Source organism: Papaver somniferum, chromosome 3 (assembly GCF_003573695.1).
Source record: "Papaver somniferum cultivar HN1 chromosome 3, ASM357369v1, whole genome shotgun sequence".
In the NCBI taxonomy this organism is placed as follows: Eukaryota; Viridiplantae; Streptophyta; class Magnoliopsida; order Ranunculales; family Papaveraceae; genus Papaver; species Papaver somniferum.
The window spans coordinates 112291240-112363328 of NC_039360.1; the positions used below are offsets into that span (position 1 = coordinate 112291240).

The 72089-nt window shown below is 39.9% G+C and overlaps 2 protein-coding genes and 1 long non-coding RNA gene across 9 annotated transcripts; 1 reads left to right on the top strand and 2 right to left on the bottom strand.

Annotated features, from left to right (window-relative positions):
* Positions 1-23332: 23332 nt before the first annotated feature.
* Positions 23333-25204, bottom strand: LOC113359864. The gene has a single exon (XM_026603436.1). It carries the CDS (start codon positions 25202-25204, stop codon positions 23333-23335), a length of 1872 nt encoding a protein of 623 aa, XP_026459221.1.
* Positions 25205-26641: 1437 nt separating this feature from the next.
* LOC113357084 lies at positions 26642-29470 on the bottom strand. 7 transcript variants are annotated; one of them, XR_003363427.1, is made up of 5 exons: positions 28979-29470; positions 27673-28788; positions 27495-27550; positions 27237-27334; positions 26669-27140 (listed from the first exon to the last, which is right to left on the bottom strand). It is a non-coding gene; the product is annotated as an uncharacterized LOC113357084 (long non-coding RNA). The 7 variants fall into 7 exon arrangements; XR_003363426.1 differs by having other exon boundaries at positions 26642-26892; positions 27000-27140; positions 27237-28788; positions 28979-29469; XR_003363422.1 differs by having other exon boundaries at positions 27237-28788; positions 28979-29197; positions 29279-29470.
* Positions 29471-48900: 19430 nt separating this feature from the next.
* On the top strand, positions 48901-50796 carry LOC113359865. The gene is made up of 5 exons (XM_026603437.1): positions 48901-48984; positions 49632-49919; positions 50006-50220; positions 50451-50471; positions 50559-50796. Exons 1-5 carry the CDS (start codon positions 48901-48903, stop codon positions 50794-50796), a joined length of 846 nt encoding a protein of 281 aa, XP_026459222.1.
* The last annotated feature ends 21293 nt before the right edge of the window (positions 50797-72089 follow it).

The following is a 72089-nucleotide window of genomic DNA, read 5'->3' on the forward strand; positions in this document are numbered from 1 at the left end:
TGATCCAAAAATTAATCGATGCTGGCGAGCTCAAACATTACGTACGAAAGGATGTCGCCGAGGATAGATCCAAACGAACCAAGCCAGTCCAACTTCCAGAAGGGAACCGCACAATCAACACCATCTCGTGTTCTAAAGCCGCTGGGCCCTCACTTACAACACAGATAGGAAAGAGGTTAAGGAAGCAGTTCGAAGACCGCTGCGAATTGTATAAAATCGATGGGATAGAGGTGGGCGAGCACGAAGAGTGGATGGACTCACATATTATCTTCGATGCTGAAGATATCGAAGAAGACATGGAAGACCATAACGACCCCCTGGTCTTCACACTACAGTGGCTGGATGTAATCTTAAAAAAATCCTCATAGACGGGGGAAGCTCAGTGAACGTTCTATTCTACGACGCATTCAAACGAATGAAGCTCCATGAAGAACATCTAATGACCTCTTATTACACCATCTACGGATTCAATGGAGCACCCACAAAGCCATTGGGAGACATCGTGTTGCAAGTTGACGTTGGACCCATGAAGTTAGAAACACGATTCAGCGTGGTGGACGCCCCATCCCCCTACAACTCCATTATTGGACGAAAATGGTTACATAAACTCAAGGGAGTGGCGGCAACGTACTACCAATATCTCAGATTCCCAACACCTGAGGGAGTAATGGAAATCAAGGGAGATCGGGTCTCTGCGAGAGAGTGCCAAGTCACTCAGGATCGTATCAACAACGAACAAGAAGAGCAGCGAAAAACCCGAAGAATTAAAAATAAAGAAGCCGCGAAAGAGAAGGACATAGACCTGTTCCTCAACGAAACTACAGGAAAGGGCTTGACAAAAGATGATAATGTACTAAGCACAGAGACAAGTACTTCAGCAGCCAACGAAGGACAGAATCATACCAAATGGCAATCAAAGAACGTCCCAGTCCTCGGGGACCCGAAGCCGGTGTTCACACCAGTAGAGCCCGTAAAAGAAATCAACATAGGAACGGAAGAAAACCCGAAGATGATCAAAGTAGGGACCATAATGGACGAAAGAAGAGAAGATTCTCTAACCAAATTACTTAAAGAATACGCGGATGTATTTGCCTGGAAGCTAGGACATATGACGTGGATTGACCCGAAAGTAATCCAACACGAGCTACGCATCATACCAGGCACACCCCCGTTCAGGCAGAAAATTAGAAAAGTTGCACCAGAGTATCATAAGGCAGTGGAAAAAGAACTTCGGAAACTACTAGACGCAGGATTTATCAAGGAAGTCAAGTACCCTACATGGATCTCTAACATGGTCGTCGTTCCTAAGAAAAATGGAGGGGTTAGAATATGCATTGATTTTACTAACCTCAACAAGGCATGTCCAAAGGACAGCTATCCCCTGCCAAGCATAGATCAGCTGGTAGAAGCAGTAGAAGGATATGAAGAAATGTCATTCATGGATGGACATTCTGGCTACAACCAAGTAACCCTGGCAGAAGAAGATCATCCACACACAACGTTCTACACCCCACATGGCCTTTATTGCTACACTAGAATGCCCTTCGGACTTCGAAACGCAGGGGCAACATACCAAAGAATGGTCGATGCTATCTTCAGGCCATGGATTGGTAGTACCTTAGAAGTCTACGTTGATGATATGCTCGTCAAAAGTAAGCTGCGCAAAGATCACCACCAGGATATGAGAGATATCTTCGAAGCAATGAGAAAACATCACATGAAACTGAATCCAGAGAAATGTACTTTCGGCGTCACCTCGGGGAAATTCCTCGGGTATCTGGTAACAAAAGGGGGCATTGAGGTAGACCCAGTGAAGATTCAGGCCATAATAGAAATGCCATCCCCGAAGAATTTAAAAGAAGTGCAGAAACTCAATGGGTCCATCGCAGCCTTGGGCAGATTTATTGCCCGATCCTCGGACAAATGCAAACATTTCTTCAATATTCTCGAAAAAAGGAGCAAGTTTGAATGGACCGCAGAATGCGAAGAAGCCTTCCAAAAAATCAAAGAACACCTAGCTTCAATTCCGATCCTGCAGAAGCCGGATCCTGATGAGGTTTTGGCATTATACATAGCAGCAACAAAAGACGCAGTCAGCGCAGTGTTGGTCAAAACCAATACGAAGATAGAACAGCCTATTTATTACGTCAGTAAGACCCTCAATTCTGCGGAAAGGAACTACACAAATATCGAACAGCTTATCCTAGCATTGGTATGGGCTACTCAAAAGCTGAGAACCTACTTCCTAACTCACTTCGTCCGGGTCCCATGCAAAGCACCACTGGAAGCAGTCCTCAAAAGCGCGGGAAAAGTGGGCAGAATAGCCAAGTGGAACACCCACCTGGACCAATTCAACATCATTCATGAAATTCAACATTCTCGAAAATCCCATGTTTTGGCGGATTTCTTAGCAGACCTCCCCCTGGACAACGACGAAGAGATTAAGGGAATACCAGAAGCCGAGGAAGAAAGCAATGATCCAATGGATATCCTCGAACCCGCGAGTCAAAGACAATGGGAAGTCTTCGTCGACGGTTCCAAAAATAAGGAAGGAGCAGGAATATGCATTGTCATCACCACCCCAACCGGAGAAAGGATTGTACAGGCACTCAGGTTAGAATTCAAAGAGCATACCAACAACATCGTCGAATACGAGGCAGTCGTACATGCCCTCCGTGTAATAATAGAAATGGGGGTAACGATGTAAGACTGACAAGTGATTCGCAGCTTGTCATACGGCAAATAGGGATTGAGTACAATGTGTACGATGACACCCTCTCAGCTTACATGGCCTTGGTCCAAACATTGGCATCACAAATTCCGAACATCAAGTTCCGGCACTTATGCAGAAGGGATCTCAGGCACGCGGATGCCCTAGCATATATATCATCCATGCTGAAGGATAAAAGCGTCAAAGCTATTAAAATAACAAGGGTATAGGAGCCTTCGATTGCATCTCAATTCTCCTTCGCTACCAATCAAGATACGGTGGAAGAAAATATCGAATACCAGGTAGGAGAAGACATCCATAACGATTTTGACGAAGAAGATATCCTGTCAGAGCAAATCAAGACGAAGACTTCAGCAACGAAGATGATTGGAGAATGGTGATCCATGCGTTTCTCGAAAAGGGAAGCTTACCCGCGGATCATAAACAAGCTAGGAAAATACTCTCCAAAGTAGGAAGATATGATCTCCGGGATGGGGTCCTGTACAAGAAATCCTTCCTCGGACCGTTACTACATTGCTTATCCTGGAAAGAGGGGCATCTAATTCTGAACGACATCCATTATGGTGACGCAGGGAATCATAGCGGCATGAGATCACTAGCCGACAAAGCAAAAACGCAAGGATATTACTGGCCCACAATGATACAGGATGCCGCAAGGATGTCCCGACGGTGTGAAGAATGTCAGCGCTTCGCCAAAAAAATACACGCGCGGGAAATAATGTTAAATTCTGTAGATAGCCCGTGGCCATTTTCAAAATGGGGCATAGATATCGTCGGGCCTTTCGTCGAAGGGTCAGGGAAAAGACGATTTTTGATAGTAGCCACGGACTACTTCAGTAAATGGGTGGAAGCTAAAGCCTTAGCCATGATCAGAGACGTGGATGTGTTTACTTTCATATTCCAGAACATCATTTGCAGGTTCGGCATACCAGCAGAAATCGTGTCCGATAATGGTAAGCAATTACAGGGGAAAAACATAGACATGCTCTTCGATACTTTCAAGATAAGGAAGAACAAATCCACCCCCATATACCCTCAAAGCAACGGACAGGCGGAAGCCACTAACAAGACCGTCGCCCTTATCCTCAAAAAACAATTAGACGAACATAAGTGGCGATGGTGTGAACAGTTGCATAATGTGTTATGGGCATATAAAACAACAAGAAGATCTGCCACTGGGGAATCCCCGTTTCTCCTCACTTATGGAGCTGAAGCAGTCATCCCAACAGAGATCCTCATGCCAACCACAAAGACCGAAGCATGGGAGAAAAATCTCACAACAAACATGATGTTAGAGAGATTGGACGATCTAGAAGGAAGAAGGGAAGCAGCATTGCAGAAGATGGAAAATTATCAACGAAGACTAGCAAGGGAGTACAACAAAAAGGTAAAGCTTCGAAATTTTGTAGAGGGGCAGTATGTGTTGAGAACAATCCCATAGTATCAACGAGAAAAGAGATGTGGAAAGTTAGCACCTACGTGGGGAGGACCTTTTATAATACACGACATTGCGGGAAACGGTTCCTACTACCTTCGCAATATGAAAGGCGAGGTCCTCCGGCATCCTTGGAATTCTAAGTGGCTTAAACTATATTACCCATAGGAGCAACGCAGCTTTGCATCTGCGTGAAGAAGACCAGAAGAAGAAGGCAGCGTGACCGCTCTACATGTTTCTATCTCTGGACGAGGAATTGCAGGCCTCAACCTATCAATCAAACAAGCTTTCTAAAATTCAAGTAAACAAAACCTATCAACAATATTGGGGAAAGTAGTTAATCTACAATCTCTCAGGGCTCCCCCATCAGTGTCCATAAGTGTAAGACCAGGGGGAAGGCACCCAGCAGAAAGAGATACCCAACCAATCTTAAGGCAACGGGTCGACGGAATGGGTGTATGTAAATATTTTAACCCCATATCCTAGAACGTTGCCTCGGCCCCCACCGTCTGGGAATTCTCTGGCCAAGGGTTCTCCAGCGGGGTGAAAGGTCTCAAGACGATCACGAAGGTACCTCCCTTCGGTATCGCACCCAAACACTTAAAAAACTCTTCTTTTGTTTTTAGCGTCCTTCATCACAATGCTTAAAATAAACAAAAAACTGATATTGCAGGTATATCAAAAAAATGATCCATTTCATAAAGGTTGGTTACAAAAAGCGGCAAGGCCAATACAAGGAATACACATCAAAAATATTCTTTTTACAAAATACTAGCAAAATCTAACGGAAGGATAATGATGCCACGGTCTCTACTTAGATGATGCCGCCCCATCAGCAGGGTTGTTCCGAAGAGTTGAAGGGACGCTCCCACCAGATGAGGGTCCCGAGGAGCCAGGCAAGGAGGCAGGTACTGGACGACGCGGATAGCTCTTCAAGAGGCCATGCTCGGTCTTAAGGCCAAGCTCAATCTTCTCCAACATCTTGTTTGTCTCCTCAGGCAATTGACACCGAGCCTTATGCATAATAACTGTCGTCCACTGTTGGGCTTGGGATAACAACGAAGATAGACGATTCACTTCTTTAGAAGCAGCAGCAATGGCCTCCTCGCGGGATGCCGCCAAGCTCTTAAAATGATTAGTCTGTTCTTCCTGCTGCGCTAAGGAAGATTGAGCCTTTTCAAATTTTTCATTTGCAACGCGGAGTTGTCCCTCGAGCTCTGAAAAAGACAACACCAGGGAGTTAGCACAGAAAAGACACAATCACACTCGATGAAATAGGGTTATACCTTCGACACAAGCCGAAGCCTCTTCATACTCATTAACAACCGCATCTCGCGCTTCATCAAGATGGTCATATTCCGTGGATAATTTCTTATAATCTAGTTGAAGGTTGGTGAGAGTAAATTGACTGGCATCTAATTCTACCTGCTTCATCGAATCCATGTGACGAAGGTGGTTGACTTCGTTGTTTATCTCTGACACCCCTTTGCTAAGTTTGTACATACATACTTCAAGATTTCTCTCAGACTCAGCCTGGCGAGCTATTTCAGCGCGAGACGCAGCAAGGGCTTTGCTTAGAGCCCCAACTTCGGCTCGGGCATCGTCCCTTTCTCTGGTAAGACACATCATGCTCTCCTTAACTCCCGGAAAAGGAAGGGAGCGAGCCTTTCGTAATTCCTCTTCCAGAAGATGTATCCTAGACTCCAACAATGAAGTGCGCTCACGGGATTCCCGCAGATTCTCACATGTCCACAGCAGCGTACCATTGAACAAAGTACGGTCATGGTTATACATATTCTGCATATCAACCATTTGAACATGCCTTGCGCGCCATCCCTCATCCCGAGCGTCCCACTTTTTGGCTTCGCTCTTAATTTTCTCGACCAGCTCTTTGATACGAGATTTTTGCTGTGCCCTTTCGTTTCGAAGCCATATCAGCTCGGGGATGCCACCCACAGAAGATAGGGTGGGGAGACTCAGACAGAACAACTAAGTAATATAGAGGAATTACGACGCACTGCGAGGGTAAAAGAGGAAAAAGAACCAAACCTGTGAAAGCTGAAATTTGGCCGCGAGTTTGCTCTAACTCAGCGCGAACGGCAGCAAGCTCTGAACGAAGACCAGCCTCCGCTTCACCCAGCCTTTCTTTCTCTTTAAGGCTTTTCTTCAGTTCTTCTATTTCCACCTCAGTCGCAGATAATTCCTTTACTCTGTGACGAAGCTTAGCCTCCAGCTTCAAATATTTCGCTTTAAAGAATTGATACAACACATGGTTACAATGCTCACTCCTCATCATCTACACATCAAAACGGCAAACATTATTACACCGAAGGATTCAATCGTCACGAAGAGATATGTACGAAGACTTACCTCCAAGACACGCTGCTGAGGAAAACCATATTGGTACCCATCGGCTATGGCCATCATATCCGCGACAGAAGTAGGAGGCTCCGATACGAGGGTAGCTTCGGGAACACTCAAGCTTTTCCCCCACATCTCAGATACCCGCGCCTTGGAAGATAGTTCCATCATCCGACGGGTATACGCATCGGAATTCTTTTCACCAGCAACCACCGGGGCAGGATGAGGGACAAACGACAGACCTTTTTTCTTGAGCCAATCCATTATGGCGTCCTCACCCTCAAACGTCAGCGAATGAGGGAAATCCTCGGAAGGCGAGTCAACCACGGACTTCCCCTTTGCTGATATTGCCCCATCAGCACAAGTTTCGGCATCAACATGCGCATCATGATCATCCGTGCCCCCATCCTGAACAGCAGCGTCTTCCTTACCAGAACCCCTGAGCACATCCCAATCATCATTGGGGGAAAGCAGAGAGAAGTCTTCAGGAAAATCGAGAGCATCGTCAAAGAGTTCCCCTGCGGAATAAATCCTGTCAAAAGAGAACTCTTGAGAAATGGTGGGGAGAGTTTCCGCAGCATCACCAGCAGCAACAGACATATCAGCGATAACACTGCCGTCAGCTACCGCGGCATTATTTCTCCCCTCATCACCATCACAACCCGCACTAATCTCCTCCTCGACATTGAGAGGGGAAGTATCAGTGCGTTCTTCCCCATCAGAAATCTCCTCATCCTCGGCAAACTCTTCGTTTACAGGACTGGTAACTTCTTCATGAACCTCAGCCTCACCCGTCACAATGGTAGAAGACTGCTTCGGCCCAATCTTTTTCTTCTTCGACACCTGCAAACCAACACGTTCCACAAAAAGAGTTATTTTTTTTCCCTCGAACAGTTTGATTTTAAAAAAAAGGAGAGGCGCGGCCAGAATCTGCATACCTTGGCAGTAGTGGCACTCTTCGGTGGAAGTATAGCACCAGAACCTTCCTCCTCGTCTCCTTCAACGACGTCGAGGGCATAAGGAAAGTTCATGCCTTCGAAATTTAAACGCCAGGGACAGAAATCTCCATAACGAGCAGGAGGAGATTCACGTGGCCTGCTACTCTCAGAAGGACGCCAACCGCGCGGACCGGGAATCCAACCGTACGCCCAAGGACCAACAATTTCAATAACAGTAGCGTGCCACTCATAATCATGGTTACGCTTGATCCTCTCACGTGCCGGAAAAAGTTTCCGCTGGCTAGACCCCTCGGTGCCTGGAACATACTTCAGCTTGGCATCGCTCACCTCACTTAACAGACGAATTTCGCCCCGAGGAGCAGCGAGATTCCGAAGGCTAACACTCCACGGTTTACGGTTCCTACTATTGACGTAATCACCAAAGGAGTTGTTGAAGTTTTCAGGAGTATACCATTCCTTCTCCGCGGGATTTGGAACGTAACACGTCATCGTCGTCTCCCCCTTACTCCGCAGATAACACTCCCTCAGTGCACGGAGATAATTCCCCGATAATTGTGACACAGAACGACTGTGAGTATTGGTGGAAGAGCCTTCACGACCAGCAAGAGCATCGTAATAAAAGGAGTCACCAGACTTGTACAACGGCAGCATAAGACCCGCCTCGAAGGCTCCAACCGTAGTCAACAAGTGAAACTCATAAAACTGATACTTCGAGATGAGCTCATAAGTAATATCATCCTCAGGGGCATAGAAACGAACCTCGAAGGCTTGAAGCTCATGTTTTTCCTTGAAAACTTCAAGGTCAATATGCTTGAACGTAACTTTCTTCTTGCTGACCGAAATGTTGCGTATCACTGGGGCAGCCTCATCCTCTTCCGCGGGATCGGATGAACCAACAAAAGCCTCAGAAGCTCTTCTTTTCAAAGAAGGATTCTTAGAAGATTCAGCTCTCGGGACACCACCTTTAGTGTTCTTCCCTTTGAAAGAAAGTACTGGAGGTGGCGGCAGAGGGTGTTGCACGGGCACTACAGAACGCAGAGGAGGAACATCAAAGGCGACAGCACGAGGAGGTGTCTGCGTACACCTAACGTCATCACGAGGACGAGAAACCGCACGAGACCCGGAAGGATTTTTGGAGGGACCCTCTTTCCTAGGAGGAGAGGCCTTCGCCCCAGAAGAAGAAACTCTAATACCACGGGGATCCATTTGAGACTCTCTGCGCGGAGGGGATCTCGGTAGACTAGAACCCGGAGTTTGATAAGGAAGCCGCAGACGGTCAGACATGGATGCGAAGAGGTACAACATAAACAAGTTAGAAACAAACACAAGGACATCACCAAAGATCAAAAAACCACAATTAGCAGTCCATCTCAACATAGCACGGAAACCCTAAAACTAGCATACATGCTTGAAATTCCCCAAAACCCTAAAACCCTAAACTCAAAAGTCCAATCAATACAAGTAAAATAATGGCCTCCTCGATTTGAGACGAAGAACAGGGGCAAACTAGCATACAAGCATTAAAAGAGGTTCTTCATCACAAACAAGGGACGACAGCAGCAGAAATAGGAGGCTACGATACGATCAACAGCAGAAAATTTACAATCAACACAGCTTAAAACAACAGGAACAAAGAAAAGAAACCTTACCACCACAAACAACAGCAGGAAGAGGACAACAAACCAGAAACAAAGAAGAAGCGAGTGTGATTAATGCTAAGGCAGAGAGAATTTAATGGTTGAAGAACAAAGAATGAAGACTGACAGGGAGAATGAAATTAATTTTTAGGGAGAATGAAATTAATTCTTCTTCTCTCCTTAATATACTCGAAAAAAAGAGAAGGAAGTTAATGGAGGAATGGGAAACGTGCCCATTAAATGAGCAGTTAATGCACGAATAAGAAACATGCCCAAGTATCTAGGAGAAGTTATTAGGAGAGAGGAAGAATATGTAACGTCTGTTTTCTTCAATGCTCCCACTAAACATTCAAGCCCGAAGAAAATGGGCAAATTGTGTGTACATATTTCATTATCGAACACGTGTATATAGGAAGATACGTGGAAAGCATGCAGGCAAAGTCATCAAAACACGATGACACACGCCCATAGCCAAGAAGCCTATCCCGGTGACGTAGGATCTTTGCCCGAACAAATCTAAGGGCAGAAGTTAAAAGATGCACCGAAAACACGGTGTACTGCGAAGCACCAAATAACTCCCGAAGAGTTACTTTATCTCATCCCCAAAAGAAGCTAAGATCAACGGTGAAGAGAAAGTTAACTGACATGGACGTGACAGGTGCAGAAGACACTTGTATGACACGATCAGGCGCCTCAACTACCCGCATTAAACACTCTGAGCAGTGTATGTGTCGATCAACCCGTGGAACGAACGAGGATGGCTCTGCGTGATGAAGTAATGAACGAAGACCTCCGCGTGATGGACACAAAACACAAGAAGATAAGGTTCCAACGGCCCTCAGAAATGGGTCCCACACTCTAACCCTATAAATACCCCCTCTCCACCAAGAGTGAGGGGATCGGAAAAATCAGGGAGAGAAGGAGAGAGAAAGATTGTGAGTGTAAGTTAGTCCTTTACAATATACAGACCTATGTAAACTCCAAAGTCACTCGACTATCCCTGTAACCATCAAGTATATAGTGAAACAACAACCCCGTGGATGTAGGCCTTAGTGCTGAACCACGTAAATCCCAGTCTTATTTACATTTCAGCACTTTATATTCGCTTAACGCTCCTTGAGTTTTACTTTTATACTTCGTTTTCTTTATCTTCCCCTGCGTAAACGCCCCTCGCGATATTATTAGATGATGCTATGATAAACCCGAGGGTTTTGAGCCAAGGAATCAATGCAATCGTATTATCAGTGTGAGACAGTACCTAGAGTGCGAACATTGTTTGTGAACATATAGATGCCTTCGTGATTTACGTGTTCACATGTTTACAATGTAATGTATTATATATGTATGGTTATGGAATAATGAAGGATAAACATGCATTCTGTAAATAGGAATAGACATGCATTTCCTTCAATTCACATAGAAAATATGGAGTTATGAAATTACCAATTTTGTGGGAACATAATTTATAGGTTCCAAATGCAAGGAATATCGAATCAAGTTGTGCCCATTTGCGGACTTAATGACAAATTTTCATTTGGAACAAGTATCAAGTGGCTAAGAGCAACCACAGTCATGAGATGGACCAAATACCAAAAGCCAGATTAAAAACCAAAAAAATTTGGTTTTCCGTGTGTTCAAGCCCAGTGGGAGAATACCAAATTTTGGTGAAGCGGAACTTATATCCACGCTTGATGCGGGACGCAACTTATATCCACGTTTCTTGATGGAGCGTGTTCATAATATGCGTCTGAATGAAACGGAGGTATAATGCGCGCTTGAATGGGACGTAGGTATTATTCACGCCGTGCACGGGACGTAGATGGTAATTGCGTTTGCTGGGACGGAGTTACAAATGGCGTCTCATTCAAACGCAGATAGAAACTGCGTCTGTGTCGTGAAACCAATTCGTCTAACATCTTTCTTCGTCTCTTCTTTTTCCAACACCGACGATTGCAGTAGCTTAATATCAGCCAACCCATCATTCTTTCCAAAAGTTCTCAAACTCGAGCATAACACGAGCAATGCCATATCAGTCACAGCACCATCGGCCAACAACCCCTGACGCCACTGTTCCATTTCTCCATCTTCCGACAATAGCACAGCTCGAGCAACCAGTTAACACTCTGCATCTCGTTCTGTTGCCGTCAACTTTATCTCTCATTCAGTTGTACGAATCAACGGCCAGTACCATACTCGAGCAAATTTGAGGATCCATTCTTCCTTTGTATGCAGCCATCAACCGATTGGAACAATGGAAGCAACATCAGCATCTCCTGTATCCACTGTTGATGCTGTTAGGTCATCATTATCCCAAGTTTATTAAATCATTACTCATGCCTGAACTCCAAAAATCCATCTAGCTTTCAAAACCATCACCACTGCTGGCTTTTATTCCAACCATTGTGAACCCTTCTCAGATTTTTTTCCTTTCGATAAGAACAACCAGCTTCAGTGAGAAATGCAACTTCATTTGTGTTTGATAGAAGCTAATGAAGAAACGCGGAGGGTAGATGGACAAGAGACGTACATTAAAGATACGCCTAGACACAGACGCTCACAATACATGCGCCCAACCCAGACGTTTTTTATAACTGCGCCTCATTCATACGCCCTTTATACATCCGTCCCATTTCAGGCGTAAGTATTAACATCGTCTGACGCGTTTGAAGGGGGCGGAGTTAATACATGCGCCTGACTCATACGGTGATTATATGCTCGCCTGATTGTATACGGTGATTAAACTTACGCCTGATATCATACGCTCCTAATACTTCCGTCCCACTATATCTTTTTTAGTCTGGGCCGACGACCACATTTGGTCTCAAACCCTAAATTTGGCGACCAAATTTGGGTTTACTCCTCACCACTGCGATACTTTCTGGGACCAAATTTGGGTTTAGTACCCAAATTTGGTCGTGACTGTGGTTGCTCTAGGGATTGCTTCATTATACTATAATAAAAACCGGAATATTTGATACCATTAGTGGAATAAATCTGGTATACGGGAGAATCTGGTGATTCTTATGCCATTATTAGGCGAAATTAATTAGAGAAATTAGTGTGACAACGAATGTGCTTAAATAATCATTTTTATTGTTGGGATACAACGTCACATATTCAGTTAAGTTTCATCTTAAGTGATCACAATTTCAGAACCTTCATACATACAATCTTTTTGAGTTTAAAGGGTAACTGAGGATGCACCAGGACGATTTATTATTATTTAATTATTGACATGATATCTTTATTTTGAAATGTAATTAGGGCTTAACCGGCCGCGGCAATGGCATGGGCATGCATCATCTCCGATAATGCATCAACTGATTATTTTGTTGGAACTATTACTTAGTCTCATTTATTTAGTTGTTGTGTAAATGTGCTATGTTTATGATCTAATTGCAGCAATAACCTTTAATTTTAAAAAGAAATTATATTGCGGCTTTAGATCTTAGCTGCCACCATAATTTATATGAACATGATCATTTCTTATTATGCTGACCATTCTTTATGTTAGTGTTGTTTTAGTCCGAGCATAAAGCTACGTGTATTGTGTGCCTCCACGTTTAAATTTCCAATAAGAACGAACGAACTATATACATCCATAACTTTTAACTAAAAATTGCCAAATTGCGTCGTTTTTTCTACTCAAACTTATTGTTTATACAAAAAATAAGTTTTGGCAAAAAACACAATCATGATGATGTGAAAAATGGATTTTTTTTTTTTTATAAGAAGACTTTTATTTATTTGTAAAGGAGAGTGCATATTACATATAATAGGATCTAATCTCAGATTAGTCCTTTCTAGAAATTTAGTTCTATCATATAAGCTCATGTTCTCAGTAGAGAAATATGTTATATCCCTAGTTCTCACTTCCTTAGCAAGTCTATCTTCGAAATCCAAAAACTTTCTAGGTTTATACAAAAACAAAGCCGAATTACATATATATAAGGAATATCTGCATCTATTGATGCTAGTTTGGGCTCTCCAAAGCTGGTCTTCAGGATTAGACACTCCATTCATGATCTTCATTAAGGTCAGATAATCATTGATAAAACAAGCATTGTTGAGGTTTAGCTCCTTCACCCAATTAAGAGCTTCAAGCTCTGCTTTTGCTTCAGCATCTAGGGGGCAAGCTGCCCAGTTTCTGCCTGCACGACATTGTTTTCTGCTTCCTATTTTATTCAAAATGGAGATAGCATGACCCATTGTGAAATTATCCTCAGAAAAAGAAGCATCAAAATGAATGAACCCATCAAAGTTGTGACTGGAATTGGTATGAATATCAGTGCCAGGATTTCTTAAGGATTGAGAAGCATGCCTAGAAGTGTTGTCACTAGGATAAACTTTATTTTGATAAGAAATTTTAATGGAATCAACAAGCTTTTGAGGCAAGGGTATAACATTGTCAAAATTCACACTGTTTCTATATTTCCAAATGGAACATATAACATAAGATATTTTATCATGTTTTTCAGTAAGAATTTGCTATTCATCCAGTAGTTAAACCACATCATAACATCATAGGAACCTTGCAGCTTATATATATCACTCAAATGAAAAGCATCCCAGATTTTCCTAGTGAAAGGACAATTAACAAAAAGGTGACATTCATCTTCAGCAGCATTTGAATCACATAACAAACAGAAGGAATTCGAAGTAGTAACATACTTAGACATTCTATGTCTTAAAGCTAAAGCACCAGACACAAGTTTCCAGCAGAACATATTAACTTTAGGCTTAACATTTAACTTCCAAATTTGCTTCCAAAATTTAGCTTCATTTTTATCAATATTCAGATCAGTAAGAAAATTGTAAGCAGACTTAGTAGTGAGTTCACCATTTTTGGTAGAATTCCATCTGATCCTATCATGCATATTGAGGTTAACAGCAACATATTTTATAGCATTATGAGAATTATAATCAACATATTTAGATATAAAGTTAAAATCCCATGTGCCATCATTACATATCAAATCATGAACAATTTTAGGCATATTATCATCAATAATAATAGGAATAAGGGGAGTATTTTGATTAGGTAGCCAAATATCAGACCATATATTAACTTCTAAACCGTTATTAACCTGCCAAGTATAGTTCGATTTAATAACCTCAAGGCCTTTTCTTACACTAGACCAAATCTAGGATATCCTATGCTTTCTGTTTTTTCTTAAAGGATTGTGATTCTTAAAATATTTGTGTTTTAGAATTCTCGCCCACAGTTGATCCTGATTATGAAGTAATCTCCATGCCAATTTGGTAATAAGAGCAAGATTATGTTTATGAGGATTTCTAATTCCTAGTCCACCTTGACGAATATCTTTAATTATACTAGGCCAAGCTTTAGGATAATAACATTTCTTTTTATTCTTTTTTTTCCACCAGAAATCATGTTGAACTTTGTCTAAGTTATCTAAAGTTTTTTTAGGAAAATACAAACATTGCATTTGGTGATTAGGATAAGAGCTAAGCACATTTTTTATGAGAACAGTACGACCAGCATGGTTAAACATTTTCCTAATCCAACCTTGAAGAGCACCATAATATTTATTAAGCAAGGGTTCAAAGTTGTTAACCTTATTTCTATCAAAGAAAAGAGAAGTTCCAAGGTACTTGTCATTTTTAGAGATTTTTCTAACTTTAAGGATTTTTGAGATGATTTTACAGTGTTTATTATGCATTTTGGGCGTAAAATAAATGCCCGATTTTGAAAGTTAATGACTTGACCAGTCATTTCACCGAAAGTATTAAGGATGTTCATTAAATTCTTAGCTTCATTAAGATTAGCTTTAGAAAAAAGAAAACAATCGTCGGCAAAGAAAAGGTGAGAAACGGAAGGCGCGGTATTAGTAACTTTAATCCCAGAGATTAGTTTATGTTTTTAAGCTTTTAAGAGGAGCTTAGAAAGAACCTCCATACAAATAATAAACAGGTACGGAGATAGAGGATCTCCTTGCCTGAGACCTCTAGACACGACAAATTTATCACCCGGGACACCATTTAACAAAACAGAAAAGGAAGTAGTAGTAATGCACTGCATAATAAGATGACACCAGTCATGACAGAAACCAAAAGAAAGAAGGGTTTGATTTAGAAAATCCCATTCGATCTTGTCAAAAGCCTTAGATAAATCAATTTTTAAAGCCATATTCTCATTTTTGTTTTTAGAAATTTTCATAGAATGAAGGATTTCATGAGCAACAATAATGTTGTCATTTATTTGACGGTCAGGAATAAAGGCAGATTGATTTTGAGAAATAAGCTTAGGCAATAGAGGTTTTAGTCTATTAGTTAAGATCGGTTGAAAGTCACTAGGAGTGGAAGGATTCTGAACTTTAGGGATTAGAGTTATATAAGTGTAGTTCAAATCTTTAAGAATGTATTTTTTTCCTGAAAAATCTTGAACAAGATTGATAATGTTAGTTTTTACAATGTCCCGGTGAGCTTTAAAAAACCCAGGTGGAATCCATGAAAAATGGTTGGAACACAAACTAAAGATAAACAAAAAGGACAAAAAATTAACGTGGTTCGGCGAGTTATGCCTACATCCATAGAAAAATCCTTGTAGGAAGAGATATTTTATTGATGCGTTAGATATAATTATTTTTCTCCAGGTTACAAAGCATCAAATTAGCTTTGGCTTAGGGTTTAGACCCATATATTTATATTCTCTATGTTAGACCCTAATTCTGAGATAAACTTCGTATGTATATAACTTGGGAAGAAAAACATATCGTTACTTCTAAAATCTTCTTTTGGGTTAGCGAAAATGAACACGGCCCATAAGTGTTTGACTAGCGAGATTTACCGTTGTTTATGAAGGTAAAAACATCAGCCCTCTTAACCTCTTATTTTTTGTGGGTTAAAAAATCGGTCCGCGAGTTATAACCCCAAAGGTGTCACTATCCATATACAAAAACTCCAACAAAACAAATTGTTCACAAAAACTCCATTTAATATAAACTGTCTATATTACCCTTCTAGTTTAAATCACCCAAACAAAAACAAAATTCAACCACACTTTAATTCTTATTATATTGTCACCCCCAACAAGAAATAAACAACCACCAATAAGCACCGCCGCCACCTCCGACCACCACCTCCGCCACTGAACACCACCGCCGCCGCCACCACCGACCACCACCGCTCCGCCGCCGCCGCCCGCCGCCGCCACCACCGACCACTGCCGCCGCCACCACCGACCACCACCGCCGCCACCACCGCCGCCACCGACCACCACCGCCACCACCGACCACCACCGCTCCGCCGCTCTGCCGACCACCACCGATACTACGTAATTGCACCACCAATACCAGCCACCCTACCATCCAGCACCACCACTGTCGACCACCGCCGACTAAAACCAGCACCACGACCGCCCACCACCACCACCTCCCAAAAATATGATGAAACCGATTTTGGTTTCATCATAAATACGATGAAACCGATTTTGGTTTCATCATAAATACGATGAAACCGATTTTGGTTTCATCTTGGTTTCGTGAGAAATCACCTGCAAGAATTTTTTTAAGAGGTATTATACATCTTCATGGATAGAAATACATTGTTGAAATACGATGAAACCGATTTTGGTTTCATCATAAATAAGATGAAACCATAATTGGTTTCTGCACTTCAACAGCAATACCACCAGTTATATCTCAAGACCCATTACTCAGCTTCACCTGGTATATCTTTCCATCTAGGTTTATAGGAAATTCCTCATTGTATTGCAGCACTTCATTGCACCTGCAACTACAGATTCACTTCAATCTCATCCTTGGCTTCACTGCAAACACACAAGTTCTACTCATTACAGCTTCAGTTAACTCAACTGACTGAAACTATTACTCCATAGTTGTAGCTTCTGCAACAGTCACCAACTCCAGTTCCATTGCAACTGCAGTCAGGTCCTGTAGTTCAATTCTTGCAACTTTACATCTCCTGCCACAAACAAAACCACCTGCGATGCTTCCATTAAACTCTCCACCAGAAACTGCAATTTAACTTCAGGCCTGCACTTCTTTCTATCTCGCAATCCCTTCTAAACAACAGCAACATGACAGACTATCCCGGCATCCAAATTCTGCACATACTAACTTCCATTACATCCATTCTGCAACCACGCTTCTTTAATTCAGTTCGACTGCTCGTCTAATGTAGCACTACCTCCATTTCAAACTCCATCAGCAACAACTTCAGTTTCAATTCAACCACCTGTAGCAACAACTCCAACTGCCTGCACTTGAGCATCGAACATATCCAGTTAAATGCAAGCATAACATCTCCTCCTTGAGCTGTACCTGCAACTTCACAACTGCCCCACCTCAGTCACAGATTCAACACCACCATCATCTGCCAATTCTTGTTATATGCCCAGCCATCATCTCTGTAACATCACTGGTTCATTTCAGCTGCAGTTCTCTTTGCAGTTCAAAACCCATTAGATCCTGTAATTTTTACCTATCCTAACATACATCTAGGTTCAGGCCTTTCAAAGCACAACTCCTCCTTCTTGCAGTTCCATCAGTAACTCCAGTTCATCTGTGACTTCATTCATTCTGCTACTTCAGTTCAGCATTAGTTACACAATTTGCAACCTTCTATTCCCTGTAGCTCATAACCATCACTTCATCTCAGTTTCTAGCTTCAGTCTCTGCCATCATTAGCAACATTATCTTCAGCTTACTGTCTCCACTGCTATCTCCATGTATTGTTCTCAAAAGCAACAACATAAACAAATCAAACCCATCTACAATTCTTCTCAACTGCAGCATTTCCAGTTTCAAATCTCAGTTCAAGGAAACCCTAATACGACCCCATCTTCTCTGAATCGAACCAAAACTTCCCTTGTTCAACTGGAAATCAAATCCAAGTTAAACCTATCTTCTAAATCTTCACAAACTCTTCGAATCGAATACCCATCTTTAACAAACCCATTTTCTCCTTTTCATTTTCTGATTTCTTCTCTGATATCCACAGCAACAGAAACATCTTCTCAATCCCTTGAATTTCTCGGTTCAGAACTCAATAGTTCCTTCCATCCTCTCTCAAGATCGGACTCAATTTCATCTTCAATTTTCTCCTGCTTCAATTGTACTCATCAGCAGCAGAATCAATTCGTCACCAACCCATATATGTTCTTCTTGTTCTTCAATTGTAATTACAGTTGCAACCCTAATTTCACCAATTTCTTCATCCGATCTTACAGAATCATCAAAACATCACCAGATCCACATGTGTTTCCTTCTGATTTTTAAAATGAAACTATGGTTAGGGTTTTGATTATGGTTGATGTGACGTGAAGAGGAGTTGGGGGTGGTGATGTTTACGGTGGTGGAAATGGTGTTGGTGGTGAAGGAATTGAAGGAGGAGGAGGAGGGTGGTGGTAGTGGTGAGATACGAACGTGAAGTGGTGTGTCGGGGGAGAATAAAATTATTGTTGGTCTTCGTGGAGATCCATTGTTGCTGCTGGTGATGATGGTGGTGGGAGAAGGAGGCGGAAGAAAGAAGAAAAAAGAAATCAGAGAAGAAGAAGAAAAGTTCAAGGGCCTGTTTGTCTTTTTTTAAAGTAACAAAAACTAAATTTACACATTATTATTTGGCTTGGGGTTTTTGTCCCAGTTTTATTTGAAACGGTTTTTATTTGGTAGAAATAATATGACCGGTTTTTTCTTATCACTAGTTTGTTCACCTAGGGGTTTTGTCGCTAATTTTGTTAAAAAATTAATTAAAACTTCAATCGTTCTCATTGGTTGTGTAAGTACTATGAACCATCGCTACCACTGGTAGTAACAACATGGAGTATGGTGGAGACTTCCTGTCGTCGCCTAGAGCCATGTTCATTTCTCTTATATTATGATTTGCGGGTTCGTTACCCTATCTCGTACATGATCGTGAAATATTATCATCATGAAATATCAGTTCCCGCTACCATCACTCACAAACATAAGCTGAATTAATTTAAGTATCATGTTCTTTACATAGTTTGCTCCTTTTTCTCCCCCCATGTCGAAAAAAACTTTTGTTTTTGTAGATGAATCGAGTATAACAAATGTGGAATCTATCACATCATTTTCGTTCAGGCCATTTATCTTTTTCAACTTCCCAAACAATTGTTTATTGATATCGGCGTCTTGAGTTAGGACTCACGAACCACTTCAAAGTGTTTAAGTGTACCTTTCATAAATTTGTTGAATGAAGAAGATATCAAACTAAGCCAATTTGAATCCCCACTTGATTCACCGGATCCAATATCCAAGGATGACGAATGAGCCCTTTTTCTTCTAGTGTCACCACTATTTGACTCAGACTAGTTACTTTGTTGTTGATCATTTTTTGTTCAGTATTGTGTTGATTTTCTTCTTCATTTTTTTGTACCTTTTCTTTCTCTATCTCTTCTAGATCTTCAAAAAGTGAAGCAGCCCCTTTTGTATTTTCCATATACTCAACAAATATCTCAACTAAAAAATCTAAATGAGGGAGTGGTTTCACACACACTCCCTTCACACTCGGATAAGATTGTAAAAACAAAAGTGAAAAGATCTTCAATTTGCACCAACACTTATACCAAACCATATAAACAGGTAGCTAAAAATGTTAAATGCTAAAAATTTGGCGACAATTTCATCAGTTTGCGATAACTAAGTATATACAGACCCGTCTATATATTATAAGGGACAATGGTGTTTTTCCACATCGACGGTCTTCCACATTTTGGATATATAAAGAACGTTCTAGATCAAGCCAATATTATGTGTTTGCAATGTCCTCTCCGGTTTCTCATGTTGGACGGAGATCCACAATTTAGCCACATAAACGATGGTCCCGATTCACCGACTAAATATACCCTATCAACATTTACACACTCCTCTCGAACTCACTCTTTCCATTACTCTTCTTCCGTTACTTTTGAAATTCATGTCAATTTTTTTCCACGTTCAGGTAGTGAACGTCTAATCAGAAACTCTTTTATGAACCGAAAAGCAAAAAAAGATGTTGATTCAGATCATTTTAAAAGGCATTTTCCACGCTGATTTTGGTTGTTCCCCAGTTCTAAACTTGATTTTTCTCTTGTTCATCATAGGGGTTTTTACCTAATCTTCGACAACTCCCGGTAGAAAGTGCAGAATATTTGGGTTTGTAAGTACCTATTTACCAAGATGAATCTTATTTTTCTTTGGTAATCATGGGGGTTCTATTCATTGTTATTTATGTTTCTCACTTGGAATCAGTGTTGAATTTCCTCTTCATTCAAAGTAGCCGTAGCTCTACCAGTTTCAAGGTACTCAGTGCAACCAAATAAGAAATCAATTTAATAACCAAAATCCCTTTCGGACGCCAGTCCACTGCACAACTTGTTAGGATCCTTAACCAACACAAGTAATATCTCTAAGAAAAGTAACAACAACCCTAGATGGAACCCTTTTTTATGGGGGTTAACCACCTCTGCTCGAAAGTTAAGGGAAGAGAATTCAGTTAAAACTGACTTGTATTAATTAAGCTTGAAGTTCTGTTACAACTCAAGCAAGTATTTATAGCTAATAATTGTTTATTAAGCAAGTAATGCAAATAACAGAGTTTTATTCAAACTAGGAAATCCTAAGCAATAACTAAGGTAAAACTAAATAAGGAAATCATAAAGTAAGAAGGTTTGGCGTCGCAACATCCCACCCTCCTTGAAAAATGGCTTGTCCTCAAGTCTCAATATCTGGAAAACGCAAAAGAATATCATCCGCATCTTCCCATGTAGCTTCCTCTGGTGAATGATCCTTCCATTAGATAATCCATTTTGTACCAGCACAATTATCCTTTTTGAACATTTTGCGTTCTAAGATAGCTTCAGGTTCCCACTTCTCGAATCAACCACAGTAGGTAAGACAGCTTCAGTGACCATAGAAGTACCAAGTTTCAGTTTCAATTAAGAAACATGAAAAACTGGATGAATACGGATCTCAGTAGGCAATGCCAACTTATATGCAACTTCTCCTATCTTTTCAATCACTCTAAAGGGTCCATAAAATCGAGGGGAAAGCTTAGAATACGTTTGATTTGACAATGAAGACTGTCTATAAGGTTGCAGACGAAGAAAAACCCAATCATTAACTTGAAAACTTCGTTCAGTACGGTGATTATCAGCATAAGACTTCATACGACCTTGAGCAGCTGGAAGATGAAATTTAAGTAACTTAAGTGTGTGATCCCTTGCTCTTAAATTAAGATCGACAGCATTGACAGCAGTACTTCCAGGTAGATAACTGGAAATAGTTGGTGGAGTTCGACTATACACAAATTCATATGGTGACATGTTAATGGTAGAGTGATGGATGGTGTTACACCACCATTCAGCCCAGGGCAACCACTTACTCCATTCTGAAGGTTTAGCACAAGCAAAACATCGTAGATAATATTCAAGAGTTCGATTTGTTACCTCTGTTTGTCCATCTGTTTGTGGATGATAAGCTGAGCTGCGGCAGAGTTGAGTGTTTTTTAAAGCAAAGTAAGCTTCCCAAAATTGGCTCATGGAAATCGGATCACGGTCACTTATTATAGTCCTTGGCATTCCATGTAATCTGACAATCTCTTGAACAAAAATATCAGCAATAGAGGCAGCTGAATATGGATGTACTAAGGCAATAAAATGTGCATATTTAGAGAGTCGATCAACAACCACTAATATAGATGTCTTTCGATATGATTGAGGAAAACCATCTATAAAATCCATGGAAATGTCCATCCATATATCTGCAGGTATAGGAAGAGGCTGTAATAAGCCTGGAGGAGCTATAGCTTCTGATTTACTCTTCTGAAAAACATCACAGTGAGAAATAAACTCCTTAACTGAGTGATTTAATCCTTTCCAATGGAAATTTTGTTGAATGCGCTTAAGAGTTCGAAAATATCCAGAATGACCTCCCAATGGTGTAGAGTGAAACTCATGCAAAAGTTTAATGCACCATTCAGATGAAGGAGATACCAGAATTCTTACTTTGTAACGCAATATGCCATCTTTGCATGAATAATGTGGCTTAGAGTTAGGATTGACACGCAATAAACTGATCAGTTTACTGAATTCTTCAGCATTGTTGCTTTCTTGAATAATATCAGTGATCCCTGAGAAAATAAGAGTAGAGATAGCAAAAAACTGTAGGTTTGTAATTCTGGATAAAGCATCTGCAACAATATTCTCTTTTCCTCTTCTGAAAATAATCTCATAATCGTAACCAGTAACTTGGATAACCATTTTTGTTGCTCTAACGAAGAAATACGTTGATCCAGGAAATATTTTAAACTATGATGATATGTAATTATCTTAAAATGCCTTCCCAATAAATATGATCTCCACTTTTGCACTGCAGAGACTATAGCAAGCATTTCTTTGTCATAAATTGATAAGTTCAAATTTTTACCTGAACCCAACCCAGATGCATCACATTCCAAACAAAACTCTTTGGAGAAATCTGGTAACATCAAAACTGGAGTGGTAGTAGTGAGTGCTTGTTGGAGTGCTCGAAAAGCCATAGTAGCTTCATCATTCCAGACAAAGGAATCCTTCTTGAGTAACTTAGTTAATGGAAGACTGATTTTACCAAAATCTTTTACAAACTTTCGATAATAACCTGCCAAACCAAGAAAACCTCTCAAGCTTTTAACTGTAGTTGGAATTGGCCAATCAAGGAAGCTTTGAATTTTATCATTCTCCACAGCGACTCCAGCAGAAGAAATAACATGTCCAAGGTACCCAACTGAGGGTTGTGCAAAAGTACACTTAGATTCTTTGACAGACAACTGGTTCTGACGCAAAACCTCAAACACAATGTACAAGTGCTCCAAATGCTCCTTCATACTTTTGTTGTAGATCGATATGTCGTCGAAGAAAACGAGAACAAATTTTCTCAGATATGGTCTAAAAATCTGATTCATGAGACTTTGGAATGTTGCTGGTGCATTTGATAACCCAAATGGCATAACCAAAAATTCATAGTGGCCATCATGTGTTCAAAATGCAGTTTTCTGAATATCTGGTTTGTAGAGACGAATCTGATAATACCCAGAACGTAGATCAAGCTTTGTAAATATTATTGCACCATGGAGTTCATCTAAAAGTTCATCTACCATTGGAATGGGAAATCGATCCTTTATGGTAATCTTGTTTAGAGCTCTATAATCTACACACATGCGCCATGAACCATCTTTTTTGCACCATTTATATAGGAGAAGAAAAAGGACTTGAACTTGAACGAATGAAACCAGCTTGGCTTAGTTCAGCTATAATCTTGTCAATTTCATCCTTCTGAAAGTGAGGATATCGATATGGACGTGCATTAACTGGAGTTGATCCTGGTAATAGTTGTATTCTATGATCATGCAGTCTCACAGGTGGCAGTGAGGTTGGAGGCTGAAAAACATCGGCAAATTGAGACAATAAGTGCTGAATTTCAGGTGGTGGAGCTGGTGTAGCATTTAATGAAGTAGCTTTTGCAGATAGTTGAAGAAAAACACCATAAAATTCTCGGTGAAGTAGACGTTGCATGGGCACACTGTCCAAGAGCATGACATAAGAAGAATTATTTCCCAATAATTGTATGGCTGCACCATTAACTTCGAAGTTCATGATTAACATGTCAAAATCCCAAGTAATTTGACCCAATGTTCGCAACCATTGTACCCCTAATACTGCATCACAACCACTGATTGGTAGAACATGAAAATCAGTAGTAAAAGAGTAATATTGCATTCTGATAGGAACATTGAAGCAAGTACCCAAGGTGTTCAATTTACCTCCATCACCAACAGTAACACACAATGCATTGTCTGTTGCTTGTGAGGAATATCCACACTTTTTTACCAACGCAGGATGAAGAAAATTATGAGTCGCTCCTGAGTCAATCAAAAGTGTGAGAGGTTGTTCCTTAGAGAAGCCATTAATTCTCATGGTTCTAGGGAAAGAAGAACCCACAAGAGAATGCAGTGAAATATTAGCTGCAACTCCATCATCAACTTCATTGTCAGGATGTATTGTAGAATCTTCAGAGATGATGTGAGCTTCAGTTTCAACTCCCTCAGGAGCACCTTCGAGAATCAATAATCTTGGTTTTAAGCACAAGTGACCAGGAGTGAAAAATTGGTCACAGTTAAAACAAAGACCCTTTTCTTTTTTTTCTTTTTGCTCTTGCCAAGTAAGTCTCTTAGCTCCAGGAGGTAAGGGATTCTTCTTAAACTGTGGAGGAGAAGGAGTAGAAGAAGATCTAAGCTGAGGAGGACGATAAGGTTGTTTAGCAGCTGACAAAACATCCTCTTGATTGATGGCTTTAGTGAAAGCCGCAGTTAAAGTTTGTGGTTCAAGTAACTTAACCATAATCCCAATTTCAGGTTTCAAGGAATGAATAAAACAATTGAATAAGTGCTTCTCAGGCAAGTCAGTGAAAAAATTCAATAATCTTTCAAATTCAGGTATGTGTTCTCGAACCGTACCTTTCTGTTTGATCATGCTAACAGCCATTCGTGCATCAACAAATTTTGTTTCAGAAAAACGAGCACGCACAAGAGAACAAAACTCTAGACAAGTATTCACAGTCATTGTTGTCCTTTTCCAACGGTACCAAGCATTGGCATCACCCTTAAGATGCGCAGAAGCAATGACAAGTTTCATATTGTCAGCTACAACATGCAGGTTAAAATACTGATCTGTACTGAAAATCCAGCCATCCGGATCATCCCCATCAAAAGTTGGGAACTTAAGAGAGATAGTTCCAGCTCGAATGGTTGTTTCATTACCACCAGTAGGAGGAGGTGGTGGAGGAGGGCCAATACCCTGACGCTGAATGAAGTTAGGATTAAATTCTCGAAACACATCTCTTAACGTAGTCCCCAAAGATGTTGATAAAGCAGTTGTAAGTTCTGTTGATAGAGTACGCGACAATTCAGTTGTATGTTCTTTCAAATCCAACTTCCTAGTAGCACGATCTTCTTCACGCAGTTGTTTATCCTCGGCGTTTTTTCTGGTACGTACTTCTTCATCATGAACATAATTGTTGTTTATGGTGGTGATAAGAGTGTCGAGTTTTTTTACCCACATATGCAATACTGTCTTGAACAGTTTGTAAGTTTTCCGAATAAGTCATCTCTAAAAAAAAAAAAATTGGTGAAAATTTAGGGATTGATCAAAACCGGCTCTGAACCAGATGTTAGGATCCTTAACCAACACAAGTACAGTAAAACTTCGATTAATTAATCCGCGATAAATTAATAACTTCGCTAAAATAATATTTTTTGCGAGTCCCGACTTGGGCCAGTGTATTAAATTAATAACCTTCGCTAAATTTATAAGATAATAAAAATTTTAAGTATCCAATAAAGCTCAACTGAAATATAGATTAATAATCATTATAATAGCATTACATTACTGGTGCGTTACTAAAATAAGATTCCAAAGTTGTTTGTCTCTTGTTCACATTTATGCAATACTGGACTTCATTTCTGATTTTTTTGTAGTCCATTGAGGAGTTCAGGAGGAGTGCCTTTTTCAAATTGTAGGAGGAAATTATTTAGCTTTACTATTGATAAGATTGCTTCTTTACGAGAAACTGGATTCACTTGAGATGTATTCCGATGCACGCTTAATTGTATTTGATATCGTTCCTTAACACACTTGTATGTTAAATTTTTCAAGAATCCATTTTTGTGTTCCTCTTTAATTCAAATTTGGATTGGAATGACTATACTCACACAATGCTTTTCGAATCTCGTTTGTCATCGTGGATTTTTTGATACCTTTGAGATGAGAAGTATGAGTTATTGTTACACTCTTCTTTTGTGTTGTTTTTTGTTTCTTTTAACATCAAAAGATATATAAATTTATGCACACTAGATTTTGTGCCCTTGCTACGCACCGGGCGAACCCTAAAACCATCCACTATCATTTTTTTTTCCAAACCATATTCTTGGTTTGGTGTAATGTGGTTTCGCCCGGCCCCGTTGTGCATTTTTGATTTGGTGTGGCGAGGTGGCTCTTGGGATTTTTAATGGTGCGGCTCAGTGCATTTTTGATTTGGTGTGGCGAGGTGGCTCTTGGGATTTTTAATGGTGCGGCTCAACTTCGCCACGCTCACATTCCGATATATTTTTTATTTGGTGTGGCTCCGTTTCGTCATGTCCCCATCGTGATGCATTTTTTATTTGGTTTGATAGGCTTTTATTGAATTCACTGCGAAGGGCTAAAAAATGATTCTATAAACTCTCCATTGAGATCGAACCTTTTAATACATCCACACAAAATATCCGATAAGCCACTTTTTTTATGTTCTGCCAAATCATTTTAAAACCAAATAAACAAACCTTAATTTGAGATCAAAAGTTAATCAACAAATCATAAAATTATTCCCCACTCTTGTTAATACATGCATCGAAGAAGCACAGACTATAAACAAATATGGTTTAAGAACTCGAAGCACTCAGCTGCAGCAACATCTAAAAAAAATGAAAAGAATAGTAACACCCGGTGAACTCAAAATGGTTTCCACCCAAGCTAGGTAACATTTCATATATGAATTATAGTTGTTACTTATCAAGTATTATCCAAAAGAATTTCAGGACAGGGCAGGCATCTACCAAACATTGAGTTTCTTTTCAGTTTTCAAAACAAACAACTTACAACAATAACAAACAACTTACATCAATGTTGATGTCATCAATACATTCTTAGCTATAGTGGAATCCACACCTCTCTCAGCCTTTCCAAAATTACTTCCGCAGCATGAACATCATCTGTAATTTAAGTTAAATCATTACCACCATTTTCATCATTCATTTACCCAATAATGGAGTTCTCCACTTAACACCATTCACATAAACTTCAGCTGCGTTGATTCTACCTCATTGTAGCCACTACCACCGATCTTATAAACTGTAGAGGTGCTTCCTATTCCAATATCATTGTCTTCAACATCAGCTCCATCCTTGCTCCCCAAATTATCATTTCCGATTCCATAGTAGGTAGCATGAACCATTAGGCCCTGTAAAATCATTGCCCATCAGTGGAATAAAAAAGAAGTAACTCTAAGAGGTAAGACCAATTGTTTGTATATGCAAATTAGACCCGTAATACTCACCGTTCTGATTTTAAATCCAAGATCAATCTTTTTTTTAGAGCACTGGATATGCTTGTTGTAAGCTGCTTCACTTGCTGCTGATTTGATTCTTTATTAATCTATATCATTAGGCCAAGATCCTTACTGGCATTGTTTAAACTTGTAATGCAGTTCTAATTATGGAGTTCATTGTAATTTAAGTACACATTTCCAAACAAAGAATACAGTTTTTCTAAATACATTTAACAAACTCTCATGGAGTATCATAATGGTTCTTACCACTGTATAAAAGCCTCACTATTATGCTGCAAATGGTTTGTTTATCAATTGATCATCTGTAACAGGAAATGATTAGAAGTTTATGCTATGGGATTCTACGTTGGTAGTTTTGCAGATACCATATAAATTGATTTGATCTGAATTAGCATCTAAGAAACAATGCTCTAAGAATCAATACCTGAAAAGGAGCACCTCTCCTTTATAGTTAACTCAGGCTATTTCTCTCACTCCATCCTCTTCAATATATCAAGTAAAAGAAAGGCACATTCGATTATAGAAGGGCAGACAACCTGAGATATGAACCTTTAATTTCGGAGAAAATTAAAGGGAGCATGGTATACATTGTTCCCTACTGCTCAAAGATGGTCTGAAAAACTTCTAAGAAAGTCAGAAACAATACTATACCTTTTTATCACCATGGAAAGTTTCTAACAGTTCTAATTAGCGACCAAAAGATGACATTTCTATGTACTTATGGCTTTCTATAGTTGTATTCATGCATCATATAACCTTTACATATATGCAACTTAACCTGTAACAATAATGTCATTGAGAGCCTATTTATAACCCCAGTATATTATTCGATGCAAACAAACTCATGAATTTTCATAGAGATAAACTGTTTAAAGGCCTGAGTGCTTGAATCCAAAATTTTCCCTATATGGATGTCTAATTTTCATGAATCTTTATCACCTGCAGTATAAAATAAAAAACAATTGAAAAATCGTAGGAATTAGTAGGGATCTGGGTTTACCAACATAAAAGATGACATTTCTATGTACTTATGGCTTTCTATAGTTGTATTCATGCATCATATAACCTTTACATATATGCAACTTAACCTGTAACAATAATGTCATTGAGAGCCTATTTATAACCCCAGTATATTATTCGATGCAAACAAACTCGTGAATTTTCATAGAGATAAACTGTTTAAAGGCCTGAGTGCTTGAATCCAAAATTTTCCCTATATGGATGTCTAATTTTCATGAATCTTTATCACCTGCAGTATAAAATAAAAAACAATTGAAAAATCGTAGGAATTAGTAGGGATCTGGGTTTTCCAACATACGGAATAGGATTTTATGGTTTATCGAGAGCAGAAGTCCCATCTCAAACTCGTACTCGACTCATTGGAATTCAATTCCAGATGAAAACCCATTCGCGGCATCAGATCTTCTCCTTCCATTCCAAGAACCAACATCAAATCCGTTGTAACCATCTACTGAAACGTCCACCAGAGACACAGCTTCAATCGACGCGGGTTTACCAATTCTCCATCTTCGCTGTGGTACTTCGACGCAATTAGGGTTTACCAATTAGAACAAAAATACAGAAAAGCTTTAGGGTTCATTGATTAAGATAAATAATAAAACACTTTAGAACAAAAATACAGAAAAGATTTATGGTTCATTGATTAAGATAAATACAGACGTAATCACAAAAAAAAAACAGGGAGAAAAGAAATTAGGTTTAGGGTTTACCAACAAACTATGAATCGTATTTGATTATATATCATTTTGAAATCGTATTTGAAATACCCAATCTTTATTTCGATCGACGAAACCCTAAATTGAATCTGTTTGCAACCCACTGTATCAAAAACCCAAGCTTTCCTTTAATTGACGAATCCCTCCAACACAAACACAAAAAGCATCAAAAGCCTAATTAACAACCCAAGCTTTCCTTCAATCGACGAATCCCTGCAACACAAACACAAAAAACATCAAAACCCTAATTAACAACATTTGAAGATTAAAATAGATAAATTGATAGTTCATAACCATGTGTTTTTGCAACAGAAAAGTATAGCAGGAGGAAAGTATGGGAATAAGAATATCAATAAGGCGTTAGATCTTTCTTCTATGTAACTGGTATTTCATGGGGGAACAACACTGGTTTGCTGCAGATGAAAGCACGAAATCCATACGAACACCCCGTTAGGTCTTTTATCTAGGTTATTGATTTTTTTCTTTTCTTTTTCTGTCCCGGCAAAGACTGTTTTCTTGTGCAGTTTTTTTTAACCGAAAAAGGTATTTACCGTTACATTCATATAATTTGAGGAAAAGTGGAAGGGAGAAATTTCAAGGGGAGGTGACGCTCACCTAAAAATGGGTATTTTCACCGTGCAACGCATGGCCTCGCATGGCCTAGGAGTTTAAAGGGTTTGATAATTTACTATATATTATACTATAGTATATTATATTGTGCCAAAAAATTATTACACATCAATTTGAATTGCAAATAGTATCTAAAGATATTTGTTATTATGGAAACCATTAAGTTTAACTTCAATATTTTCTTTTATTTTATTTTACAAACTTAAATTTAGAATGTTTTGATAATTTAATAACTTATTAATTTATCGATAAATTAATACTTCGCTAAATTGATAGAATTTTTCAGACCCAACATTATTAATTTATTGAAGTTTTACTGTAATACCTCTAAGAAAAGTAACAAGAACCCTAGATAGAACCCTTTTTTATGGGGGTTAACCACCTCTGCTTGAAATTTAAGAGAAGAGAATTCAGTTAAAACTGACTTGTATTAATTAAGCTTGAAGTTCTGTTACAACTCGAGCAAGTATTTATAGCTAATAATTGTTTGTTAAGCAAGTAATGCAAATAACAGAGTTCTATTCAAACTAGTAAAGCCTAAGCAATAATTAAGGTAAAACTAAATAAGGAAATCATAAAGTAAGAAGGTTTGGTGTCGCAACACAACTTCATTATCCCAGGTTGGTTTCTTTAATTGTTGTTATTTTTTCCCAATTTGTTTGATTGACATTTGTATTTTTATAATCTTGGTAATGTTTTGGTCTTTGTTGGTTGAATCGGCTTTTGTCCTTACGGTTCCAAAAGATCATGTCTCACTATTATTTTTGTTCATTGTAATTCCAAGTTTTTTCATCCCCTGATTTTTCCCCCACTTTCAAACGCAATATTATGGCTCTTCCCCGTGTACTCTTATCTCTTTGTCCTTACTAATGAAGGAAGTTACTCTTACTCTCTGTGAACACATAAATCACGAAGCCATCCACGTGTTCACAAACAATATTCACATACAGTCTAATTCTAGAATTGTACGTTGTATGTGTAAAGGGGATGATTATATCGATTCATCGAATCGAAGCCTTCGAGCTTGTCATTGTCTAGTCGAATATTATCATAAATAATGTTCGTATAAAGGAATAAACAGAGAATCAAGTACAAATGTAAATCACATGAAGTTCAACGCTGAATGTAAGGTGCTGAAATGTAAACAAGACAAAGATTTACGTGGTTCGGCACTAAGGCCTACATCCACGGGGCTGGTGTTTCACTATGTATTGAATGATTACAAAGATAGTCGAATGACTTTAGAGTATACATAGGTCTGCGGAAGTAGTGGGATTACTTACTCTTCTTATTTCTCTCTCCTATATTCTCCTACAATTGCTCTGGATTGGTCGACCCCCCTCTCTCTTAGTGGAGAGGGGTATTTATAGGGTTGGAACGTGGGTCCTACTTCTGAGGTGCCGTTGTAATCTTATCTTCTTGTGCTTTGTGCCCATTACGCAGAGGTCTTCGGCATATGCTGCGGCCTGAGCTTGAATACGAAGGGTTGTCCTCGCCTCTTCCACGAGCTGATTGACATGTGTATATCTCTTTGGTATTTAATGCGGGTATATGGATGTATTCTCGTGTCAGACAAGTGTCTCTTTGTCTGGTCACATCTGTGTCAGTCAAACTTCCTCTCAGCCGTTGATCTGGGATCTTCCTCGGGATTGGGTGTATTAATACCCAAGGGGTATTATCTGGTGCTCCTCTAAGCCATCATACCTCTGTGATCCTCTGTCCCTGACCGTCAGATCTGCTGACCGGTGGCATCTTCTGATGAGATGCTTGTTATCATGTTTTGATATCTTGTTTTGCATGCCTTCCACGTGTCTCTTTCTGTACACGTGGTGGATGATGAAAGGTGTACATACAATTTGCCCCTCTTCTTCTGACTTGGGCGCATTTTGCAATTTAGAAGAAGAAAGGTCGTCCTACACGTTTCCCACCTTGCATTAACTTTCCCCATAACTGCTCCTTGGTACGAGGGACAGTTATTGTCTTCTCTAGCTTCATAAATAGGAAAGAGAATGTGAAAAAAAACTTTTATCCTTTTCTTGTCAGTGTTCATCCTATTCTTGTTTTTTATTCTTGTTCTTTAGTCCTGTGAGGAAGATAACAACATTCAATTTTCTGTCTCTTTCGCTCTCGATTGTTGTTGCCCCTGTATCGCAGACAACTAGCTTTTGATATCTCCGATCCTCCTTTGTTCGACTGTGGTTGGTGCTTGTCGTCCTCTTCTTATACATGTATGGGGTTCTTCATTAGCTGCTCATCATTGATTTATCCATGTATCAACCCGTTTGTTTCCTGCTGCTGTATTCTTGGCTTTGTTATGAAGAACACACATATTGAAGCATATATGCTTGCCCCTGTTCTTTGTTACAAAGTCTGTGAATCTGTATCTAAGTATTATCCATGGAATTGGATGGAGTATTTCTGGTTATTTTTAGTTCTTAAGGTTTTTAATGTTTATCCGGATGAACCATCAATTATGGGTTTTTTGATCTTTAGTGATCTCCTCGTATTCTTCTCTAAACTGTTTTTGTGTTTCCTTGTAGATATGTCTGATCGTCCACGGGCTCCTTACCAAACCCCGTCGTCTAGTCCGCCAAGATCCCCTCCGCGTCGAAATTCTGACAGATCTCCACTTGGGGAAGGTCCTTACAAGTCTTCGCAATCGGATCCTCGGGGTCATAGGGTTTCATCTTCCTCTGGTGCGAAGGTTGTGTCTACTAAGAAAGGGTATGTGTCGAAGGGTTCTTCTGGGTCTAGGTATGCTGTTAACCGTGCCCCTTCTCGTCCTCGTGAAGATTCTAGGAGTGCGCAGGCTCCCCCTCGTGATGACTCTAGGAGTACGCGGGATCCTCCTCCTCGTAATGAAGCAGTGGATGTTCCGCCCCTTCGTTCTATGGCTCCTCCTTCAGTGCCTCCGCAGAAATCTTTGCCTCCTCCTCCCACGGTTTCTTTCAAAGGGAAGTACTCCAAGGGTATTATGTCGAGATCTGATCCATCTAAATATCTTCCTTCTAAAAGGAAAGCTTCGGAATTGAGTCCTACTACTGACTCCGCAGACGAAGAAGAAACTGTCCCCGTGATACGCAGCATTTCCGTTGGTAAGAAGAAGGTCACTTTCAAGCATATTGATCTTGAGATGTTCAAGGAAAAACATGAGCTTCAAGCTTTTGAGGTTCGCTTCTATGCCCCTGATGATGATATCACTTACGAGCTCCTTGCTAAGTATCAGTTTGACGAGTTTCATCTGTTGACTACGGTTGGAGCCTTCGAGGCGGGTCTCATGTTGCCCCTATATAAGTCGGGTGACTCCTTTTATTATGACGTGTTGGCTAGTCGCGAAGGCTCTTCCACGAACACTCATAATCGTTCCGTGTCACAACTATCTGGGAATTATCTTCGTTCACTGAAGGAATGTTACCTGCGAAGCAAGGGGGAGACTATGATGACCTGCTATGTTCCAAATCCTGCTGAGAGAGAGTGGTACACTCCTCAGAATTTTAACAGTTCCTTTGGGGATTATATCAACAGTAGAAACCATAAGCCGTCCCCGTGGTGAAATTCGTCTTTTGAGTGAGGTGAGTGATGCCAAGTTGAAGTATGTTCCTGGTACTGAGGGATCTGCTAAACGAAAACTCTTTCCTGCTCGTGAAAGGATTAAGCTTGACCATGATTATGAATGGCATGCTACTGTTATTGAGGTAGTTGGTCCTTGGGCTTATGGTTGGATTCCTGGTCCGCGCGGCTGGCGTCCTTCTGAAAACAGCAAGCCTCGTGAAACTCCTCCTGCTCGTTATGGAGATTTCTGTCCTTGGCGTCCGAATTTCGCGGGAATGAATTTTCCTTACGCTCTTGATGTCGTTGATGGAGATGAGGAGGAGGGTTCTGGTGCTACCCATCCACCGAAGAGTGCTGCTGCTGCCAAGGTATAGTTTCTTCTTATATTCTCTATTCTATTTGCCCCTTTTTCCTTGCTTGAAATAATTTTCATTTTTGAAGTGAGGGAAAAAATGAGCCTTTGTGGGGATGTGTACTGGTTTGTAGGTGTCGAAGAAGAAGAAACTTGGACCCAAACAATCTTCTACTGTGGTTACCGGTGAGGCTGAGGTTTACGAGGAGGTTACGAGTCCTGTAAACGAAGGGTATGCTGAGGATGAAGAAATGTCCGATGGGGAAGAGCGTACCGACACTTCTCACCCTGATGACGAAGGTGGTAATGGTGAAGAAGAAGTTGCCGCGGGTGGTGATGGTGAAGAAGGAATTTCCGCGGGTGGTGATGGTGAGTCTGAGGGCAATATTACCGTTGGTGGTACTGGCGGGGGTGGATCTTCCCCTGTTGGCGATAATATTGTTGGTGTGGGTACTCTGCCCGTTATTTCCCCTGAATTTTCTTTCGGTAGGATATATTCCGCAGGGGAATCCTTTGATGTGAATGTTGCCATGGGTCTTGCCGAAGACTTCTCATTGCTTTCCCCAAATGATGATTGGGATGTGCTTGGGGATATTGGTAAAGAAGATGCCACCGGTCAGCAGGCTGAAAACGTCGGTGGTCATACTGAGGCTGGTGATGTCGAGACTTGCGCGAGTGAGGGGAGAACATCTAAAGGGAAGTCTGCGGTTGAATCTCCTTCAGAGGATTTCCCTTACTCGCTAATTCCTGAAGGCGAAGATGCCATTTTGGCTTGGCTTAAGAAGAAAAGTCTGATGTTCGTCCCCAACCCTGCCCCAGTGGTCCCCGGTGAGAAGAATTCTGACGCTTATACTCGTCAGATGATGCAAGTGTCTTCTGAAGTCCGCGTTGTTGAGATGTGGGAGAAGAATCTGAGAGCTTCAGAAGCTAATCTAGTTGAACCTCCCTCCTCTGTTGCTGATATGGTGGCCATAGCTGATGGGTATCAATACGGTTTTTCCCTAGCAGCGTGTCTTAGAGGTAAATCCTTGTACTGATTCCCTCATGATATACAAACATTGTATTCTTCGCGATATCCGATCCCTTGGGTGTAATAATGTTTTTCGTTTGTGACATAGATGATGAGGAGCGAACATTGTAACCATGTTCTATACCAATTCTTTAAAGCAAAGTCTTTAAAGTTGGAGGCTAAGCTTCGTCATAGAGAATAAGAACTATCTGCGGCTGAGATGGAAATAGGTGAACTGAAGGGTCGCCTGAAGGAAAAGGAGTGGCTGGGTAATGCCGAGGAGAGTCTCCGTTCTGAACTTGCTATAGTCCGCAACGAATTGGAGCAAGCTCGCAGAAATGTATCGTCCCTCACAGGTTCGTATTTTTTTATTGGTCTTTTACTCCTAGTGATTCCCTATTTGTACTCTGGTGTTCTGACTCAGTCTCCCCACCCTATCTTCAGTGGGTGGAGTCCCCGAGATCATATGGCTTCGGAAAGAAAGGGAACGACAGAAATCCCGCATTGCAGAGTTGGTGGGTAAGTTGAAAAGCGAAGCCGTAAAGTAGAATGCTCGTGCTGATGAGCACAACGCCTTAGCAGCTGAGTGGCGTGAAAAGCGAACACTGATGGTTGATATGCAAAATAAGTACAATCATGACCGTTGTCTATTTAATGGTACGCTGCTGTGGACGCGTGACAACCTGCGTGATGCTCGAGTACATGCTTCGGACTTAGAGGCTAGAGTGCGCTTTTTGGAAGGAGAGTTACAACAGGCTCGTTCTTTCTTAGGCCCCGGGGTTAGGGATAGTATGCTGCATCTTTCCGAGGAAAGAGATAATGCTAGGGCTGAGGTTGGTGCTCTTAGTAAAGCGCTAACAGCGTCTCGAGCTGATGTTGCTCGCCAAGTGGAATCTGAAAGAGATCTTGAAGTGAATGTGTATCGACTCCATAAAAGGATGGGGGAGATGAATAACGAAGTCAACCATCTTCGTCACTTGGATTCAATGAAGCGGGTAGACTTAGACGCGAGTCAATTTGCTCTTACGAACCTTCACACGGATTATAAGAAACTATCCGACGAATATGACTTTCTTGATGAAGCTCGGGACGCAGTTGTTAATGAGTATGAAGAGGCTTCGGCTAATGTCGAAGGTATAACCTCGTTTTATCGAGTGTGATTCTGTTATTTCTTCGTTTTAACCCCTTGGTATTTCTTATTTTCAGCACTCGAGGGACAACTTCACGCAGCAAATGATGAGCTTAAAAAAACTCAATCTGCCTTAGTGCAGCAGGAAGGACAAGACAACTATTTCAAAGGGTTGGCCGCGTCTCATGAGGAAGCAGCGGAGATTGCCTCCAAAGAGGCGGAACGCCTATCTGCATTGCTGTCTCAGACCAACCAGCGGACCGCTGTTATCACTTATAAAGATCGATGTCAGTTGGCTGAGGAGACCAACAAAGTCCTAGATAAGATTGAACTTGATCTTAAAGTCGAACATGGTCTTGTCAAGAATTATCCGCGTCGTCCCCTTCCCGCGCCCTTGCCTGGTTCTTCTGGGCCTTCTTCAGGTGGTAGCGTACCTTCATCTCGCAGAGACAACCTTGTTGATGAATCTGTATCGTCCAAGTAGATTTCTTTTATTAGTCATAGAAAGTTGATCCTTGTTGATTATATAATTTCGGATCATTTTTTGATGTGTTTCCTGCTTTATCTTATTTGCTGAACTTGTAATCAACTCTTTATAAAATGGATCATCCTTTTGGCATACCTGCGTTATCAATTCATCTTTATTTTAAGTATTGTGAAGTGTTAAACTAGAAATAACTTGCTTTGTAAAAAGTTGAGAGTGTTTGCGTGCGATACCGAAGGTAAATACCTTCGTGATCGTCTTGAGACCTGTCACCCCGCTGGCGAATCCTGGGCCAGAGGATTCCCAAACGGTGGGAGCCGAGGCAGCGTTCTAGGATATGGAATGCTTATTTGAAATATTTACATGCACCCATTCCGTCGACCCGCTGCCTTAAAATTGGTTGGGTATCTCTTTCTGCTGGGTGCCTTCCCCCTGGTCTTACACTCATAGACACTGATAGGGGAGCCCTGAGAGATTGTAGATTAACTACTTTCCCCAATATTGTTAATTTATTATGTAATGTACATGTGTTCACCCAGCGGGCCTCTTGACCATTTCGTTTGCTTGAAGATTTCCCAAAAGGTTTGTTTGATTGATAGGTTGAGGCCTGCTACTCCTCGTCCAGAGATAGAAACATGTAAAGCGGTTACGCTGCCTTCTTCTTCTGGTATTCTTCACACAGATGCAAAGCTGCGATGTTCCTATGGGTAGTACGGTTTGAGCCATTTAGCATTCCAAGGGTGCCGGAGGACCTCGCCTTTCAGATTGCGAAGATAATAGGAACCATTTCCCGCAATATCGTGTATTATAAAAGGTCCTCCCCATGTAGGTACTAACTTTCCCCATTTCTTCTCTCGTTGATATTGCGGGATTGTTCTTAGCACATACTGCCCTTCTACAAAATTTCGAAGCTTAAACTTTTTGTTGTACTCTCTCGCTAGTCTCCGTTGATAATTTTCCATCTTTTGCAATGTTGTTTCCCTCCTTTCTTCCAGGTCGTCCAGTCTCTCTAACATCATGTCTGTTGTGAGATTTTTCTCCCATGCTTCGGTCTTTGTGGTTGGCATGAGGATCTCTGTTGGGATGACTGCTTCAGCTCCATAAGTGAGGAGAAATGGGGACTCCCCAGTGGCAGATCTTCGTGTTGTCCTGTATGCCCATAATACATTGTGTAGCTGTTCACACCATCGCCCCTTGTGTTCGTCTAATTTCTTTTTGAGGATAAGGGCGAGGGTCTTGTTAGTAGCTTCCGCTTGTCCGTTGCTTTGAGGGTATATGGGGGTGGACTTGTTTTTCCTTATTTTGAAAGTGTCGAAGAGCATGTCTATGTTTTTCCCCTGTAATTGTTTACCATTATCGGACACGATTTCCGCTGGTATGCCGAACCTGCAAATAATGTTTTGGAATATGAAAGTAAACACGTCCACGTCTCTGATCCTGGCTAAGGATTTGGCTTCCACCCATTTACTGAAGTAATCCGTGGCTACTATCAAAAATCGTCTTTTCCCTGATCCTTCGATGAAAGGCCCAACGATATCTATGCCCCATTTTGCAAATGGCCACGGGCTATCCACAGAATTCAACGTTGTTGCTGGTGCGTGTATCTTTTTGGCGAAACGTTGACATTCTTCACATCGTCGGGACATTCTTGAAGAATCTTGTATCATTGTGGGCTTAATGGATGTCGTTTAGAATTCGATCCCCCTCTTTCCTGGATAAGCAACGTAGTAACGGTCCGAGGAAAGATTTCTTGTACAGGATCCCATCCCGAAGATCATATCTTCCTACTTTGGAGAGTATTTTCCTGGTTTGTTTGTGATCCGCGGGTAAGGTTCCATCTTTGAGAAACGCATGGATCATCATTCTCCAATCATCTTCGTTGTTGAAATCTTCGTCTTGATTTGCTCTTGACAGGATATCTTCTTCGTCAAAATCGTCACGGATGTCTTCTCCCACCTGATCTTCGATATTTTCTTCCACTATATCTTGATTTGTAGCAAAGGAAAATTGTGATGCAATCGAAGGCTCGTATACCCTTGTTATTTTGATAGCTTCGATACTCTTGTCCTTCAGCATGGATGATATATATGCTAGGGCATCCGCGTGCCTGAGATCCCTTCTGCATAAGTGCCGGAACTTGATGTTCGGAATTTGTGATGCTAATGTTTGGACCAAGGCCATGTAAGCTGAGAGGGTGTCGTCGTACACATTGTATTCGAGCCCTATTTGTCGTATGACAAGCTGCGAATCACTTGTCAGTCTTACATCAGTTACCCCCATCTCTATTATTAAGCGGAGGGCATGTACGACTGCCTCGTATTCGACGATGTTGTTAGTATGCTCTTTGAATTCTAACCTGAGTGCCTGTACGATCCTTTCTCCAGTTGGGGTGGTGATGACAATGCCTATTCCTGCCCCTTCCTTATTTTTGGAACCATCAACGAAGACTTCCCATTGTCTTTGACTCGCGGGTTCGAGGACATCAACTGGATCCTTGCTTTCCTCGTCGGCTTCTGGTATTCCCCTAATCTCTTCATCGTTGTCCAGGGGGAGGTCTGCTAAGAAATCCGCCAAAACTTGGGATTTTTGGGAATGTTGAATTTCATGAATGATGTTGAATTGGTCCAGGTGGGTGTTCCACTTGGCTATTCTACCTACTTTTCCCGCGCTTTTGAGGACTGCTTCCAGTGGTGCTTTGCATGGGACGCGGATGAAGTGAGTTAGGAAATAGGTTCTCAGCTTTTGAGTAGCCCATACTAATGCCAGGATGAGTTGTTCGATCTTCGTGTAATTCCTTTCCGCAGAATTGAGGGTCTTGCTGACATAATAGATAGGTGTTCTATCTTCGTATTGGTTTTGACCAACACTGCGCTAACCGTCTTCTGTCTGTCGCTGCTATGTCAATGCCAAAACCTCATCAGGATCAGCTTCTGTAGGATTGGAATGAAGCCAGGTGTTCCTTGATTCTTGGAAGGCTTCTTTCGCATTCTGCGGGTCCATTCAAACTACTACTCCCTTTTTTTGAGAATATTGAAAAAATGTTTGCATTTTCCGAGGATCGGGCAATAAATCTTCCCAGCTGCTAAGGACCCATTGAGCTTTGCACTTCTTTTAAATCTTCGGAGATGTTCATTTCCCTATGGCCTGAATCTTCGCGAGGTCTACCTCAATACCCCCTTTTTGTTACCAGATATCCGAGGAATTTCCCTGAGGTGACACCGAAGGTTATTTTTCTGGATTACTTTCATGTGATGTTTCCCCTCATGCTTCGAAAATATCTCTCAGGTCCTGGTGGTGATCTTTGCGCAGCCTACTTTGACGAGCATGTCATCAACGTAGACTTCTAGGGTACTACCAATCCATGGCCTGAAGATGGCATCGACCATTCTCTGGTAAGTTTCCCATGTGTTTCGAAGTCCAAAGGGCATTCTAGTGTAGCAATAAAGGCCATGCGGGGTGTAAATGTTGTGTGTACTGATCTTCTTCTGCCAGGGCTACTTGGTTGTAACCAAATATCCGTCCATGAAGCAGCTCTTCGTATCCTTCCACGGCTTCTTCAACCAGTTGATCTATGCTCGGTAGGGATAGCTGTCTTTTGGACATGCCTTGTTGAGGTATTAAAGTCGATGAATATCCTAACCCCTCCATTCTTCTTAGGAACGACGACCATGTTGGAGATCCATGTAGGGTATTGACTTCCTTGAGAAGCCTGCTTCTAGTATTTTCGAAGTTTTTTTTTCTACTACTTTACTACTGCCTTATGAACTCTGGTGCAACTTTTCTTATTTTTTGCCTGAAAGGTGGCGTGCCTGGTTTGATGAGCACTCGTGTTGGATTATTTTCGGATCAATCCCCGGCATGTCTCCTAACTTCCAGGCGAATACATCCGCGTATTCTTTAAGTAATTTGATTAAGGAATCTTCTCTTTTTTCGTCCATTATGGTCCCTACTTTGATCATCTTCGGGTTTTCTTCCGTTCCTATGTTGATTTCTTTTACGGGCTCCACTGGTGTGAACACCGGCTTCGGGTCCCCAAGGACTGGGACGTTCTTTAATTGCTATTTGGTATGTTTCTGTCCTTCGTTGGATGCTGAAGTACTTGCTTCTGTGTTAAGGACATTATCATCCTTTGTCATGCCATTCCCTGCGGTTTTCTTGAGGAACGGGTCTATGGCCTTTTCTTTCGCAGCTTCTTTATTTTTGATCCTTCGGTTTTTTCGCTGCTTTTCCTGTTCGTTGTTGATACGATCCTGAGTGGCCTGGCACTCTTTTGCAGAGACCCGATCTCCCTTGATTTCCATTACTCCTTCGGGTGTAGGGAACCTGAGATATTGGTAGTAAGTTGCTTCCACTCCCTTGAGTTTATGTACCCACTTTCGTCCAATAATAGCGTTATAGGGGGATGGGGCGTCTACCACGCTGAATCGTGCTTCTACTTTCATGGGCCCGGCGTTCACCTGCAACACGATATCTCCCAATGGCTTTGTGGGCGCTCCGTTGAACCCGTAGATGGTGTAATAAGAGGTCATCAGCTATTCATCATGGAGCTTCATCCGTTTGAAGGCATCGTAGAATAGAACGTTCACTGAGCTTCCCCCGTCGATGAGGATCTTTTTGAGGTTACATCCAGCCACTGATAGTGTGAGGACCAAGAGATCGTTATGGTCTTCCATATCTTCTTCGATATCTTCAGTATCGAAGATTATAGGTGCGTCCATCCACTCTTCGTGCTCTTCCACCTCTACGCCATCAATCTTATATAATTCGCAGTGGTCTTCGAATTGCTTTCGTAGCCTCTTTCCTATCTGCGCTGTAAGTGAGGGCCCTGCGGCTTCGGAACACGAGATGGTGTTGATTGTGCGGTTTCCCTCTGGAAGTTGGACTTGCTTGGTTCATTTGGATCTGTCCTCGGTGAGCTCCTTTCGTATGTATTGCTTGAGTTCGCCAGCATCAATCAATTTTTGGATCATTATTTTGAGGTTTTTGCATTTCTCGGTCTGGTGTCCATTGAAGCAATGATACTCACAGTAATCTTTAGACTTCTCGGTCCTTGGGGGCTGTTTTCCCTTAGACCACGGCCGCTCCAAATTTTCCATTCCTTTGATCTCTCGCAAGATCCGAGCGTAGCTAGCATTGAGCTTCGTGTAAACCTGATCTTCGAATTTTCGATCGTCTTTTCGCCGTTCATCTCTTCGTTCCTTCCTATCTTCGTGCGGTTGTTCCACTGAGTTATTTCTTTTGGCCCCGCTGGTTTGTTCTGCGGAATTGGTACGGTGAGACCTCTGTGTTTGTGCCCTCGGGTTCCCACGCTGGATTTCTTCAAGACGAGCATACTTCTCAATAATTATTCGAAGATCTCCTTCTGTCTTAGGTACGCTTCCGTGGATCTCAAAAAATAGTGGACTCATTCGGTCTGATCCCCACTTGTAGCAGTTGATGCTTACTACGGGATCCACACTCCCTATGGCTTGGCAGATCTTGTGAAATCTGTTGGTGTATTCCCTCGTGTTCTCCTTGTAACCAATTGCCAGAGAAAAAAGTTTATCCATTCCGGTGTTGACAGCTTTGTTGTATATGTAGGTTCTCAAGAATTTCTCTGCGAGTTGATCGTAGGAGTTGATGGAATCAGGTGGCAGGTTGTCAAACCAAGACAAAGCCGATCCCTTCAGACTTGATGGGAAATACCTACAGAGGACGGCGTCGTTTTGACTCCATCGGGCTAAGATACGATTATAATACTGGATATGTGCCGCGGGATCACTGGATCCGTCATAGCATTCAAAAGTTGGGACAGGGCACTTTAACGGAATAGGGGTATTTGCCAGGCGATGAGTTAGGGGCGTGGAGTTAGCTTCTTTCATCACCTCTTCAAGCCTTCCTCCGCCTTGTCTGGCTTTTAACTGCCTGATCTCAGCCATCATCTCATCACGTAGCTCCTCCATTGCGCGGTAATATCCCACGTTCTCATGCTCAGTTGAGCGTTTCTTTCTTCGAACTTCACTGTCATAATAGTCTAAGTCTTCGGCGGCATATTCCGGATCGGATGCACTGCTTCCCCTAGCGGCGTTTGCTAGGATGATTCTTCGGTCTCGATTAGGCTTTGGTGCTTTAGAATTTGCTTCGTCCAGTTGTTGGCTAGTCTTCGTGCTTTGGGCAATCCTATCTTTCAAGTCTTGGTTCTCCCTGGCCAGAAGAGCTACGGCATCTGCGTAGAACTGCTGGCTCTTTTTCAATTCTTCGAGCTCTACCATCAGTCGGTGGGACTGGTCTGATCCCTGATTGGGAGTTTCGGCTTGTACCCCTACGACCATAGTTCCCCCTTCGTCTACTGTATGTATTAAGGGTGGCAGAGGATCGGCTTCAATTGTTGGTATCTCCAAGTTTGGTCCCCTCGGTTGAGCTTCCACCCGCGGTACTAAAACCACTGGTATGGTTTGATTCTGACCGTTGGTTGACGGCATTCCGAAGACTGGTGGATGTGCGGGACGATGTGTCATAGATTCTGCCACCCCTTCTCTTTGTTGATGGATTTGGTTTGAAACCAAAGTCTTGTTAGCTTCTGTAGCCTGGAGGGCCGCAACAGTTGCGTTGTTCTTTGTGGATGCTTCTTTGAGAGTCGCGGCTGCAATGGAGTTAGTGTTCATAGATGAGGTGATTTCTGCAGCATCCTGCCTCTGAGTAGCTGTTTTAGCTTTGTCTCCTTTCTGTTTGCTTCGGGTCATGACCGGGGTAATCCTCGGTGTCTCCTTTGATGAGGCTTTGGTTTTTCCTGCCTCTAGTATCTTTTCCATTTTTAGTCTTTTTCTGTATAGGGGAATAAATAAAGAGAACCAAAGATATCCACGAGGATCGGGTTAGTGCCATTCGTATCCGCAAAATTATTGGAATAAAAGGAAATGAGCTGCCCAAGGGCCTTAATAAAAGAGAAACATAAAGACTCCATCGGTCTAGTTTTCGCAATACAAATCCTCTAATAAACAATCATGGACCTTGTTTTCAGACTACTTTTGAAAAGGAAAACTCTTGAAAAGGCAGATCCGTCGCGAGAACTCATGAATCTGGATTATTAAGTCTTAGTTTTAAAAGAAAAACGCCTCACGTGCAAATCTGTGATAGATAGCCGTGGATTTGTCTGCTTTGAAATGGTGTTTGTGAAAATGAAGACCATGAACCCAGAATAAAAAAGGTTTTGAAAGCACGCTGAACCCAGAATAAAAAAGGTTTTGAAAGCACGCTGAACCCAGAATAGGGCACAACCATAATGCGCGTTTAAGGTGAAATCACAGGATAAGATAAATCTTTTACCGGGACAAAGTCCCTGTTTCTAGCGCCAGATTGTGAACACATAAATCACGAAGCCATCCACGTGTTCACAAACAATATTCGCATACAGTCTAATTCTAGAATTGTACGATGTATGTGTAAAGGAGATGATTATATCGATTCGTCGACTCGAAGCCTTCGAGCTTGTCATTGTCTAGTCGAATATTATCATAAATAATGTTCGTATAAAGGAATAAACAGAGAATCAAGTACAAATGTAAAGCACATGAAGTTCAACGCTGAATGTAAGGTGCTGAAATGTAAATAAGACAAAGATTTACGTGGTTCGGCACTAAGGCCTACATCCACGAGGCTGGTGTTTCACTATGTATTGAATGATTACAAAGATAGTCGAATGACTTTAGAGTATACATAGGTCTGCGGAAGTAGGGGGATTACTTACTCTTCCTATTTCTCTCTCCTATATTCTCTTATAATTGCTCTGGATTGGTCGACCCCCCTCTCTCTTAGTGGAGAGGGGTATTTATAGGGTTGGAACGTGGGTCCTACTTCTGAGGTGCCCTTGTAATCTTATCTTCTTGTGCTTTGTGCCCATTACGCAGAGGTCTTCGGCATATGCTGCGGCCTGAGCTTGAATACGAAGGGTTGTCCTCGCCTCTTCCACGAGCTGATTGACACGTGTATATCTCTTTGGTATTTAATGCGGGTAGATGAATGTCTGCTCGTGTCAGACAAGTGCCTCTTTGTCTGGTCACATCTGTGTCAGTCAAACTTCCTCTCAGCCGTTGATCTGGGATCTTCCTCGGGATTGGGTGTATTAACACCCAAGGGGTATTATCTGGTGCTCCTCTAAGCCATCATACCTCTGTGATCCTCTGTCCCTGACCGTCAGATCTGCTGACCGGTGGCATCTTCTGATGAGATGCTTGTTATCATGTTTTGATATCTTGTTTTACATGCCTTCCACGTGTCTCTTTCTGTACACGTGGTGGATGATGAAAGGTGTACATACACTCTCTTTGTGTTTTTATCACTTTAGGTTTGATTTGGTAAAATTCCGATGCTTATTTAACTATAGTTTTCAAATGAAATGATCAATATTTTCCGTATGATAGGTATACGGTACAAGCGAATACTAATGTTTGTTGTGGGAGTCAACAACAAGGAATTCAAATCAGACATTGAAACCGTGTCTAATGCCAACTGCACCGCAAACTGTCTTCCTCCTTTTACCAAGGTTATCAATGGCAAATACAGAATTATTGAAGGACTTAGGAATGCCGCCCATTTCATCACTGCCACCCAGAAGGCTGTTGATGGACCATCCAGCAAGGACTAGAAAGTGGAGAAGTTGCTTTATAGTTTATTCAACATAATTCCCAGCAGCACAAAAGTTACCAAGGTAACCTAACATCCACCATTTGTATATTTTGTGTAGACTAACTGTTTAACGTTAATGGTCTAGTTAGTCATGGATTGTTTTACATAAACGGGATCTTGCATTTTTTTTCTACAATAATGGGTTTTGGATTTTAAAGTTGGTGATAACTGTTTATGCTTCACTAGCAGTTGCAGCAATGCATAGCAAAAACATCTAACCTTTCGTGCATGTTTGCACAAGAATTCGTAAAGGATGCTCTATCAGTAAAATGGGAAGAAACATCACCCACTGTAAGAAACTAGGAACTCTTATAGAAAAATTTGGGTGGAATTGTTACTACAATGATAATCATTTCCATAATAGTTGAAGCAATACAATTTTCAACATCGTTATCGGCTTTTGCTTGATGAACATATGAATACAGGACGCGTGATGGAATGTTCAAGAGTGTATGGCACTATCTTGGTTGCAATGTCTGTTGTACTAAAGTAGTGGAAGAGGAATGTTATATTTGGTGCATCAAGTGTAGAGCTAAATTTCATAAAGTAGTGCCCGGGTAACACATAATGTATTACAACAATAATTTGTAAAACCTTTTCACTCTCTTATCCTAATTTTACAATGTTCACACTTCCCTTATGATGCATGTGCTAAGAACCTGATTCGCCCAAGACGGCACCAAGATTACTGTTATATTTGGTACCTTTGACCATGAGGCTGAAACTATTGTCGTCCGCCCAACAGTGGATATGGCTTTCCTGTCAGAGGTACACTACATACTTCCATGAGTTCCCATCTGTATTCCTGTCTTTTCCCTCTATCACTGAGATTGGTTAATACATAGTTTGTTAGATACCTTACTGCAGATTGATTATCAATTTGCAGAGAATGGAACATAGATTAGGGGAGGCCCCGTATTTGTGTCCTTGGGGAAGATTGTAAATGTCTAAGTTGATTATCAGATAGTTAGGCTTTCCTTTAAGACAGATCCAAATGTTACTCAAAAATTCATCAGCACCAAGATCCGTCTACCTCTTCTTTTCCTCATGTAGTCAGATATTAGATTACATTATTATATCAAGCCTCAGAAAAATTACAATAAATTTTCATGTAGACATATCCCCATAGCATAGGAAGAGAAAGACTGGATGCCAAAAACTGGCCTCCGGATTTTCTGGAATTGGATAGAGTTGCAGTAGGAATGGTTTATTTGTTGATATCCTTTTCTCCCACTTTCTTTCAGAAATAGGTTAGTTGTGCCTGCTATTCTTATTTCATTTTAATTTTTAAGGAAAAATTTATAGAACATTTATTTTCCCCTTGATTTAGAAATCTACATGTAATTTATCACATTAAACCGTAGGGGAGGTTGTGCTAGGAAATATTGAGTATGTGCATTTTACGTACTGTTTTCTTTATGTGTTTGTGCATAATCTCAACTGCCTATTCCATTCTATTATAGCAGTTTTAAACTTCAATGTTTTTGTGTACTGTCTGCTCATCTCATCTGACCCTATAGATATCCTAGCAACTTAAAAAGGCTCTTTATATTTTAGATAGAAATACCTTCTTGGGAAATGAGCAGTTACTGATGTTGATGGCCGGAAGTTGTTGATTAAAGATAACGACACCCAATTTCACATCATTTTTTGTTTGTAATACTTTTGATGCTATATTATTTGGATTTCTCAACAAAGTGATGTCGGATATATCACATGGCAGGTCCTGCCGTAATTGTTGGATGGATCTATGATTTCTTATCAGCACAGATTTGTAATAAAATTGAAGAGAGGATTTATTAAGATTTTAAATCTTTTGATGTGTTGTACCAGAAATAATCACCGTTTTTCAATGTTTTTTTAAAGTGAAAAATACTAGAACCCCCTACTATATGGGTTCAATAAATACAAGCCCCACAAAATGGATCCTCCACTATCAACTCCATACTTTCTCTTTTTGATATTTTTAGGTCCAGAATTTTTATTTTTTGGGGCCAGGTTTGAATTATTCCGGATTGCTGATGTCATCACCCTTTTTAATAAATCAAAAAATACCAAAACTAACCTCCACTATTTATAGTCGTTTTATACACAAACAGAAACAAAAAATCAAATCAGATTCTTTTTTTACTCTCTCATCTCTCTGCTCTCTGGAGATTTGTTCTGCATTATATCAAATCTTCTAAACTCGAGAGTAAATTTCTTCAGAAAATTATTAAATTGAAGAACAATAAACAACTGGATTGATTATCAGGTCTCTGTATTGAAGACGAGACGAAGAACAATATAGGTCGTTGTGTTGAATTGATTCAGTAGTTTTCAGATCTGACGGAAGGAGACGCTGATTTGAAGAACAACAAATAGGTGTGTTCTCATTCGATTCCGTATTCTGTTGCCTTTGTTTGTATTCAGCTTAGAAGATTTGATTTCGATTTTTACTGATGTTCAAATTTTTGTTTGTTTTTGTATTTTGTTGAGTCCGAGAAGATGAAGATTACTGGTTGGAAATAAATATAGGTTTGTTTCAGAAGAAGAAAAACGAATTTAGGTATAAATGTCGTTTGTTTTCTGATTTTTGATTTTGATTTTTTTTATTTGGATCTTACTGATTTCGTTTTTTGGATTTTGATTTGATACTTAGAGGAGGAATTATAAGCAACATTGTTTCTGAAGAAGAAGAGCAACAATATAGGTACGAATTTTGTTGTTTGTTTGATTTCAATTTTGTTTTCAATTTTTTTTTATTTTCTTGCATGTCCGATCTGAGAATATAGTTAGCATTTGTGTTAAAATTTGTTGAGAATTTGTTGTTGATATTGAGAAGACGATGATGAAACAACATTGTTTCAGAAGAACAACTACAAATTTAGGTAGAGATGCTGTTTTTTTATGAAATGTGTAAGTTGAGGTTACACAGTATCATGTGTAACTTGAAGTTACACATATATGTCCTGTAGCATGTGTATTTGTAAACAGTTATAGCAATTGTATCTTTTAGGACACATTGTATCTCTTGTTTTTCTTTTTGTTGAGTTTGTTGATTGCTCATTGTATTATTTAGCTTGCCGCATAGAATATACTTCTCACGAGGGGTCAACGTCCCCGAGTGAATTGCGTTCGATTTTTTATTTTGATATTCTTATTGTATGTTTGTAGTTTCCAGGTTTTCATGGATGATGTTAGTTGCATTGCTGTTGTTCGTTACTTTTCAGATTTCATTACCCTGCGTGTTAATACTGATATCAAACTTGATGAGTTTAAGGAACAAGTTCGCAAGGAATGGAAGCACTTTACTCCACTTGGTATTTGTTTCTTCTTCCGAAAAAGTGGGAAAGAATTTCCGCTTGACTGTGATTATTCACTTCAAGCTCTTATATCCATCACAAATAGTAAAAAGAAGACCAGTGTTGATATTTTCTTGCAGAATGTTACTCATGAGGCCTCTTCCTCTAGCTCTAGGGCAGATTCTTCTATTTCTAATGGTTCTAGTACGTCTTCATCGAGAAACAATCGTACTGTTGCAATGTATTTGGAAGACAAAAACAAACATGCAAAACCTTTGTTGTCGGATGGTTGGCCCAAGGTTCTTGGTGAGGTTGGTCATGTGTTTGTTGAAGGAGTTAAGCAAGTCAGGGTTGCTTTCACCAAGTATCGTCTTCCCACTGCTTTCAACATGATTGTAACATACAATGAGCGTTTCTAGGTTCACAGCTAAGTGTGCAGATGAAAAATGTGGCTGGAAATTTCATGCAGCTTCTATTGATGAAAGGAACGAAATGTTTCAGGTAGCTTTTCTGTGTTCTGTCATCTTATGCTTAGCATATGTTATGTTTTGTTACAGTATGTGTAACTTTGGGTTACACATGATGTTTTTTGCACCATATTGTTTTTGGTTGATTTTGTTTATATTTTGTATGAACCTCTTCAGGTCAGATCTTATAACCCTGAGCACATTTGTGGTGCTGGTGGGCGCAACTTGAATCAAAAATATTCCACCAGCTTCACGTCTAGTTTGATTGAGGAAGAAGTTCGGAAAAATCCTTACAAGAAGCCTAAGCAGATTGCAGCTGATTTCCAGAAAAACTATGGGATTACCATGGAGTACTATCAGGCCTATAATGGTAGGGAAAAGGTTTATGAGATGATTTATGGCGACGATGTGAAGTCTTACTCGCACTTGGTATGGTATATTGATGCTATAAGGGAAACCAACCCTAGTAGTGTGATATAGTTTGAATTTGATCATGCACAGAAACAGTTCCAACGGATTTTCATCGCATTTGCTGCATGCATCAAAGGGTACCGGTTTTGTCGGCCAATGGTATACTTGGATGCTACTTTCCTTACTGGTAGATTCAGAGGTTGCTTGATGGCAGCTACTTGGATCAATGGTGGTAAAGGTATGTTTCTTTTTATGTTTTTTGAACAACTTCAGTTGACAAATAACTGAGACTTACACATGTGTAACTCTCAGTTACACATTACTTTACTCAGTGTATAACTAAGAAAATAACATATGTAACCTTAATTTACACATTTGTTTTAGCATGTGTAACTTGTATTTACACATTGTTTTCTGTTTTGTGAAACTTATTATTTTTTCAATTCTGCACAATTTTTTTTGTAGGATTTTTCCCACTTGTTGTGGCACTAGTCGATTCTGAAACTGTCGTCAACTAGGAGTGGTTTTTAAGGAATTTGACTGAAGTTGTTGGTGATGGGAGGCCAATCACCTTCCTTTCGGATCGCCATGAAGGACTCTTGCAGGGTGTTTCACTTGTCTATCCAGATGGGTTCCACAGCTTCTGCTACTATCATTTGACGCAGAATATGCCCATCACTGGATCAGATCCTAGGTACACGCTTGTGATGGACCTTTTCCAAGAGGCGACATACGCACTCTCACCTGAAAACCATGCGAAGGCAATACAGAAGATTAGATACTTGAACTGCGATTGGGTGGCTGATTACATCGAGACTATCCCACCTGAAGCATATGTGAATGCCTATTTCAAAGGTTGTCTGTATGGACGAACATCTAGTACTCTAGCAGAATCAGTCAATAGATGGGTTCTGGTTCAAAAGAAGATGCATGCATCTGATCTTCTTGATCAGGTTAATTGAGTGTGTTTTTTTTTGTTGTTGTCTTTTATTTCTTGTTTTGTCACTTTATGTATTCATAAGTTTTTTTTCCTTTTCAGATTAGGAAGAAAATAATGTGCTTGATGGCAGAGCGTCGTGAAATTGGCGCTAATATGATGACTCCATTAACCCCTGAGTATGAGGAAAAGCTTGCGGCTCTTCAAGATGAAGGTTTGGCTTGGGAAGTATTGGTTTCTAGTCCTACGGTGTTTGAAGTTTTTAGCGAAAGGAGTCACATGGTGGACCTCGAACAACAGACTTGCACCTGTCAAAGGTTTGGTTTCTTATGCTTTTTTTTCTCTATGTATGTTCATTTTTTTTAGATTGTGTATCTTCCAGTTACATTAGATATATGGATGTGTAAATACTAGTTACACATCTATTTTGCAAGTGTAACTTAAAGATACACATCCTGTATATGCATCTGTAACTAGCTAATTTTGAGTGTTTTATGATTTATATATGCAACTAACTGATTTTTTGATTTTTTTTGTTTTTTTGAAGGTGGCGTGTATACGGTTTTCCGTGTGCTCATGCTCTTGCAGCCATACGGAAGATTAAACGTGAGGCTATTGATTTCATTTCACCTTATTTTACAAGCGACTATTTTAGGAAGACTTATCTGCATTGCATCCAGCCAATTCCCAACTACAACAAGCCTGTTGATATTGATGAAGACAACACCATCAACCCTCCTATTGTAAAGAAACAACCAGGTAGACCCCCAGGAAAAAGGATTATTAGTAAACATGAAAAGAAGGTAAAGAGGAAAGTTCATTGCAGCAATTGCAAGGAAGCAGGTCACAACAGGGCAGGTTGCAGGAATCCTCCGAAGTACACATCCCCCTAGCTCTAAGCTGAAGAAGTTCATTTATGCAAGTAATGATTTTATGTGTGGATTCTTCTTTTTCTTGGATTATTTTTTTTAGTTTTCTTCATTTCGGTTAGCATGGACCAAACCTTTTTATGTTTCTGCAACGTTGATTATGTGCAACGATCATTCATTCAGTTTTTATTTTATGTGTGATTTTATATTCTAAGTAAAAATGCATTAATTTTTTATTTTATGTCTGATCAGTGGTCAAATGCTTGTGTAACTTTAGTTTACACTCAAAAATATGGATGTGTAACCAGAAGTTACATTGCTGTGAATGCATGTGTAAACTCAGGTTTCACATGGTAAATGCATATGTAAACTCAGGTTACTCCTTCAGTTATTTTACACATCAGTTTAAGATGTGTAAGTTTAATTTACTTAACCTGTTGCATACTTCTGAAACCTGTACACACAGCAGGAAAAGTTCTAACAAGATATTTTTATAAGTCTAATAACAGCTTGTAGTTGACAAAAGTATAAAAGTTTTTAATTCAATGAATTTCAATCCAAAAATATAGAAGTTTGTAAATCCAAAAAATGCTAAAATCTACTAAGTGATGAAATTTAAAAGTTTTAACAACATATTTTGCAAGTCTAACAACTGCTTGTAGCTAACAACATATTTGCAAGTATAGAATTTTTTCTAATCCTAATGACTGCTTTACACATCTGCGGATGGATCCGAAAGAATCTTGTAAAGCATGCTTCCTCTCATGCGATTCACCTTGTAAGCCCACCATTCCACCATAGTTGATGTATATTTTTTGTCAAGCGGGTTATTCTTCATCCTGATCTTCATGTAAGTGCATACAAACAGAAGATAGTCAGGAATTGAACCTTGTGGGGGCGAAGCGAGGTTCCTGGCTTTCTCATTCATCCCAAGAGCAAGAGGACAGCGGAGTGTCGGTTCTCTAGTTATTGTAAATGCATATTTCTTGGCTTGCTGTAAGTGTTCACCCCTGAGTTCCTTAACGTTTGACGAGTTCATGTGGGACCAAGGATCAGGGCTCCTCAAGTCATACTCCAGCAGTGTGTAGTATGTGTCGTTGTTGCACATTGGGGCGAAAAGTATGACTGCATCGTCCTTGTACTTGAGATACTCCTTAGCAAGCTTTGGAATCCAAAATTTCTTGAATTCATCGTAATTTTGCAAGTAAGATTTCTGCAAAAACCATTTGTAATGTCAAACTCACATTTTAACTCAAAAGTTACAAATGTACAAGTGATTATGTAAACAGAAGTTACACATAAGGCCTTGGGTTTTACACTAGAAAAATAAGGATGTGTAACTTCAGATTACACATTATAAATGGTTGTGTAACTTCAGATTACACATCATAACTGCATATGTAACCGCAAATTACACATCGCATTTCCCGACATTAAAAAACTCTGAGCATGTTATTATAATCTTACAACACCCATTTCTGACATTATAAATGCAAGAAGATTTAAAATATTTTAGAAGTACTTACATATGCTTTTGGCGAGAGGAGTATCGCTTTGTCATACTTGTTGTTTGAGTTCATCTTTGTCCTCAGCCTGCTTATGTAGAAATTAAGGAATTCCGACTCCAAGTAGGCTTCTTCCTTGGTAAGTTGGAGCATTAATTCTCCACTTATATCAAAGAGCTGGCTGTCGTCGTCGTTGAGCTCCATCCAAGCAATGTGTCTACATTAGAAAGAAGGAAACAATTAAACAACATAACAGAATCAAGTAGTAAGATACAAAGTTCAATAAAATCAAGCATGAGTTTTTGTTATTGATGAGTGCCAAATATTGTATATTTTTATCCCTTTTTGTTGGCATTTTAACTCATCTTTTATGCATTAATTCTACATTTTATCCCATATTCTGTATTTTCATTGTTTTCAAGAATAAATATTTTTATTAATTAATTTTGCATTTTTAGGTAATAAATAAAGTTCGGATGAGTCGCGGAGCGAAAAGAGCAGAAAAGTAGTGAAAAGCCGGGAGAAATTACGCAAGGAAGCCGCGAAGAATGGTGCGCACAACCTCATTTTCTACACACAAAAGCGCCTCCGTTCTCAGCCGTCAGATCAGTTACCAGAAGCATCCGATGGTCGCTCCTTCATAGAGCATCAAAATCTGAAGTCTCTGCCAAGCACCACAGCGCTGAAATTCCAAGCCTTCAGATTAGATGGTAGTTGAATCCAACGTCGCTCCCTTGCTGTTCATCAACGTTTGATATCTCCGCCTTACACTACAACACCTAACCCCATCTAGAGCCGTTAACTTCGTTGTATAAAAAAATCCAGCGGTCGCTACAAGCTTCACTTCATCTCACCGTCCGATTGATCTTTCATCTCCCTATCCCACGGCTCAGCGTCACAGAACATCAAAATTGGATGAAGCCGCCTCACACCCTAGCGACCGAACCCATCCACCTAACCAACACCCTTCTCTCCCAAACCATCGAACCCTTTCTTCTCCGCCATTACCCTGCTGCAGAACCACCTTCCTCACCTGCCGCACCACCATCATCACCACCTCTCCCTGACGCCCCCAAATCACTCCACTATTTTCTCCCCAAATCACTCTACCTATACCCATCATCACTATCACGTTTTACATCAACTAATCTCCTCAATTTCTCATCTCTGCCGACTGAAACCCTAGGTGAGAAATTGAAGATATAAGTTGATGTTAGAGCAGCAATTGGAGGGGGAGATGACTCAGGAAGAGAAATAGAAGGATGGGTCGACGAGATGGAGGAGAATTTCATCAACAGTAGGTAATTGGCAAAACCTAATTTTATGACTTTGGGGAAAATTGGGGGAAAAGCTAATTTTGTGTAATGGGTATAAATTGGTGTTGGGGGAAGCATTAGGAAGACACTATTTACCTCTCTGGACTAGCCAGTAGAGAATTGGTTCAATTTTATTTTTCAGTGTTCTTCTCAGTTAACAGTGCAAGTTGCTTATGTGTTGAATTATCTGATATGTGCTAGTTATGTATGAATTATCTATGTTAGTGTATGCATGTTGTCACTTCATGGTTAGCATGAGCTAATCATCTTCAGGCCAAGGCTCAGTGAAGCCTTGTGCACTGTCAAGTGTGAATGAGCTAGTTGGTTACTTCCTGTTGCTGTGTTGTGAATGTGTATTTGAGAGAGGCCAATGCTCATAGAGCCTGTGATTGGCTGTACTGTCAAAAGACAGCCAATGCTAGGGGTAGACTAGTGAGCAAGTTGGTGTTCTTTCATTTCTAGTTGTATGCTTAGGAATGAACTTAACCTAGACCATGTCACTTGATTAGGATACAAGGTGGATCATATGCCTTGGCTTACCACCACTACTCTTTCAGTCACTTTTAATTTCAGTCCTGTATGCTTGTATCACCTGTTACTTTTCTTGCTTTTTATTTCCCTGCATCTTGTAGCTACTGTGCACTGAAGTCAGTGCACAATCCTGCCTCTTGCCCTTGGCTGCCAAGCCTTGGTTGTTTGTTGCCTTTCTTAACTGCTTCTGTATTGCTTTACCCTGCTTTGGTTCTTAGCCTGCTTTTCTATTGCTTTACCTTGTGTTCTTATTTCTCTGCCTGAAACCTTGCCTGCCCTTAGCTCATTACACACCTTAGCTAGGAAAACTTCTTATATGCTCCTCTCCCTGTGGACAAACCCCTACTCATCATTATATTATAAATCTTGACCTTGTATACTTGCAAGTGTTTTGTGTGCATCTTATCATCACACCAAGTTTTTGGCGCCGCTGCCGGGGAGCTGGCTGCCAACTGCTGAGCTGCTGCCAAGCTTGCTGCTGCTGCTGCTCTGCTGGTGCTGTTGCTGCCAAGCTGTTGCTGTTGCCAAGTTGCTGCCAACTGCTGCCAACTGCTGCTGCTGGGCCTGTGCAACTTCCTCTGAACTGGGCTTGAACCAACTGAGCTGGGCTCAGTAACCTTAACTGTTCTTGGGCTTGCAACTTCAGCTGGGCTCCGTTGCTGCTGCTGCTGGGCCCTGCTACACTTGCTGCTGCTGGGCTTGGACGTGAGCTGCTAGGACGATCCTAAAGCCCAACTGGGCCTTGCAACTAAAAGGGGACTAAAAGCCTATTTTTGGGCTTCCCTCCAAAAACAAGTAAGCCTAACCCATGAGTTAACCCACTTGGGCCTCATTTAAATTCAAATTTGGGCTTGTAATAATTATTTAATTATTTATTTTGGGATTGTAATAATTTTTATTTTTTTTCTTTTTTTTTTATTTGGGATTGTAATAATTTTTTATTTTTTTTTTGTTTTTCTTTATTTTTCTTTTATTTTTCTTTTTTCTTTTATGGGTTTGTTTTAATTATTATTATTGTTTTTATTTTCTTTTATGAGTTGTGATAATTTATGCTAGGTTTAGTTCAAAATTTTCAAAGCCCAAAATTTTAAACCAAAAACAAAATCCCTTCTTTAAACCAAAACCCATTCAAAACCAAATCTTCATAACCCTTGGGCCAAATTGTTTCCGATTGCTCTGTCTGACCAACATGTTAGTTAAGGTACCTACTAGGACATGATTGTGACCTACAGAGACCAGACAAACAGACTTGTTAGAATTAACCCAGACGAACCTATCGAAATTCTAAGTTCTGAGGGAGACAGTCCAGATCAACCAGAAACAATGGGAGAACCACGTACCCTCAAGGATTATATGTACCCAACTAGAGCCAGTCAACCTTCTGTATTTTGCTGCCCGAGGCTAATGGCCATTATGAGCTGAAATCTAGCACAATACAGATGCTTCCTATTTTTAGAGGTGTTGAGAATGAAAACCCGTACCACCACGTGAGAGAATTCGAGGAAATTTGTGGAACTCTGCGTTTCACTCAAATCCGACGAAACCCTGAAGTTAAGGCTTTTTCCTTTCTCCCTGAAAGATAAGGCAAAGGCCTGGCTCTATGCTTTACAGCCTCAATCCATCATGACATGGGATGACCTCATAAAGGAGTTTTTCAAAAAGTTTTTCCCGAACCACAAGACTGCGACAATTCGTCAAAGTCTGAATAGCTTTGTGCAATTAGAAGGTGAGACCTTAGCTAGATACCTGGAGAGATTCAATGAATTATTGCTCCAATGTCCCCATCATGGTTTTGAAAAATGGAGACTTGTGCAAATTTTGTATGAAGGTCTAGATGTGTCCACCCGAACAACGGTTGAGTCGATGTGTAATGGTCTATTCGTAGATAAAACTGCTGACGCGTCTTGGGACTTCTTGATTGAAGTAGCTGAAAAGACGCAACAGTGGGAATCCATCCGTGAAACCAGAAAGACTACATCCGAAGCAAAGGCTTTTAGGATTGAAGCGGATTTTGAGGGTAGAGCAAACATGGCATCAATAGTTAGGAGATTAGAAGAGTTAGAACTACATAAAAATTCAAAACCTTCCACCACTACTCTCCGAGAACATGTCGCTTCATCTGTTTGTGCTGCTTGTAACGACCCCAACCATCAATTCCAAAATTGTCCAGATTTGCTTGCATCCAGGAGTCTAGGCTTGAACAGGCACATGCCATGTTTCAGAAACCAGAGCATAACCCTTATTCACAGACCTACAATCCAGGATGGAGAAACCACCCTAACTTTTCATGGTCAAAAGGACCCACTCAAGGAGGACCATCTCAACCCAATCAGAGCTATCAACCCAATCAGAGCTATCAACCCAATCAGAGCTATCAAAACAATCAGGGATATCAGAACAATCAAGGTTATCAACACCCGAGAAACCCTCAACAACAATCAAACTCTCAACAACAATCATATCCTCAACACAATACCGACAAGAGATTGTCCACCTTAGAGGAAATGTTCCAGAGTTTGATGCAAAGTCAGAAAAATCTAGATCAAAAGATGGATCAAATATGTGAGAGAGAAAAGGGTAAACTTCCGAGCCAACCCCAACAAAATCCAAAGAGGATATTTCAAACAGGCACAACATCCTGCACTGAAACCTCACCTGATCAAATCCATGCCATTACCACCCTCCGAAGTGGTAAAGTCATCGAGAACAACGTAGGCGAACCTAATGAGTCTGATACAAATTCCACGTTGTCTCCACAACCCCAGAAAACCAAAGAATCTGAGCAAGTTGGAAAATCTGACAATTCTACTGCTGTGAATGTCCCTTTGCCAACTCATCTTCCTGTTGCTCCATTTCCTCAAAGATTGATCTATCAACAGAAAAGTACCCATTACAATGAGATGTTAGATCTGTTCAAGAGAGTCAACATCAACATTCCTTTTCTTGAAGCAATCAAGCAAATCCCTGCTTATGCCAAATTCCTCAAAGACTTGTGTACTCAAAAGCGCAAGCTCAATGTGCAAAAACGTGCTTTCTTAGCTGAGCAGGTGAGTTCCATCATTCTGAACAAAACTCCACCCAAGTTTAGGGATCCAGGATGTCCAACAATTTCTTGCACTATAGGAGAACACACGGTCAATAAAGCGTTATTAGACCTAGGTGCAAGTGTTAACCTACTGCCATATTCTGTTTATGAGCAGTTAGGTGGTGGGGAGTTGAAACCAACATCTATCACTCTACAACTGGCAGACCGATCTGTCAAGATTCCTCGTGGAGTGGTGGAAGATGTTTTGATCAAGGTTGACAAATTCTATTTTCCCGTAGACTTCATTGTCTTAGACACTCAACCTGTACAAAACCCAGACTGTCACATTCCTGTCATCTTAGGACGTCCTTTCTTGGCTACGTCCAACGCGATCATCAACTGTCGGAATGGAGTGTTAAAACTGTCTTTTGGTAACATGACGGTAGAATTGAATGTGTTCGATATTAGTCAACAACCTGTGAATCTTGATGATGATGATGTACATGAAGTTAATATGATTGAAGGATTAATGCAAGATTCGTTGACTAACATTCTATCCGTGACCCCTTTCAAGCATGTATGGAGAACTTTAACCCTGATTTCTATGATGATGCATACTGTAGTGACGTCCTATCTCTGCTCGAATCTGTACCTCAAATGGACGTCACTGAAAGGAAATATGAAGTGGAACAACCCCTATTCTCTGATTCCAAGCTTATTCCATCCATTGTTGAGCCACCCAAGCTTGAATTGAAACCATTGCCTAGTACGTTGAAGTACGCATTCCTAGGTTCTTCTGATACTTTACCTGTCATTATTTCATCATGTTTAGACACGGAACAGGAAAGTAAGCTTTTAGAAGTACTTAAGGAACACAAAGAGGCCTTAGGATGGACCATCTCAGATCTCAAAGGAATTAGTCCCACCATTTGCATGCACCACATTAACCTTGAAGAGAATGCCAAACCATCGAGGGAAATGCAAAGGAGACTTAATCCTAACATGAGAGATGTAGTCAAAGGAGAGATCCTGAAACTACTTGATGCGGGTATCATATACCCAATTCCCGATAGCAAATGGGTTAGTCCCATTCAAGTTGTGCCTAAGAAGTCAGGCATTACTGTTGTTCAGAACGACAAGAATGAATTAGTCCCTACTCGTACAACCACAGGATGGCGAGTATGCATCGACTACAGGAAGTTGAACACAGTAACAAGGAAGGATCACTTCCCGCTCCCTTTCATTGACCAAATGCTAGAACGTGTGTCTGGACACAGTCACTACTGTTTTCTAGATGGCTTTTCCGGTTATAACCAAATTCACATTGCTCCGGAAGATCAGGAAAAAACTACATTCACGTGTCCATTTGGGACGTTTGCTTATAGACGTATGCCCTTCGGGTTGTGTAATGCACCTGCTACTTTTCAGCGTTGCATGATGAGCATTTTTTCTGACATGATAGATAGTTTTCTCGAGATCTTTATGGATGATTTCTCTGTTTTGGTTCCTCGTTTGACGAATGTTTGAAGCATCTTGCCCTCGTGATATCCAGATGTAAAGAAAAGAACCTTGTTCTAAATTGGGAAAAATGCCATTTTATGGTGAATTCAGGAATAGTTCTAGGACACATCATCTCAGAAAAGGAATTGAAGTGGATAAAGCTAAAGTTGACCTCATTCAACATCTACCACAACCTTGCTCTGTGAAGGAGATCAGATCATTTCTAGGTCATGCTGGTTTTTACCGGCGATTCATCAAAGATTTCAGCAAAATCTCCAGACCTCTGTGCAGTCTTCTCTCCAAAGATGTTGCCTTCAATTTCGATGATGCCTGTGTGAAGGCATGGGAGGAATTAAAAACCCTTCTCACCACCGCTCCTATAGTCCGACCACCCGATTGGAAGCTTCCGTTCGAACTTATGTGTGATGCCTCTGATTATGCTGTTGGTGCTGTTTTAGGACAGCGAGTTGATAGACTACCATATGTGATATACTATGCTAGCAAAACCCTTAATGATCCCAACTCAATTATTCAACTACCGAGAAGGAATTGCTTGCCGTCGTTTTCGCATTAGACAAGTTTAGATCTTATCTGATAGGGTCTAAGATCATCATATACACAGACCATGCGGCTTTGAAGTATCTTCTTTCCAAGAAGGATGCTAAAGCTCGCCTTATTCGATGGATACTCTTATTACAGGAATTCGATCTCGAAATCCGTGATAAGAAAGGTTGTGAGAATGTGGTTGCTGATCATTTGTCTAGATTAACTTTAGAGTCTATTGATGATGTGAGCTGATTAGAGAATCATTCCCAGATGAACAGCTGATGTCTATCTCAGACCTTCCTTGGTTTGCTGATATTGTTAACTACCTCGCTACAGGTAGGATGCCCTCACGTTGGTCAAGACAAGACCGCTCTAAATTCCTGGCTGAAGTCAAACATTTCCTTTGGGATGACCCATATTTGTTTAAGTACTGTCCAGACCAAATCATTAGGAGATGTGTCCCCAACACTGAACAGAAAGATGTGATATCTTTCTGTCATGACCAAGCATGTGGAGGCCATTTCAGTGCCAAGAAAACCGCTGCAAAGATCTTGCAGTGTGGATTCTATTGGCCATCATTGTTCAAGGATTGCCATGATTATTGTGTTGCTTGTGAACGCTGTCAAAAGCTAGGAAGCATTTCGAGGAGAAACATGATGCCATTGAACCCCATTTTGATTGTGGAGATTTTTGATGTTTGGGGGATAGACTTCATGGGTCCATTTCCCATGTCTGACAGCAAGTTGTACATCCTAGTCGCAGTTGATTACGTTTCTAAGTGGGTAGAAGCCATAGCAACCAGAACAAATGACCACAAGGTGGTACTTTCATTTCTAAAGGAGAACATATTTTCACGTTTTGGTACCCCTAGAGCTATCATCAGTGACGGCGGTTCACATTTTCGTAACAAGTACTTTGAGTCTTTAGTACGCAAGTATGGCATAACTCACAAGGTTGCTACTCCGTACCACCCTCAGACTAGTGGACAAGTGGAAGTGTCTAATAGGGAAATTAAGCACATTCTGGAGAAGACGGTCAACCCGTCCAGGAAAGATTGGTCATTGAGATTGAATGATGCTTTGTGGGCCTATAGAACAGCTTATAAGACACCAATTGGCATGTCCCCCTATCGTCTAGTGTATGGAAAGCCGTGCCATCTACCTGTGGAATTAGAACATCGTGCCTACTGGGCAATCAAAGAGCTGAACTTTCTCTGGACGAAGCTGGAATTCAAAGGAAACTTCAACTCAACGAGTTGGAAGAATTGAGAAATGAGGCTTATGACAGTGCCAAGCTGTACAAGCAGAAGATGAAGATATTTCATGACAAGCGTATTCTGCGCAAATCCTTCACTCCTGGTCAGAAAGTCTTGCTGTATGACTCCCGATTACATCTTTTTCCAGGAAAACTGCGTTCCAGATGGAAGGGTCCGTACCTAGTACGCACAGTTTTTCCTCATGGAGCTGTAGAGTTGGAGGATGTCTCCAACAAGAACGTTTTCAAAGTCAACGGGCAGAGATTAAAGCCATTCCTTGAGCCATTTCCACCCGACATTGAAACAACCGACCTGGAGGACCCAGTCTATGTGGACTAAACTGGTCCACTCTTTCCCTAAAAACCAAAAGTTTTCCAAATTTTCCCTAAAAACCAAAATTTTCGTTTTCCCATCAAAACCAAATTTTCCCAACAAAACCAAATTTTTTCCAAAAAGTCCAATCCCATTAAAAACCAAATTTTCTTGTAGATAATGTGTTAGTTAAATTTCCTTTTGTATATATTTTGTGCTCATCCATTGTGACTGCTAATATGATGGATTTTTGCCTTGAATAACGGAGTTTTAATCGAGCTACCACCGTACAATCGGGTATTCTCTCTCCTTTTACTCTACTCAGCATGTTCCTCTTCATATATTGTTTTATAATTCTTTCCATATTTTGAAACATTGAGGACAATGTTTAGTTTATTTTTGGGGGTATAGAGTAGATACCATGATAATTGCATAATTGAAAACGAACTCCTTCTTCTTTTTGAAAAAATTGAAAAATTCCAAAAAAATTAAAAATCAAAATTCAAAAAAAAATTAAAAAATGAAAAAATCATAAAAATGGAGCTCATTTACCTTGAAATGTTGACTCTTGTGCAAATATGTATTTTTATTAGGAGTCTTAGTCTAGATATTTAGGCACCCTGATTCTAGCACAATTCACATAGTGATAAGAAATTTACACGCGCACGATCTACCAATACATGTATGGCCTCGATCTTCAAGGTGTTTGATAGGAAGTTACGATTGCCAATCACTTTAGAATACTGAACGAAACTTGACTAGCTTGTTCTTTGGTTGGTTGGGATAGAAGGTGGAGGTTACATTAAGAAAGACAACCATCGAATTTAACTGGGTGCATCAAAAAGGGCTACCTCTTGCAAAGTGTCATGTAATTTTTTGTTTCTTTTTGTATATGTATCAAAAGTGTTTCCTTAAAAAAAAAAAAATAAAAAAAAAAAAATATATATATATATATATATCAGAAAAATACAAAAAAATCAAGTATTTATCAATTCCATCATCTCTTGTTCCAAAAAATAAAAAGAGAATAGTCAATGTAAATAAGAGTCATGTAAAGAGTCATTTTGTTGTTTTTTGTAATAAGCAAGGAAGGGTGTATGCCATTGATGTACAACGCGAGTAATTGTGAAATACCTCCAACTCATTCACAATTCTCGTAAAGTCCGGACAGCTAGCTAGATTTCGACCTCAGTTCTTAGCCTGAGAAACTATCTCTTGGTGATTAGTAGTCATGACTTCAGATCTTTCTTTACACATGTGTAGATACACTTTACACTCTTATCACATGTCCTTTTTTGTTATCAGTGCTAGGATTGTGCCTTCGATAGTTAGATTGACATCTCCATTTTGCTGTGAGCTTAACTGTTTTGCACATGTCACGTTTGATGGAATCTGAGCTTATATTTTGTCCTTAGGTTTTGTAGGCACACCTCTGGTAAACCTTCACGAGACTTCAACTCGTCCACTAGGGACACTTAGTGGTTTAAAAGGCTTAGTGCATACGCTAAATGCATTCGAGAGACCAGCGACAGTGGTATAGTTAGGATTTCCTTAGTTTTGTTTTACTTGAGGACAAGTAAAATTCAGGTTTGGGTGTATTTGATGAGTGCCAAATATTGTATATATTTATCCCTTTTTGTTGGCATTTTAACTCATCTTTTATGCATTAATTCTACATTTTATCCCATATTCTGTATTTTCATTGTTTTCAAGAATAAATATTTTTATTAATTAATTTTGCATTTTTAGGTAATAAATAAAGTTCGGATGAGTCGCGGAGCGAAAAGAGCAGAAAAGTAGTGAAAAGCCGGGAGAAATTACGCAAGGAAGCCGCGAAGAATGGTGCGCACAACCTCATTTTCTACACACAAAAGCGCCTCCGTTCTCAGCCGTCAGATCAGTTACCAGAAGCATCCGATGGTCGCTCCTTCATAGAGCATCAAAATCTGAAGTCTCTGCCAAGCACCACAGCGCTGAAATTCCAAGCCTTCAGATTAGATGGTAGTTGAATCCAACGTCGCTCCCTTGCTGTTCATCAACGTTTGATATCTCCGCCTTACACTACAACACCTAACCCCATCTAGAGCCGTTAACTTCGTTGTATAAAAAAATCCAGCGGTCGCTACAAGCTTCACTTCATCTCACCGTCCGATTGATCTTTCATCTCCCTATCCCACGGCTCAGCGTCACAGAACATCAAAATTGGATGAAGCCGCCTCACACCCTAGCGACCGAACCCATCCACCTAACCAAACACCCTTCTCTCCCAAACCATCGAACCCTTTCTTCTCCGCCATTACCCTGCTGCAGAACCACCTTCCTCACCTGCCGCACCACCATCATCACCACCTCTCCCTGACGCCCCCAAATCACTCCACTATTTTCTCCCCAAATCACTCTACCTATACCCATCATCACTATCACGTTTTACATCAACTAATCTCCTCAATTTCTCATCTCTGCCGACTGAAACCCTAGGTGAGAAATTGAAGATATAAGTTGATGTTAGAGCAGCAATTGGAGGGGGAGATGACTCAGGAAGAGAAATAGAAGGATGGGTCGACGAGATGGAGCGAGAATTTCATCAACAGTAGGTAATTGGCAAAACCTAATTTTACTGACTTTGGGGAAAATTGGGGGAAAAGCTAATTTTGTGTAATGGGTATAAATTGGTGTTGGGGGAAGCATTAGGAAGACACTATTTACCTCTCTGGACTAGCCAGTAGAGAATTGGTTCAAATTTTATTTTTCAGTGTTCTTCTCAGTTAACAGTGCAAGTTGCTTATGTGTTGAATTATCTGATATGTGCTAGTTATGTATGACTTATCTATGTTAGTGTATGCATGTTGTCACTTCATGGTTAGCATGAGCTAATCATCTTCAGGCCAAGGCTCAGTGAAGCCTTGTGCACTGTCAAGTGTGAATGAGCTAGTTGGTTACTTCCTGTTGCTGTGTTGTGAATGTGTATTTGAGAGAGGCCAATGCTCATAGAGCCTGTGATTGGCTGTACTGTCAAAAGACAGCCAATGCTAGGGGTAGACTAGTGAGCAAGTTGGTGTTCTTTCATTTCTAGTTGTATGCTTAGGAATGAACTTAACCTAGACCATGTCACTTGATTAGGATACAAGGTGGATCATATGCCTTGGCTTACCACCACTACTCTTTCAGTCACTTTTAATTTCAGTCCTGTATGCTTGTATCACCTGTTACTTTTCTTGCTTTTTATTTCCCTGCATCTTGTAGCTACTGTGCACTGAAGTCAGTGCACAATCCTGCCTCTTGCCCTTGGCTGCCAAGCCTTGGTTGTTTGTTGCCTTTCTTAACTGCTTCTGTATTGCTTTACCCTGCTTTGGTTCTTAGCCTGCTTTTCTATTGCTTTACCTTGTGTTCTTATTTCTCTGCCTGAAACCTTGCCTGCCCTTAGCTCATTACACACCTTAGCTAGGAAAACTTCTTATATGCTCCTCTCCCTGTGGACAAACCCCTACTCATCATTATATTATAAATCTTGACCTTGTATACTTGCAAGTGTTTTGTGTGCATCTTATCATCACACCAGTTATAGCTACTTACGTTTGGGGATGAGTGTTGAAATATTCAAGCACTTTTTTCTTTTGGTCGTCATCCATCCTTTCAATAACTAGAGAATCTTTCACATCCTTTCTCATTGTGCCGTCATCTTCTTCAGCAACCTCAGCCATGCTTTCTTCTTCTACTTATGGAACTGCGTCCATTCTTCCTTCTTCTACTTCTGGAACTGCGGCAATCCTTTTTCATTAACAGTCTTCTTAATCTTTTTTGGCTTCCTTTCATACTGCTTCAGATGATCTTGTTTTATTGTTTTATTCCTCAAAACGCGTTTCTGAATGAATTCTGGATTTCTTTGTTCCTTTTCAGCTTGCTTCACTAGTTCTCCAACTGGTTTCGGAGTGTTATCTAGGCCAAGGATAAAAGTAGTTGGATCACTACAAAGGATCAGTTGAGTTCGAGCTGTGCAACAACAAAAATAGGGATAATCATTAAAAAAATTTGCACATCCTCATTATTGTGTAATTGTGTAAACTAAAGTTACACTTGCATAGGTGTTACTAAAAAGTTGCACATCCTCATTATTGTGTAATTGTGTAAACTAAAGTTACACTTGCATAGGTGTTAATGTAACTAAGGATTACACATCCATATGATTTGTGTACTCAACAATTACCAAGTCTAATTTGCTACCTCTGGAAAAAAAAATTCAGCAAAGTATGAAACTAAAAAGGTTCAAAGACCTTAGTGTCAACTAATTGGGTACCTCTACACATGTCAACTAATATATCATTATCACTATCAAGTTAAAGAAGCATATTAAAAATGAACAACTACTTACATTCTTCATGGAAGGAAGTTTGCGTGTCATCTTCCTCTTTCTCTTGCTCAGTCTCTTTATCGGACTCTTCTTCTTCATGCTCAGTAGCTCCATGCTCAGTACCTCCATGTCCTTTTCCACCATCTTCTTGTTGCATAAACTCTTCCTGGGTCACATCGTAAGGTTGAATTCCCATTGCTAGCATAATCTCGCAAGCTAAAATGTGCTTGTCGGAGACGTTCTCATCTTTCCCTTCTCTGGCAAGTTTATTCACTTCATCGAAGATTTTCTGCTTTGCTTGTATTTGCTCTTTAAGTTTTCCGTTCTCAATTGTTTGCTCTCGGAGCCACCTTTGCAGATCTTCTTTGCTGGGTTCCACTGCTGCTTTTCAAGCTGTGAAAACTCTTCCACAAAGCTAGCAGTTGGATGCAATTAACATATGGAGAGGTTAACAAGAGATACAAAAATGCATGTGTAACCTAAAGTTACACAATCTAAATGTACAAAATTTAGTAGAGTTCACTGGTATCTGCATGTGTAAATTGAAGTTACACAAGCACATTTATAAGTGTAAGTTGAAGTTACACATGCCATATACACATTATAACATAATTCACTGCTGGTATTTTGCATGTGTAAATATCAGTTTCACAAGCTCTTTTGAATGTAGTAGTAAACAAGATATAAACCAAGTAATGGCAAACACTTACGGTAAACTCTGTCATGTTTGTACCAGCTATGTAATCTGATATTACTTGCATGTCCCACCTTCCAAGCCTCGGGATCTTTTGTTCTTTGTTTTCAACTTTTTGGATTATTCCTGATGGTGTGTGTTCAGCAAACAATATCTGCAACATATAAACAATCAATCAATTTTATTAGTCGATCAGCCAAAAATATCTACAACTCAGCAGTAAAACTACTTGAAGTACAATCAAGTAAAAATATAATCTTTACCAGTAAGTATGGCACACAAGCCTTTACGTTTGAAGGACAGTTTGCATCTTTTATTATTTCATCAAACAAATGCTCGTGAACCAAATCTGGCCAGGAGACCTTGAGAACAGTTTCATAAGTTTCGACAATGGAAAGATACTTAACATTCATTGCGCTAGCATTTTTGTCGTCAAAAAAGAGCACACAACACAAATAAAACCCTATCAAACAAACTACGTGCTCATCATCAAGTGGTGTTCTTTTCTTTTTCTTATTCATAACTTCTTTTATTGTCTCCATAATCTTCTTCTTGCTCATTGTTGTTGAATGTGATGTTTCTTTGATATCAGAGAAGTACTTGTTGTATAATACGTTGTCATCCACTTCATTATGATCAAACCATTTTATCAACTTCTGACCTTTTCTGCTTCCAGTAATTTTCATTCAATTTATACCAGCAAACTTTGCCGGTGTAGACTCTATAAGGTTTTCTCCAAATCTAAATGAACACGGTACTTCTCCATCTCTATCAAAGCAGTTTAAAAGCTTCACAACCCCATGTTTGTTAGTAGTTATTTGCTTCATATTAGCAACATCGTGGTCATCGTAATACATCATAACAAGATCACCGTAAGGCGCTTTCCTAAGATACCTTTCAGCTCTCTTTGACATTCCTATTGGTTTTATTTCTTTCACCAATCCTGAATTGCATTAAATGAGGGTCTTAACTTTTCTGTATACATCACATAACAAAACAGTACACAACAAAACAACAAGAATCAGTAAGTTGTGTACTCATCAAAAACATGGTACAAAAGCATGGTACAAAAGAATGTGTATCTGCCAGGTACACAAACTGACTGATTCATGCTATAATGTGTTGTGTGACATAATCTCTAATAATATTTACAAGGCGTAACTCTAACTTACACATGCATATGAAGATGTAACTTCAGTTTACACAACCAATTTTTTGATATGTAACTACCAGTTACACAAGCTAAACACAACCTAAGGCAAGTCAGTGGTGAGATTTTTATGTGTGGTGTAACTTATAGTTACACAGTCCCTATTTGTATAGTTAAACATTTTATTTTTGCGTTTATCTACCATTAATCCAGATCAGTGGTTTCACAATCAAGAAATCAGGTCGGTGGTGAGACTTTAATGTGCATCTTATAGTTACACAGGCTCCTTTAGTATGTGTATATGGTAGGATCTTCTTCAGGGGGATTCAATTTTCCTCTCACCATTTTTAGTTCAAAAACAAAATTGATTCTGAATCTGCAGTTGATGTAGTAATAAAATCAAGTTAGTTGATTGCAATTCAACTTAGAGTTTCTAGGGTTTTGAAACAGTAACATATCAGAAATGAAATCCATGAAATCAAATTACAATAAAGTAATCAGTTAAAACACATCCATGACTTACCTTTGCTTCTATTCAATTTTATGCACAAACGATTGTTCTTCTTCTCCGATCTGTAAAATCATCAGTCAGAATGAGTTATATTCGTTGTAATCTCATTACAATTTTTTTCAAACCCTAGTTCAGTAATTTTTGACATACGAATTAATCAGTAACAACAGGAATCAAAACTAACATATTCAAATTAAAGCATACCTGTTGTTTCATCATCGGACTATTTCATCAACATGAATCAGTAACAACGACGATTTAGGTTTTGAATCTGAAACTGAATAGTGTTTAGGTTTTGAATCAGAAACTGTCTCGATCTGTTTCTGTGATTTAGGGTTTAACGATTCAGCAGATGATGAATAGTTTTTGATCTCGATCTTTGTTTTGCAACAGATTTCAGGAAGATTTCTTGATTATTTTCGTTTTTTTTCTAGATCTGGTTTCTGTTTCAGGTGAGCGAGATTTGTTTTCTCTCTCCTGGAAATAAAATAATGGTGTCTCAATGAGAGAAAGGTAGGTGACGTCTCTTATATACCTGAGGCTAATTTAGTCATTTCAGCTTTCATTAAATTTATTTTTAATTCGGGACCTGGTTTTAAAACTCTTTTAACTAAGGACCTCATATTATGGGTTATTCATGAGTTGGGCCTTAGCCTAATTTTTCCTTTTTAAAATTGTTTTGTGTTTCTCCTTGAACCTTGGTTATTATATGAAGTTTACATCCAGCTTCCTATAGATATTATGTTGCAAAATATTGATTTTATTCGTGGTTAAATAGCCCAAGGAGCCGTCAAACTATTTGCTCAGTAACACTAAATTGGTGTCTCCAAAAGGGAATTCTACTGAGTAGGATTATAGAACCAGTATTAGATGTAACTAAGATGAAGCTGTAAACTCCTTAAGTGATCAACTTTTCCTGTTAAAGAGAACATAGGGTCACTGGATTGTTTCACATATAGAATTGTTTAAGAGTCCTGCACTATTTTCCTTCACGGGATGCTTGCCATTGCCTAGCTCCACCTCAACTTTATACTCTTGATAAATGAATACCTTTGAAACTCCAGACCGTCAGGTAAGTGTCCATAATAATCCGAACGACAATAGTTAACCTACTTATAAGAATCATCTGATCTCAAGAAATAGTAATAACGAAACAAATACAAAAAAAAAAGAAACCGAAGGAACCAAAACCCCCACAAAAAATAGTCATTAATCGTCGTATTAACCCCTGCATACGAGACAGGGTTGTAAGGTTTAAATTCACTAACTGTGTTATTATTACGTACACAGTTTTGTAAAGTTATGCCGGAAACTTGAAGGACTGCACACTATGTTATGCTATTCCTGCAAACAATATGTATGTATCTTTTCCATCTAAAGTTTATGCAATGCTACTCAGAAGCAAATATGTACCTATCATTTCTCATTACATAGTGTTTGACTAGGCCCGCTAGGGTATTACCTTTTCCATGAGAAGTTTTAAACTTCAATGCTTATGATACATTAAGCATCTTCGACTATTCCGTTAGCTTTCTTATTTGGTTTCTCTATGGCTGATTAGTATATTTACAGATCAGAAATGTATTGGACATTACACTGACTTTAAATGAGTATCCTGCTAATGCTCGAGTGATTTGATACCGACTTCTTCATCCAATTCATAAATAAATCCAAGCAGAATTGTGGCGAGTCCTTGGGTGGTGTAATTGGTGCTTTCCTCACATGTTGCAAACTGAAGGTTCTTTTAATTGTACACAAGAAGAGGACTTAATACCAGCTATTCTCAACATGGCAAACGTTGGCTTCTAACATATTCGAGTTGGCCCTGCCAGTGTGTATTTTAAATATGATATTGCATTGGGTTCAATAGTTGCATCTTAGATGTGTTTTTTCTTTTTTTTTGGTATTATGAGCAATGACATGAACTAAATGCAATAAAAAAACATTTCCAACTATATGTATTTTGGATCCATCAAGAAGTATATTCGGCGAATGTCTGAAGTTATACTTGACAATGAAACAACTTTAACAACCCAAAGCCCGTGCCATAATGGCACGGGGCTGTGGGTTGTTTTGGTGTTGGTTATATATTTTTTTTGGGGAGAATACCATGAGCTGAGCGTGTGAAATTTGGGGGAATGATAATCTTTCTTAAATTGAATTCGAAGATTTGATCGATATATTAACATCAGCTGGAGCGGTTTCTTATTAAATGGTGATTAGGATGCCAATATATTGATGTACATTGATATATATATACAATAGGGAGTAATATGTTTGGTGGTTAAGATATCCAACGTAAGCGTGTACACTGGAACTCCACCCAATTTCATTTATGGTAATTGATATAACCATCCATTCACGGTTTAAACTTGAAAACCTAATGTCCCAAGCGGGAACTCGTAAAAATTCCTAGTCAACATATAAACAACAATTTAAGCAACCATGTATACAGTTTGCGACAATTAAATATATGAAAAAAAGGTATTCGGTTTCGAAATTACTATAGCCCACTCATCAAATAAACTTTTCTCACACACATGCTTGTTGTTGCTATAATCCCATTTAAACCCACTAACAGTTACCATTTCATTGATGGCCATTGCATATTTAACCCATAATCAATGTTGGTAGTATTTAACCCAGCAGTGGGTAGTTTCTCAACTAATTTTTGTCCAATTACTTTCAAGTAGCCGGATTTAAATCGTGTGTCACTTTTCCACTTGCCATCGAGCGCAAATTCCATCAAGATATCAACTAATATGTCATCTTCAGTTTGTATCCAATTCCGATAAGGTGTCATTAGTTGCATGTTTACAACCATTTACAAAATAAAAAACATATATTACAGCAAGAGAAGATAGATTTGATAGCTCTAAGTAAATGTTTTTGAAAAGACGAGGGTACCCAAATATACCTCAATCTAAAACTTTTCCACCTACAAGTCCTTTCTCCGAAAGTGAATGTCTATGGACTGAGTCGAGACAATACAACTAATCGGTTCACACTTCGTGTGATCTTCTATGGATACGAGATCGAGACAATACAACAACAAAGTATGTTCACTTGATAAGAGGTTCGGACTTAACCAAACACAATAGGATTACTATCAAGTAAATAGGAATTAACGTTTGTGTATTTTACTTGTAATTATAATAAAAACAATTATAATTGCGGAAATATAAAAGTAAAAGACACAACAAGATTTTGTTCACGAGGAAACCGCAAATGCAGAGAAACCCCGGGACCTTGTCCAGAATTGAATACTCTCAGGATTAAGCCGTTATACAAAATCAAACCAACTTCGTATAGTTGAGACCAAGAAACTAAACCTATAGTTGACCTAGTTCCGTCTGTATTCCCACGCCTCCAACTTATAATAAGTCACGTACTTGGAAAAATTCCTTTGGTTCGTATTCCAAACAGTAAAGGAACAACAAATCTGTTTGGTAGCAACTCTTTTGAACCAAGTGATGTGATTTCGACAAAAGGCTCTTCCGTTTATCCCAATAAACTCCTTTGCCAGGTCCTTAGATCTATCTACTAACAATTACCGAAGTAATTGTCTAGATCTTGCAATCAATATTTTGAATCACAAAGAAACGTATTGATGCCGATCTACTCAACTAATCAATCCAATCTACCACAAGGATAAACCGATTATAGTTGGATCCTCTTTTACCGAAAAAAGTATTGTGCACACCAAAGATTATGAACTCAAATCAAAAATCTTCAAAGACTTCTTTGTCTTCAAATCTTCTTAGATCTTCAATAAACACCTGCACACAATCAACTTGAATCTTTTGTCATCAATCACGCACAGAACGGAGTCTGTTAACAATGGATTATCACAAGACGTCTTTAGATCTACAAACATTCTAAAGATCCCCGTCGAAACTTCGATCTAGTTTGAGTGAATCTTATATCAGAAGAGAAGATTCTCAAGCATAAGCAAACTAGGTGCAATCAAAGTTCAACAAACGTTAGTAAATCAAATCAATCGAAAACTAATAATAAACCGCAATTATCTAGTTTCCCACCAACGGTACTAATAGAGCTTTTCAATCCCAAAGATGTCTTTAAACTGAGCGGCCGTAAGAGATTTCGCCTAATTAGGTTACTTTCCTCTCTGAATAGGCGGCTCCACCAGTAACAACACAACTAGGTAGTTTTGCTGGCTCTGAGGATTAGTTTGCTAGAAATGCAAACTTTGTTATTTATAGACCAAGGAAGTTTGGACACCAAGGAATTTCCAAAAACGAAAATATTCTCAAGATATGCAATATATTCCAGATTCGGTTTCCATAATTCCTGGAAATGCTTTGTCCAAACATTGGCCGAAAATCTCTTTAGAAAATCTCCAATTACTAAATGCACTATTACCAATTTTCATTTTCCAAAAATAAAATTCAAAACCTTAATTAAAAGACTCTCAACTTATTTTTTCGATCCGGGATTTTTCCTTTAGCTATTAAGGAATATCTTTGAACAATAAAAGATAAGCGTTACTGCACATGTTCAAAGTATGTCGAAATCATTACTTTGTAAGTCCTCTTTCATACTTACAATCTTGAAACTGATTTTCCACACTTCCAAACGAGTTTAGAATTGGTTCATCTGACTT

What these genes read in the sequence shown, in the direction of transcription:
- LOC113359864 (XM_026603436.1), bottom strand. Translation starts at nt 25,204, where the DNA reads ATGTGGGTAAAAAAACTCGACACTCTTATCACCACCATAAACAACAAT.
- LOC113359865 (XM_026603437.1), top strand. Translation starts at nt 48,901, where the DNA reads ATGGAGTACTATCAGGCCTATAATGGTAGGGAAAAGGTTTATGAGATG. An exon ending in CATCTGATCTTCTTGATCAG is followed by an intron (nt 49,920 to 50,005) that starts GTTAATTGAGTG and finishes TTTCCTTTTCAG; the next exon opens with ATTAGGAAGAAAATAATGTG. An exon ending in CAGACTTGCACCTGTCAAAG is followed by an intron (nt 50,221 to 50,450) that starts GTTTGGTTTCTT and finishes GTTTTTTTGAAG; the next exon opens with GTGGCGTGTATACGGTTTTC.